The 72,089-nt window shown below is 41.7% G+C and overlaps 3 protein-coding genes and 1 non-coding gene across 5 annotated transcripts; 1 reads left to right on the top strand and 3 right to left on the bottom strand.

Annotated features, from left to right (window-relative positions):
* Positions 1-882: 882 nt before the first annotated feature.
* On the bottom strand, positions 883-989 carry LOC131222099 (small nucleolar RNA R71). The gene has a single exon (XR_009159807.1). It is a non-coding gene; the product is annotated as a small nucleolar RNA R71 (small nucleolar RNA).
* A 13,824-nt stretch (positions 990-14,813) lies between these two features.
* Positions 14,814-32,876, bottom strand: LOC131220824 (uncharacterized). Of its 2 annotated transcripts, XM_058215670.1 has the most exons (10): positions 32,588-32,876; positions 28,779-28,884; positions 25,856-25,929; positions 25,296-25,382; positions 24,379-24,433; positions 22,758-22,819; positions 22,527-22,622; positions 19,656-19,717; positions 18,256-18,670; positions 14,814-15,195 (listed from the first exon to the last, which is right to left on the bottom strand). In XM_058215670.1, exons 1-10 carry the CDS (start codon positions 32,753-32,755, stop codon positions 15,016-15,018), a joined length of 1,305 nt encoding a protein of 434 aa, XP_058071653.1. In that variant the 5' UTR covers positions 32,756-32,876; the 3' UTR covers positions 14,814-15,015. The 2 variants fall into 2 exon arrangements, with proteins under 2 accessions (XP_058071653.1, XP_058071654.1); XM_058215671.1 differs by lacking the exons at positions 24,379-24,433; positions 25,856-25,929.
* A 4,995-nt stretch (positions 32,877-37,871) lies between these two features.
* LOC131220825 (vegetative cell wall protein gp1-like) lies at positions 37,872-39,204 on the top strand. The gene is made up of 2 exons (XM_058215673.1): positions 37,872-38,173; positions 38,258-39,204. Exons 1-2 carry the CDS (start codon positions 37,952-37,954, stop codon positions 38,972-38,974), a joined length of 939 nt encoding a protein of 312 aa, XP_058071656.1. The 5' UTR covers positions 37,872-37,951; the 3' UTR covers positions 38,975-39,204.
* Positions 39,205-41,917: 2,713 nt separating this feature from the next.
* On the bottom strand, positions 41,918-59,425 carry LOC131220826 (WD repeat-containing protein 26 homolog). The gene is made up of 5 exons (XM_058215674.1): positions 59,046-59,425; positions 55,377-56,282; positions 47,706-47,807; positions 44,479-45,108; positions 41,918-42,349 (listed from the first exon to the last, which is right to left on the bottom strand). Exons 2-5 carry the CDS (start codon positions 56,166-56,168, stop codon positions 42,131-42,133), a joined length of 1,743 nt encoding a protein of 580 aa, XP_058071657.1. The 5' UTR covers positions 56,169-56,282; positions 59,046-59,425; the 3' UTR covers positions 41,918-42,130.
* Positions 59,426-72,089: the final 12,664 nt, after the last annotated feature.

A 72,089-nucleotide genomic window follows, 5' to 3' on the forward strand; every position in this document is an offset into this window, starting at 1 on the left:
TTTTATTTTGCTTTGTGGATTGAACCCTCATGGTCGGCTCTGCCGCCTGGGTTGTTGATTTATTTTGCTTTGTGGATTGAACCCTCATGGTCGGCTCTGCCGCCTGGGTTGTTGATTTATTTTGCTTTGTGGACTGAACCCTCATGGTCGGCTCTGCCGCCTGGGTTGTTGATTTATTTTGCTTTGTAGACTGAACCCTCATGGTCGGCTCTGCCACCTGGGTTGTTGATTTAAGTTTTTATTTTTATTTTAAGTATCATACTTGCTATTTGAATTAGTGGTATTTATTGTGTTGTATGGATGGTTTATGTCTGTTGGGATAGGGATCAAAACAATCGACTCTCCTCTGAAGGGGGACTAGTTCCAGGCCTTGATCATTCACTTAGAAGAGGCACTCAATATCACTTGGATTCCATGGCAGACCCAATTGATAATCCAAATCCAAATCTGCCAAATCCAACTATAAATCAAAATAATCCTCCTCTTGAGGATGAAAATGAAGTTCATAGGAATGTGTTAAACCAACCACGGACTTTACGTGAACATTTACACCCTGAGAGATCAACTTTACCATCTTGTATAGTGTTCCCTGCTCACACAGGGAACATTGATTTTAAACCAGGTGTGATTCAATTAATTCCTAAATTTCATGGCTTAGATTCTGAAAGCCCCTACTTGCACCTCAAGGACTTTGAGGAAGTAATTGCAACGTTACAAGTAAACAATGGCAATAGGGATGTACTTAAGCTTAGGTTATTCTCATTTTCTCTAAAGGATCGGGCCAAAGCATGGCTCAACTCTCTAAGACCTAATACCATCACTTCATGGCAAGCCTTAAGTAGAGAGTTTTTGAAAAAGTTCTTTCCCGAGCACAAAACAAATGCACTAAAACAAGAAATCATGTCATTCTCCCAAAAGGGGAATGAACTATTTTTTCAAGCTTGGGAGCGCTTCAAAGACATTCTAATTACTTGTCCACATCATGGTTATGAACCATGGCACGTGATTGATGCTTTCCGAAAGGGGCTCACCATGGATACCCGTCAGTTCATAGAGATGATGTGTGGTGGAACCTTCCTTGATAAAGATCATAATGAGGCTTGGAATTTTCTAGATATGTTAGCAGAGAATACTCAGACATGGGATGTTTCTGTTAAATCAGACCAAACTAGACCCATTCCTAGAGAGAAAGCGGGAATGTATGTCCTAAGAGAGGAAGACGACCTTAATGCAAAATTCGCTGCATTGGCTAGAAAGGTCGAAGCTTTGGAAATTAGGAAGATTGATATGGTTAAAGCAAACACTTCCTTAGGTAATTTTTGTAGCATTTGTGGTGGTACAGACCATGACACAAAGGATTGTCCAATAATCTCAGTTGTACAAAATATCACGCATGAGCATGATCAAGCAAATGCTATAAATAATTACCAAAGGCCAGTTATGCAACCATTGGGAAACACGTACAATCCAAATTGGCGTAACCATCCTAATCTTAGTTGGAGGAATGGACCACAAATTAATGTGCCCAACGCACCTCAAATGCCTCCACAAAATAACTTCTTTGGGGCACCTAACAATGCACCATATGTGCCCCCGCCAAAGCGATCATCTGTGGAGGATGCATTGACCACATTCATTAACTCTCAAGCTCAAATGAATCAGTCTCTAATCCAATCAAATCAGGAATTAAAGACGGTCGTGGCTATGTTTGAGACTCAACTAAATGCTAGGGAAAAAGGCACCCTTCCTTCTCAACCTGTGCCAAACCCTAGAAATACACATTTCATTGGAGACTCAAATCCAAGTGAGCTACATCATGAACAAGCTAAGGCCATCATTACCTTGAGAAGTGGAAAAGAGGTCGATAACAAGATAATGCAACCAGTAGAAATACCGGAGGATGAGCCACTGTCTCAAGAAAATGATGAACCGACTATGGTTCAAGAGCCACAACATCAAAAGGATAAAGAGACTAAGTCATATGAGCTTCCAGTTCCATTCCCATCTAGACTTTGGAATCTGACTGTCCCCATGAAATATCAAGAGGTGTTGGATGTGCTCCAAAAGGTTACTGTTAATATTCCTCTGCTTGATGCCATTAGACAAATTCCATCATATGCTAAATATCTCAAGGATTTGTGCACTGTAAAAAGGAAATTAAATGTGCACAAAAAGGCCTTCCTTACTGAGAAAGTGAGTGCTATAATTCAACAAAGGGTTGTACCCAAATACAAAGACCCGGGAAGTCCCACTATTCATTGTATTATTAGAAAATTTCAAATTGAGCATGCTTTGTTAGATTTGGGTGTAAATGTCAACTTAGTACCTTATTCAGTTTACAAACAAATGGGGTTAAGCGAGCTTAAACCAACCACGATTATACTCCAACTCACTGACCGCTCCATTAAGGTACTAAGGGGAATTTTAGAGGACGTGCTAGTCCAATTGAAGAAATTCTACTTCCCCGTGGATTTTATTATACTAGAAACTGAATCATGTGTAAATGCTAGCGCTCAAGTTCCCATCATTTTAGGTCGCCCATTCCTAGCAACTTCAAATGCAATCATAAATTGCAAGAATGGAATGATGAACTTGTCTCTTGGTAACATGACTATAGAGCTAAATATTTTCAATCTATGTAAGTAGTCCAATGATAATAATGAGATCCATGAGCTGAATTTCATAGACTGCTTGATAGAAGAAGAGGAATTGGAACCTAGTCTGACTAAGGAATTGATTCAAGTCTTTGGAGACTTGAAAATTCTGATTTAGAAAAAGTGCTTGTTGAAATTTGTGATGATAATGAGAGCACTACCACTCAGGACATTGGTATATGCCAATGGAGACCGCGCACTCAAATCCTATCTATCGAGGACTTGCAACCTCTACCATCACCAACCAATGTTCCAAAGCTTGATTTAAAACCACTGCCAAATGAGCTTAAGTATGTATACTTAGGTGAAAATAAAACTTATCCTGTGGTGATCTCTTCATTTTTAGAGAAGGATCAAGAGATTAAATTGTTGAAAGTTCTAAGGGACCACAAAGGAGCCTTGGGCTGGACCATTTCTGACATCAAGGGTATAAGCCCTTCCATTTGCACCCATCAGATCCACCTCGATGATGACGCCAAACCAATTAGACAACCTCAAAGGCGTCTCAATCCAAACATGATGGAAGTTGTAAAAAATGAGGTGATCAAATTATTGGATGTGGGAATCATCTACCCAATATCCGATAGTGTTTGGGTGAGTCCAACTCAAGTAGTCCCAAAAAAATCTGAAATAACTATTGTGCAGAATTCTAATAATGAACTCATACCAACACGTGTCACCACTGGTTGGCGTGTTTGCATTGACTATAGAAAATTGAACCAAGTCACAAAGAAGGACCATTTCCCTCTACCATTCATTGATCAAGTTTTAGAGAGGGTAGCAGGTCACTCCTTTTATAGTTTTCTTGATGGATATTCTGGATATAACCAAATAGAGATAGCCCTTGAAGACCAAGAGAAAACCACGTTCACTTGTCCATTTGGCACGTTTGCTTTCAAACGGATGCCATTTGGATTGTGTAACGCCCCAGCAACTTTACAACGGTGTATGTTAAGTATTTTTTCAAATATGGTTGGGAAATTTCTTGAGGTTTTCATGGACGACTTCTCTGTATTTGGGAGTAGTTTTGAGGAATGCCTCAACAATTTATCTCTTGTCTTGTCTAGGTGTGAAGAGAAACACCTTGTCTTAAATTGGGAGAAATGTCATTTCATGGTTCAAAAGGAAATTGTTTTGGGCCATGTTATCTCCAAAAATAGAATCGAGGTAGATCGCTCAAAACTTGACATTATAGCTAATCTACCTATCCCCCGAACTGTTAGAGATATTAGATCACTTATAGGGCATGCTGGTTTTTATAGAAGATTCATCAAGGACTTTAGTGTTATTACTAGACCCTTGACTAATCTTCTTCAAAAGGATGTTCCATTTAAGTGGACAGATGAGTGTGCAAGTGCTTTTAATAAAATTAAATCATCCCTTACCACTGCACCTATCATGCGTCCACCAGATTGGACACTTCCTTTTGAACTAATGTGCGATGCAAGTGATTATGCCATAGGGGCTGTTTTGGGCCAAAGGAAAGATAAACGGCCTTACGTTATTCACTATGCGAGTAGAACTCTAAACTCGGCCCAAGTGAACTACTCAACAACTGAAAAAGAGTTACTTGCAGTAGTTTTTGCTTTGGATAAGTTTAGGTCTTACTTGCAGGGATCCAAAGTGGTCATTTTCACGGACCACTCGGCTTTGAAATATTTGTTATCTAAGAAGGATGCAAAGCCGAGACTTTTGAGATGGATCCTCCTACTCCAAGAATTTGAATTAGAGATAAAAGATAAGAAAGGAGTAGAAAACGTAGTGGCCGATCACCTTTCTAGATTGGTGTTAGATGATTCCACTGAGGAAATGCATATCCAGGACACTTTCCCTGATGAACAATTATTTGCGATCTCTAAATTACCTTGGTATGCGGATATAGTGAACTATCTTGTAACGGGAAAAATGCCATATCATTGGAAGTTACAAGATAGGAAGCGTTTTGAAACCGAGGTTAGGAACTTCTTCTGGGATGACCCGTATTTATATAAATATGGGACTGATCAAATTTTTAGACGTTGTGTCCCAGAGGATGAAGTTCGAAGTGTTATTTCTTTTTGTCACATGGAAGCATGTGGTGGCCATTTTTCTGCTAAGAAAACCACTGCAAAAATCCTGCAATGTGGTTTTTACTGGCCCACCATGTTTAAAGACACCCATGCTTTCTGTGTTGCTTGTGATAGATGTCAAAGGTTGAGAAGAGTGTCCCGGCGCAACATGATGCCTTTATCCCCAATTTTACCATTGGAGATTTTTGATTGTTGGGGTATTGATTTTATGGGTCTATTTCCATCTTCTTTTGGATTTCTTTATATATTGGTTGGTGTGGACTATGTTTCAAAGTGGATTGAGGCAGTTCCAAGTAGGACCAATGACAACAAAGTGGTCATACGATTCCTCAAGGAAAATATTTTTGCTAGATTTGGAACTCCAAAGGCCATCATTAGTGATGGCGGGTCTCACTTTTGCAATAGAACATTTGAGGCTTTGATGAAGAAATATGGCATCAAGCATAAAGTAAGCACCCCATACCACCCACAAACGAGTGGGCAAGCTGAGATTTCTAATCGGGAAATCAAACATATTTTAGAGAAAACCATAAGGCCAGATAGGAAGGATTGGTCCCTCAGACTATCCGACGCTTTATGGGCTTATAGGACTGCTTATAAGACCCCGATTGGAATGTCTCCATACAGATTGGTGTATGGGAAGGCTTGCCACTTGCCTGTGGAATTGGAACATAAAGCCTACTGGGCAATAAAAAAATTAAACTTTGATATGGATCAAGCAAGTGGACAAAGGAAATTAGAGTTAAATGAATTAGAGGAGTTGAGGAGAGACTCCTATGAAAATTCTAAAATCTACAAAGAGAGGACTAAAGCTTTTCATGACAAAAATATCCTGAGGAAGAATTTTGAACCTCAGCAAAAGGTCCTATTGTACAATTCCCGTCTCCAGTTCTTTCCGGGAAAGTTAAGATCAAGATGGACAGGCCCCTTCATTGTGAAGAATGTTTATACTCATGGGGCTGTTGAAATTGAGAATCCACGTAATGGCAATGTGTACAAGGTTAATGGTCAGAGATTGAAGCCTTATGTGGAAAACTTTCATTTAGGAGAGGAGTCCGTCCCTCTTCATGAGCCAGAATATTCAGAATGATGCTCCTGGTCTGACGGAGCATTTGTGTAGGATTTGTATCATATTCAATTTTTTTAGTATCACATAGCAGGTGAGTTTTTCATGGCAGGTACTATCCACCATTTCTTTTATTTTTATTGTTCTCTACATTACATTATCATTACATTGGGGACAATGTAGATTTTAGGTTGGGGTGTGTGGATAGTCATCCATGTGTAAGTTTTTTTTTTTTTTTTGGGAGTTTCAGTTTATTTTATTATTATTTTTATTATTTTTAGGTTTCAGTTAGGTTTAAGTTTATTTTTTTTTTAGGTTTATGAGAAAAAATGAACAAAAAAATAAAAAAATTTCAACATTTTCAAAATAATATTGTTTATATACAAGAATGTGAACATGATATTTTGCGAATTCCAAAGGCAAATTTAATACCTAATCTAGGTTTATAGTAGTCAGAAATCTGACAACTGAAAATTATAAACTTGAGTTCAATTATCTAATCACTAGTTTAAAGTGAGTTGTAATTTGATGTACTGAATTCACAATACACCCTAGCTAACTAAGTGAGGAATATGATATGTGAACTAAAATAACAACTTTTGATTCAAACAAGGTTGAATGAACTAGTACCATTGATATATGTTTAAAAGAGAGAATATTAAAGGAAAAAAAAAGAAGAGAGTGATGAAAAAAAAGAAATTTTTATTATAGAGCATGAATGCAATGACCATAACAATCGTGTCAGTAATCCGGAGTAAGAATACCTAAGTATCCATTACTGTTACCATTACAAGTACGATACCTTAGGTTATGAAGCAAACCCGATGGGAATCTTCATCTAAGGGTGGTCTATAATAATGAGGATATGATGATAAAAGAAGAAATGTCATAAAAAAAAATGAGATAACTAGAGATTTCATATTCTTGGGATGATTGAAAGGAGTTAGGATAGGGAACATGCATATTTCTCAAAGTTAGACTAGTGTCACGAAGCACCTAAGGATATTGGGTTATAACTATTCTAAATTTTGATTAGGTCTCTGAACTCAAGGATGTAATGGATTAAAAAATTAAGATTCTAGCTAACTTCATATCTAGGGTAAGTATTGTTTTGGAATTCATATGATTAATGGAGGCATAATTGTATAAATTTTATAGTGTTGAAATATTTTTCTTATTTTCAATGTTTGTGGGTAACATTTCTGGAAACCCTCACGAGACTATAACTCGTCCACTAGGGGAAACCTAGGGGTTTAAAGGCTTGTTGCATATGCTAAATGCAATCGAGATTACTTGCGAAAGTGGTGTAGTTAGAATTTTGTTTTCATTTTAATTTTGTTTCTAGAATTATTTTTTTCTTATTTTTATTTTTCTTCGCTTATTTTGCTCGGGACTAGCAAAATGCTGGTTGGGGGGTGTGTTAAGACTCAAATATTGCATAATTTTCGCCATTTATATCTTGGTTTTATGAACATAAATCATCTTAATATTCTATTTTACTCATGTATGTGTTGCAAGGTGAATTTAAAAGCTTGGATTGAAAAAGGTGTTAAAAAGTAAGAATTTGATGTTCAAATTCACCAAGGCAATGGATGGATCTTAGGAGATCAAGATTGAAGAATTCACATGCCAAAGATCCAAGAAAACCAAGCGAGGAATGAAGAGAATCGAAGATTTGAAGTGAAGAATTCTGAAATCGTCCTAAAAAAGTGTATTTTGAAGCTGTGAAGTTTATTTTGGAAAACTGCGCAGCAGGAAGTCTGTTTTAAACGAACTATGCAGCGAGAAGTCTATTTTGGGAAAATACGTATATTTGAGGCGTTTTCTAGGGTTTTCAACTTTGTACGAAGTTTGGAGTTCCTTACTTATAAATAGGGCCTCCTAGGGCATTCTAAAGCATCATTAGAAGCATTCAAGAGCAATATTTAGGTTTTTTTTAAAGAGTTTTTTTTTTTATTAAAGCTTTATAAGTTGTTTCTTTCCTTTTAGATCTTTTTTATTTGTAATTTTTCTTCTTTCTTTCTTGTTGCTTTTTATTTCTGCAATTTAATTATGTTTTTCTAAGTTCCCTCTAGCCCAAGCTAGAAGGGAAGCACATGGGTTTAATATTTCTTTAAATTATGATGATTGATTGTTTTAATGATGAGAATAATGGTGTATGCATATTATCTATTATTTAGGTTTTGTTTTTATCCTCTTGTAAGATCCATATGTTTCCATCATATGAGATTTACATTGATGGATAGGCTTACCCTAGATTAATCAGATTTCCTAGATAGGAGATGTTCTCAACCTGTTATATTTCTTTGATATTCATTATCCTATAGATATTGAATACTTAAAATCACTGACGCTTGAGAATATATGTCAATGGTGCAAATCTATTATTTTCTAATCTTTTATATCATTTATTAAAATATTTAAAGTGTTTTGTTTTCCGATTAGGCTGACCATAGTGCTCAGATCCTAGTTGTGTTATCCAAGTCATCATGATTTTGGAACATTAATCTATGTGTGGAACTTTGAAGCTTGGGTGTTTTTTTTATTCAATTGAATTACATCCATTCAAAAATCCAAAAATCAAATCATCAGTTTAGTTTTTATTACTTAGTTTGTTTTGCATTTGATTTTTTCCTTCTCGCAATTCATCTCCCTGTGGGATCGATCCTGTATTCACAGGATATTACTTATGAACCTCTGCACTTGGAGGCAAGCAGTCACTCGTTCATTAAATAAGACCCACTAATGAAATTTTATCTATTAAAAATTAGTAAATTGTTATCACTACTAGAGTTATTTATGTAACTTGAATCTGGATTGTTGGAATAAATTTCTAATTCACTTTTCTTGTAGATGAAACTGTACTATTAATCAAAAAAATAAAAATAAAATGCCTTCACAGGTTTACAATGAACCCTTTTTTTTCTCTTCATTTAATGAATAGTTTACGCTAGCAAGCCTTTTGGTGTGAAAGTTATTTTAATTAACAAAATGGATATGCTTGCTTGCTCCATTATAAGTGAATATGAAAACCACCAAATATCAGCTTGGTCCAAAACTTCCATGGCCCTTAAGAAGTTTTCAATGGCAGGCATTGAATCCCCACTGATTTCTATGGTGTGGTTCACTTGAGATTTTAACCTGCCTTATTTTTGAGTTCATCCCCTAAATTGATCTTGGAAAAATAGATGGACGGTGTGGATGGAACACACACATCATGTTAGGGCTTATAGAATTTTGCATCGGGGATTTGATATGAACTACACCACGCACCTAGAGTCCAGATCAGTGAAACTTTATACCTTGGAAGTAGATTAGGCGTCGCCTCGACCTCAGCCAACATGGTGCGTACCTGACCGTGGGGCCCAACTTGCTGCATGTATTGTATGTCCACACTGTCCATCCATTTTTCCAGCTACCTTAAGACATGAATAAAAAAAGCAAACGGATAAAATCTTAGAGTGGACTGTATGAAAGAGTTTCAATGGTGGGTATCATTATAACCGGTACTTACTGTGGTGCGGTCCACTTGAGCCTTGATTTTCCTGATTTTTAGGCTCGTACCTAAATGGTATGGAAAAATAGATAGACGGTGTGGATAAAACCCATACATCACGATGGCCCCTCGGAGTCTTTGCCCGTTCCCAGCTCAGCAGTGGCCGGGTTAGTACCCAACCGACATTCATTGGCGCTGGAAACGGATCCATTTCCAGCGGATTGAAAATGCATGTGCCATGGGAATTCCTCTGACGGGAAGCCAAGGGGGCCCACTGTGATATTTGTAATAAATTCATCCCATCCCTCCATCTTTTAAATCATGTTAGAAAATAGGAGAAAAAATGAAACAGATCCAAAACTCATGTGGGCCGCACTACTGAAAAATAAAAACAAAATGGGTAAGGGAATGACTACAGTTGAAACCTCCTTGGGATCTACGGCAATGTTCATATGCCATCCATATTTTTCATAAAGTCATTTCCACTGTGATGAACTAAAAAACAGATATATTAAATTGATCAAGAACTTTTGTAACGCACAAATGTTTCAATGGGTTAACATTCCATCCTCAGTTTTTTTTTTTTTTCATTCATGATCTAGCAAAATTGGCCCATGTCTAAATTTATCACAAATATCATGGTGGGCCCTACCTATCTTCCCTTGATTAAGAAGGCTTTCTTAGGCAATGCACCTCGATTTCCAATAGCACATGGATACAGAGCATTAAATAATGAGAGGTAACATTAAGGAAAGAAGAAGAGAAAGAATAAAAGACTTGTTTTCAAAGAAAATAAATATTTAGAGAAACCTCGCACTTGCAATGTATTCTTGTGATGCACTAGATGAGTAAAAAAATTCACTCCATTAATCAAGTGAGGTTCCTTGTAAGTGTGTGAAGAACATGAAATATTATTTTTTTTGTGATTAATAGTATGATATTTTTCTATAAGAAAACTAGGCTATTAGAAATTCATTTCAATTGTCCCGATTTAACTCAAATGTGTGGTTCCAATGATGAAGATCATTTACTAAATTTTTTTATAATAAAATTTAATAAGTGAGCCCTATTTGATGAATGGGTTGGATCGATGATGCATATTCTTATTGTACCTATTTCAGATTTAGTGTCAAATAGCCTTTTATGGAAGGAATTATATATACGTGTTTAAAGAGAAATAATTTTACTATTTAATACACAACTAGTTGGACCATTCAAATGGCCCAACTAGTTCAGTGTGAGCATTTCTCATATATATATATATATATATATATATATATATATATATATATATATATATATATATATATATATATATATATATATATATATATGGGAAAAGGTACTATCGGCTCAACCTCACGATAAGGTCCCGTGAGGTCGAGCTGTGCGGGCCCCAACATGATGCTTGTCGACCATCAACACCGTGCATTTGATGGGTCCCCTTTAAATTATGGGATATCCCAAAAATCAGCCATATAAGGAACTCAGGTGGGCCATACCATCTAAAATCATGTGAAGACACCGTTAAAACATATAAAAGCACTTGGTGGGGCCCACCTGAATTTGCATGCGTTTGAAACTTGGTCTGAACCCTCATCCAAGTGGGACACACATAATGTATGGGCTGAATTTGTAAACCACATCTCGGTGAGCCCAAAAAATGATTATGAATGTTTTAATGGTGCACGGCCCCTCTCCACTTCTGTATGTGGTGTGGCCCACACAAGTCACAGATTGACTTGATTTTTGAGACCTAGGCCTACGATGGAATGGTGCATCTGACTGATGGGGTAGACGTTCGAAACGCATCACAGTGGGGCCCACACAACTCAACCTCATGGGACGGACTCGCGAGGTCGAGCGCATAGTACCTTTTCCCATATTATTGAATAAAAAACATTTTCTTTAAATTTTCCGAATAAAAGAATATGTATAGAAATATATCTCCTTCTTAAGTTTACTGAATAAAAAAGTAGAGATACTTTTCTTTTCTTTCTTTTTTTAAATTTTCTGAATAAAAGAATATGTGTATAAATAAAACCTTTTTGAATTTAATGTATAAAAATTGTATAAATTCTTACCTACACTTGCTTCTTTTTTTCTGATTTTTTTTAAAATTATTATTACTATTATTCATTTTACTTTCCACACTCTAATACTCTACAATTGGGTTTGTTGTTGCACCATTGGATTTGTTGTTATTGTTGTTGTTATGGCACCATTGAGTTTATTGTGGTTGATGCTGTTGTTGTTGTGGGTGTCTTTAAGATAGCAGAAACTCAATAATAATGCAAACGGAAGAGTTTATTCTTCGTAACTCCCGTTTTGTATTATTAGTAATTACAATTCGATTTGATACTGCATCCAAACGGGCCTAATGGTCTTGGATAATGATAGCGAATTTATTGGGCCAATATAAGAAGTGGGTCCAAGAGTTTTGGATGAATCTGATATTTGTTTTTTCCATGTGACCTGATCAACAGATTGGATTGCAAATGAACACTAGCGAAACATTAAAGTGCACCCTAAGAAATTTTTAAGGGTATGACTTTCAATCACCACTGTTTTTTTATTGTATGGTACACCTGATAATTGGATCTACTTCATTTTTTAGATAACTCCATAGAATGATCTGGAAAAATGGATGGATGATGTGAATATAGAATACAAACATTGTCTTAGGTAAGTTCTGTGTCTCACCCAATCCACAGGATTTGATTGGCTAGCAGTCATGTCAAAGATGGGCCCACATAATGTGGCAGGATTTGATTGGCTGGCAGCTACAGTTAGAAATGGCCCATGCAAATACAAAGTTTTGAAAGTTGTATTGGCCTCATCTTTAGTAGCCTTGTGCAGTTCAGGCTAATCCAGCCTCTTAAGGATGGTATCTTTGATTGGCTGACAGACTGCTGTTAACGATATGCCGGCATAAATAATGTTTAAGTGTTGTGTAGGTCCCATCTTTAATAGTGACCTGCCGGCCAAGCAAATCTCATCATCAGCACCCAATCAGGGTCAAGCATGGATTAGTGGTTTTTCACTTTTTTGATATTTTAATACAAGTACTATATGAGTTATTGTTCCCTAGTGAATAACCTTCAAGCAGTTGTGCACATGACATCTAATCCATATAGTGGGTTGGCCTATTAATGAAAATCACCTCATGTGATAATTAGCTACAATTACTCATTGAGTGTACCACATTGATTTTTTTTTGTTTATCAATAGTATTCTATGTTGTGGCCCACTTGATGATTTTATGGGGCTGAATTTTTCACTAGGTGATTCTCATGGTGGGGTAATTCTATTGGAAGGGTTGGTTGCGTGAAGATAATATCTCTGAGGATAAATGATATTTTGGCGCACTTCATGTATGGGTAAGAGAGGGAGAGAAAAGACCGAATCGGGTCCGATTTATAATGGGGCTCCTGATTTAAGCCCGAGCCCGACATCCGGCCGAATACACCACCCAAAACCCGGCCCAATCTCGAAGGCCCGTTGGGACTACCCGGCCCATTGACAGCACAAGCAGGGTCGATGGGGGGTAGCGGTGGTGCTGCGGTACGGTGGTGGTCGTCAAATCTGATGCTGGGATTGCGTCCTACCCCCGGCCGTCTCCAGATGGGAACGGGCAGAAGCTTTGAGTGTCCACGTGATTTATGGGTTTTATCCACACCGTTCATTCATTTTTCCATAGCATTTCATGCAATAGGACCAAAAGTTAGGCAGATCCATGGCTTAAGTGGACCACACCACAGGAAGCAGTGGTGAACTTTCCTAGGCCCACCGAGATGTTTATTTGCAATCCAACTTATTCATAAAGTTACATAGACCTGGATGAAGAGAAAACACAAATATCAGCTCCATCCAAAACTTCTGTGCCCCCAAGAAGCTTTCAATGGTAAGAGTTTAATCCCCATTGTGTGGTCCACCTGTGTTATGGATCTGCCTCGTTTTTGAGCATTTATCTTGAAATTCTACAGAAAAATGATAAAACCTATACATTACAGTGGCAACTCAAAGCTCCTGCCCGTTCGTAGCTGGAGACGGGTAGATGTAGGACGCAATCTACCATGGGAGTTTTGCACTGGTATCGACAAAGATGGCCAGACAACGAGATGGATTTTGGGGCCAGGGTTTTAAGGTGGCAGCAGTGCGACAACAAGATGAGCTCTGAAGCGGCGCAGGGGAAATGGGTTTGGGTGCGATGATGTGGGGATTCCGTTAAATGATATGGGGTGCAAGTAGATCAAAGGTCCCTCATCAGAACCTCTGATAACGTCTTAAACCATACCTTGTGAAAATCCATACCTTGTATTATTTCTCCAATAACAATTAAATATATAAGAGATTTGAGATCCATAAGGAATCCGGAGATACATTAATAGTAGCAGAAATATAAATATTACAATTTAATTTTCTTAACCTACTCTAATAGGTCCTTTTGAGCTTTCTAAGGTGATGCATCACTTGGATAGATGGTTTAGATGTTCGGGACCGCGGAAAGCACACAAAGATAAATCAAGCAAAGTATTTCAATCATACAATCAAGTCTCAATCATGAAAACTCGGAATTTAACATAGAAAAATCCATACGGAAAAACCTATGGCACAAAGATACAGTAATACACTATGAAAGCAGAAAATTACAAGATATGGAGATTATCCGATTCGAACAAGCTTCGAATCTCCACAAGCTATGCCCTTGAAACCCCTAGAATGAATTAGAATGCTCTCTATTTACCCAAATTCCAATTACACTCATATATATAGCCTATACGAGAATCACAATCGAAATCGGAAACAAATCTCGCACTTGCGCAATTCTACATATGCGTTCGATGGCACCTTCGAAGGCACTTCGATGGCATTGACAGATCGTCGATAGCATCGAGAATGCTCCAAAACTATCTAGCAATAAAACATGAATTTTTCATTTATTTTTTTTTTTCTCGATGGCATCTTTGGTGAGACTTCAATGGCATCGAGGACCTATCGATGACATCGAGTACGATACCACAGAGTGTCCAGCAACCAACATGGGATTTCCGAATTTTCTCGATAGCATTGAACAACTATCGATGGAATCGAATGGTCTGTCAATGGCATTTACAAACTCTGTTGCTAAAAGATTTGAGACATCAACAACATTAGATGGTGTGAATACATCACATGGGCTAACTAGGTCATGTCAAGTCAGCTGAGTTAGCAAGTTGACTCAACGAGGCCATTTTGGGATTGGGTCAATATCACAAGCAAGTTTCTCACTTTGACCCTTGGAATTTCTCCAAGTTAGGAAGCCCATTCTTTAACGGACCAGTTTGGATCCTTGTCTTGGTCAATTCAAGGAAAGTTTTTGCAATCTTGAAATTAGCTAATCATGGATTATGGGTCCTGAATCCACCAATCTTTTGCTTGGTTGATATCTTGAATGGTTAATTAAGATAATCAGCCGCGGTTCCAAGGCTTGAAAACTCGACACAACTGAGTCTTGATTTCGTAGTAGTAATAGAACATTAAAGTGGTGGAACAAAATATCTCTCATTTCCCCCTCCAATAGATTCATCTCTTTTATTTCCAAAAGAATGTTTTTGTGTTAACCTTAAAAGGTTTTCTTTTGCTAAAACCATATAAAATGGACCCAATGATAAAAATAAAAAAATAAAATAAAACACGGTACATTCCCGGAGGCTCAGTACCTTAATACTTCCTCTTCTTACACTACCTTTACAAGCTCTCAGAGATCAATGGTTCAGTTTCACCTTCTGATGCCAATGAGACTATTTTGCTTCCTCCATCGCCATCGCCGTTGCCAATAAAGCAGCATACAGCGAAAATCGCTGTTGTTAAGAAGAAAAAACCAGCAAAGGAGATGAATTGTGCAGAAACAGATAGCCCCAGAATTTCCTGCAATGCCATGAAAATTCCTGCTCAGCAACCAATCAGATCAGAAGGGGCAGAAACTAAAAGATCATCTCCTCTTTAAGAAATGATAAATGGCCCCAATAATCCAAAATGGGAGCAAGCCCCGCCAGTCCAAAAATCTGGACCATACATCTAGCATATCAACTGCAACCATGGTCCATAAATCACATAAGGATTGGATAATCCTGGCCTTCTTATAAGAAGATACTTTTCCATTGAATGTGGAGTGTTTCCATTATTCTTTTTCACTGTCCATTTGCAGGTAGCAAATTGACAGATAGGATTGCCCAGCCAGTTATTGTGGCCATGACCATCAATGGTTGGGTCCACCAGATGAACAGTGCCGAGCACCAAAGGTGCTGTGCCACATATGAGGGTTATGTGCTCCCAAAGGATAGTTAACCAGTGCTGGGGGCAATAGCTAGATTGAAAGAGAATGTTCCATTGAGATTATATGTCTTGCAAATGTTGGTATTCTTCCCATTACTAAGAACAAGGGCAATGAAATCTCTCCCAAATCAAGGATAGGCAGGCAATATATATGAAACTAAGTGTATAACCAGAAAAAAAAAAAAAGCAGAGAAAATCAGTGGTTATAACAAAAAAAAAGGGGAAAAAAAGAAATCAGTGTCATCATTGTTTTCCACCAAATCAATGTTCTAAATTTAACTATCATACACATATTTCATTAATCGGTTTCGAAATGGGTACTAAATGCCAGGTACTATACAATGCTCAAGTCAAATGGTTGGACGGTACCTTTCTAGTTGACAATTTGTACCATTGTTCTAAAACACTTGTGAGTTGACATGAAACTCCACTCAGTTGACCCGAACTTGATGTTCGAGCCGAGTCACAAGGAAACTCACTCACCAATGCCTTGGTCCAAACCAATAAGACTTGTCAAGTCAGCTTCCGGACTTGATTGAATGAACCCAACTTGAGCAAAGACCCTCAACCTCACCTAAAGATAGGAAAATCTGGAACCAGCACACCATGGGTTGTGGATGAGTTTTTTTTTTTTTTTTTTTGCTGTTTTATATGCTTCACCTAAATATGCTTTACATGCATAAGCATCATATGATTATTCCAAAATGTGAATTTATTATGCCTTCAAGACGAGGAATTGGTCATTCATCTCTTCATCCATTGCCCTTGTGCTTCAAAGGTGGGGGATGGTTTTTTAAACTCCATTTGGAATTGCTTCAAAGGTGTCGGATGGTTAATCCAAATTCAATTGATCAGTTTTTCTTAGGTTGGCATGGAGGGGGCAAAGGTAAAATTGGGAGAAGGGGGTGGCATCTCTGCTTACCAGCAGGGCTATGGAATATTTGGTTGGAAAGAAACAATCGAGCTTTTAGAAATTGAAGGGGCCACATCTCGGAAGTTTTCAAAAGGGCAAAATTGAATGTAATGGAATCGGTGCAAGCAGATAATGTATTAGTCTTTGATCAATTTCTTGCCTGTTGATCAGAGTTGTTATGTGCTTTTTTATTGTATTTTCTGTTTTATTATTTTTGCATTCTTTGGCTTCGGCCTTTTTCTATTAAAGTGATTATTGCTTCAAAGAAAATTTTAAAATAAGGTATTAAATATCAGATCAAGCCAAGTAAAGACTCGTCTGAGTCACAAATCGACCTGACCAGCTGAACATCCAGTCAAGTCGAGATTTCAGGTTTTTGAACTATGGTTTCAACAAGCCGAGGGAAGTGGGGCCCATGTTTCAATGATCCAAACAGTTGTTATTATGGATCCCACTGTAGATGGCCCATGCACACAAAAACAAAACAAAAAAATCCCTAGTGGAAGAATCGTAAGTTCATAACCCTTCAATACCAGCCAACAACTAGATGGCAAAGAAAGAAAATATCACAATGTTTCACACTGAACAGAGGAAAATAATAATATGGCTAGGATCTTCCAATCTAGGGGAGTTTTGGTGCATGGGCCAGCTGCAGTTAAGCCTGACATATCAAAGGTTTGGATCATTGAACCAGGGACTCCACTGGTACAAACTGAAAACACGATGGTTATTTTGAATGTTAAGGTCATCCTTGTCCAAAGAAAATGAAATTTAGGGCCTGTTTGATTGGTCATAATTTCAGGTAGTCAAATGTAAATAAGCAATAATTATTTACTTGTGCATTTACTGGATAGGTACAGCGTCTTAAACAAGTTTCAGATTGTGTGAGGTCGGGTACCGTGCTACATTGCAAAACTGTGGGGCCCACCATGATGTATGTGTTTCATCCACACCATTTATTCATTTTGCCAGAATTTTAGGGCATGGGCCCAAAGATTGGCAGATCCAAAGCTCAAGTGGCCCACAATGGGAATAATAACGTCCAGTTGAACCCACTGTTTTCTGTGGTGTGGTCCACTTGAGCTTTGGATCTGATTCCTTTTTGGGAGCATGCCCTCAAAAGATTTGAAAAAAAAAAAATGAATGAACAGCTTGGATATAACACATACATCATGGTGGGGCTCACAAAGTTTTAGCTTGGAAAGTGGTTGACTTTTTCCCTGTTTTCGAGGTGGAACTCCACCTCAAACAAGGGGCAAAAACTAACATTATGCTTTTACAACGATTACCTGAAATTACCTCTAATCAAACAGGCCCTTAAAAATCCTTAAAAAGTATACTTTGCTCAGGCACATATATTAGAGCCCATGTTGAAGGCACAGATCATTTTATTTGACATGCCCAACTCAGGACGGGAGATACCCAAAAGTCTCCAAGGTTGGAAAACCCCAACCCTTTGATTGTTGGACTATAAATAGAAGATTACTAAAAATAATACAGCAATAGTCCAGAATCAACCAAAAAGACAAAGATCGGGATAATTTTGGGGCATCTCCCATCCATCATGTGGGTTTGATCAGATCATTGGTCTTGAACATCAAACCATGGACCTCAGCAAATCCGAGGCCCAGAATCCTATAAATCTTCCCCGATGAAATGCATGGGCATGGATTCCTCAGTCAGAAAAGGCAAAGAAAGAATGGTTCCCTTAGGAGAGAAATACAATGAAATATACTCACAAGGGCAGCCTGAAGTAATGTTTCAACGAGAAGTCCTGCAAAATTGTTGACAGAGAAGAGGAGGATAAACTGTCTGTTGGACAGCAGCCGGCTGCACCTCACACTCACAAGGCAGGCCAGAGTCTGGTAGATGCCGGAGATCATCACATACATTAGGTACGCAACCCAAATCTTCATAGAGAATCCCATGCATGCACACACAATGGCCATGAGTGCTGACCCAAGCACATAGATGAACATGCCAGATTTAATGGCAAAGAGCTCAAGATAGACAGCACCTAATGACCCAAGGCTTCCAGCTGCCTGAGACACCGCTAAAATATGCCCATTGAGATTCGATTTCGAGTCAATGGCATCAAAGAGACTTGTCCCATAGTTTTGTACTAAGGAAAAGCCGGCATATGCCAATGCCCACCTGCACCAATGAGTTCGGGCATAATTCATTGATTGGATTAAAAGATATTTGATAGAAACAAGAAATTTGGATTAAAACTGTAAATTTAGGTCATGCGATCTCATCTACTAGAAGACCATTTAATGATAAACCGATGAAACGAATCATATTGGGCTGAAGGAATTGATAGAAATAAAAAGCTAAAGATGCAGATCATGGGCTTGTATGATGTACAAAATATAAAAGAGAAAGCAACAACCCTGCCTCTTAGGCCGAAAGGGAAATGCTTAAAATGACAAGAAAGTTAATATCCACTTTGTAGTGGCACGGTTGTAGGATGAGCAAGTGTTTGGGCATTCTGTTTTATGCCATTCTACATGTGGGAGGAATTATGTGATCCTCAACCCTAAGTTATGCAAAGTATCCTCAAGTTCTCAGTCTGTACTAATGGGAACTATTGTCCAGTGACCTAAAACTGTTGATATGATAGTCCTGAGTCCTGACACTGGAGAGACCATGGCCGAACAATTCACCCATACTAGAATCCTAACCATCCATCTTTTACCATTCCAGCTGAATGTGGGCAATTTCTGCAGTTATTTACTTAACTGACCAGAACTGAAGGATTAGGATTGTCTTATGGCAAGGTCTATGAGACCAGTGGACTGGATCACTGAACTGCAGGCCCCACTTATACAAACTAAAATCTGAAGGACAATATGCATATCCTAAGTCATGCGTCATATAGGTCCTCAACTGGGTTATATGTGTATCATGGTTTTGGTTTTTTTAGCCCAAGGTCCCTAACCCATTACTCCAAGGAAAAGATTGAAATACCCAGGTATTGCAGCCATGGTTATATTTACACCACAGGTCAATTTCAATAGCTGCCTCAGCTCAACTTCAATGCATCCTTGGCAACAATTAGAATTGGTGAATTAGTGGAGTCAGCCTACAGTACACCATCAGGAAAACAAAAGAAAAAAAAAAAACATTGGAAACTAACCAAAGAGAGAGAATCTGTATATTCTTTCCATCCCATGTTTCCTTCAAAATCCTAAGCCAGCCCTGTTAATCATTCCAAAAGTGACAGTCCTTGTGTTAATTTACCAAGAGAGAGGTTAAACATGAAGGTTTCCTCATTTGAAGAAGTTGAGCAATACTGATCAGGGTTTGCAACTTAACAGTATGGATTATGCCTGAGTAGTTTCGGATTAAAAAAGAATTCTTTGGGGTCACGTAGAAATGCCCAGCAGGTACAAGACATAATGTCATAGTTTAAAAACCCAACCAGAAAGTAATCAACTTGAAGACTCGGTCGAGTCTTGAATATCAAGACTTGGTAAAATTTGATACTCAAGGGTGTGGTTGGTTTTTTTATTTTTATTTTTTTTGACAGACCACAAGGGTGTGGTTGGTTGCACCAAAATTAATGAAATACCATGAAATTCTTCACCAAATTAGACAGATTAGTCATACAATGTCATGATACTTGTTGCAACCAAACACACCCTAAAAAATCATTATTGTCAAGTCAACTGTTAGTGAGTCTTGTCAAGTCGACCCAGTCTTGACCAACTTGAGCTTTTGTGGAGTCTTTGTGAAATCTAATCTTGTTGATTTGGTTGAGTTTGATTTATGTTGATTTTTCAAACCATGAGTAATGGATATCTATGCAGGTTTGCTAATGAATAGGCACATGCGTAGACCCCAGCCCCTCCACACGCCACTGCAAGTCCCCATAATCAGGCTGGTCATCTTTTTCTTTTTTTTTTGAAATGTAACTGACTTTATTAATAAACCATCAAGACGAGCCCAGATGGGAAAGAATGAAAGAGAAAAAGGCTGGTCCACAATCAGGTGGGCCACAGCATATGAAGCACATGGATGGAGGAAAAAACATTGCCTGACCATCCACCGTTTTGTGAACTGTGATCCAGTGGGCCTCAATTATAGTAGCATGATGAGAAGAATGAAATTTGTCAGTTGAGAGAAGCACATGCGCTTCCTCTTGTAACAAGAAAAATTATGATGAGGCCCCTTTAGTGTGAATTATGATTAGAGAGCAACGCAACCCCCAGCACCCAATATATGCACAAATCAATGAATCCCTTGATAAATACTGTTCTCACTGACAAAGTGAGATTATTTCCTTCCAATTTAAACAGTTGATTAGAAAATTAAACAACTGAAAAATCATTTCATGCTGGCACAAGTGCCCTGAGGTACATCCAAAATCAGTTCTCCAGGATCATTCCAATGCTGATTTTGTCGCAAAAGCCTTCATTAGAAAATAAAAATAAAAATAAAATCCAAATATGATTAACTAGTGAAATTACCACATTTTAGAATTTGAAACTGAGAGATGCTCCAATGCTCTTAGAACACTATAAGTTATAGTGCTCCTAGTTGCATTGGGACACTTGGTCCTATCCATTGATATAGACTATTCATTAGGTTCAGCACACACTTCATGGGCTACCATGTAAACACCACGCTCATCTTACAAATATGAACCATTTGATCAATGATCTTTAATATGGATCGATTAAGATAATTCATGCAAAAATAGGTACAATCATCTATTTAATCTATCTATTTGTTAGGACCTATCATGGATTGCTTATGCTTCTAAAGAATCACTTCTGTTAGGCAAGTTTAACCATCTCATCCGTAGCTTCAAAAATAGATCGTTTTACAAAATAAGGCTAAAATCAAAGATGGATTGGATCATCTGATTGGTATGGTTTTTGTAGGATAGCCTATGGAATGTATTCTAGAGTTGACGGACAGTTCAGATCGATTGAATTTACTGTCCAAGTGAACCAATGCAACAAGGAGCCTATAGTGCTTTGAGAGCACTAGAGTATCTGTTTAAAACTTATTCCAAAGTAACATGTAGGGGTGTCAATGGGCCGGGCTCAGGCCTGCCAAAATCAGAATTTTGAATAGGCACAGCCCGAAACAGTTCAAAATCCGGGCAGAGACCAACCCCAGGCCCGGCCTGTTGACAGCCCTAGTAACATGGCACACGTCTACAAGGTATTCAAAATCGGTTATGTAATGGTAACGGTCATTTCTGTTACACGTTATGGGGTTGAAACGGCCGTTACAAAAAAAAAAAAAAAAGAGGCCATAATGGCCACGTAGTGGCCCTGTAATGGTCTTGTAACAGTTTTTTCAAAAAAATAAAAAAGGGCCATAATGGCCGTTACAGCCCGTATCATAATAGTAACAATGGTGGCCGTTACGGCCACTGTTACCGTTTTGGAACACCTTGCACGTCATTGATATAAGAATGGGGTGCGCTCCACTACTACGGTACCACCCTAAACTTACAATGGTATTGGACCAATGCGTAGCCCAGTAATGTCTTCACGGAAACCAACCTATCCATTAGATGTGTCACCTCAAGACCCAGCTCCCAAAAATTAGCCCAATCCAAAATTCAGGTGGGCCATAGCACATGGTACATGTTGAGAGGGAACACCCACCATTGATTAGAGTTGAGGGCCTACTTTGTTGTATATATATAAAATCCAGGCCATTGAGATCCTCCACCAGACCAGATGAAGGGTCAGGCCAAAAATCAGGATGTTTTATGATTCAGGTGTGCCTCTATGAAATTCAAGGGTGGGTGTTCCCTTTGCTGTGGCACACTTCAGTATTGGATCAAGCTGAGTATTGGGCCTCAAGTGTTTCTTGAGTTGACTTATCTGATGGATAGGTTGGATGTTTGGACTATATCACTTGAGCTGCACATCTGGCTGGTACTGCCACAAGGTTACGGTGGTACCGGTACCACTGGAGTGCGCCCCATAAAAAATTAGATGCACTGAAATGAAACAATAAGGTTGGAGTAACATCAGAAAACCACCTCATCCTGGCTCCAAAAAGCTGTTAGTGAAGGGTACAAGGGACTCGAAGAACAGTCTTTGGGCAACAAAATCGTCACTGCACAACATATTCCCAACTGTGCATACACAATAAAAGCAAGTCTAAGAATGAAAAAAGGGTAGAGAAAGAAGGAGAAGCCTACATTGAGAATCAAACTCAAATTACTCATCGATTGAGACCAAATGAAAAGAGCATGTCATGTTATACGCACCGAAATTAGACTCAAAATGAAAAATGTAGCATAAGAAGCCTTCTCAATAGCTAGAAGCTGACCTGTTAGAAATAAAAAAGGTGAGCATCACCTGTCAATTTATGAAGACTAAAATCCCATTTGAATATTATACTATGGAATTACAATTTAAAGAAACCATAATGAGACCTAATCACTCAACGTATCATACACTCCTTTTAGCTCCAGGAACCAGTATTCTCTAATCCTATGAACCAATATGCTGTGTAAGTTTCATATCAAACAAACATCACACACTAGAACAGAGAACCAATTGTCTACCGCCACTCAAATTTGCCGATTTGTCTATTTCACGGCCATTACATTTTTTTTCCCATATCACAGCAAGGGCAAGGGCCAAAAGGACGTGATGGAGGTAGTAAGAACGACTCGATGACCTATGGTCTAACTGAAATTATGGTCCTTGATAGAGTGGAATGGCCGAAAAGGATTCATGTAGTCGACTCCAATTAGTTGGCATAAGGCTTGGATGATGATGATGATGATGACGACGACAACAATGATGATGATCTTCAGTCTGAACTTCAACCAGTAATTATCAAAATTCAGCTTGTCTTGAAACATATCATACTTGAAGTTTCACATGCATAGGATTTCATTACCACCCAAGATGCCATAATTTTATTTAAATACTATTCTCCCACTTTTTCCTTCTGGAACTAACGCACTCCATAGAAACTAGCCTGCATCTGCAGGTCTTGCAGACATCTATCTCCAGAGTCCAGACTACAACAGATAAAATGAATTCCATCAAATATGAGTGCACAACAGCATTCAGGGAACCATAAAGTTAGTAGGAAAAGACCAAGAACTGTAAATTAGAATTATTTATCAAGCACTCTATCTCCATATGTGGTACGCTCATATGAGACTGATCAACCACTAGGATCTACCTTGAGCCAACCATACCCCAAAAATCCCACTGGTCAGATAACCTAGCCATGATTAGAGGACTTTTGATGATTAAAAATGGATGGTTTGGAAAAAGTCAAACCAACAGTCAACATTCAGTGGGCAAAAAATATTCCACTCGGTGACTAGGATCATCCAGTGGTGGTATTTTTTTGTGGTGTAAGCACCATCCACTTTAGGGCCCAACAGATGAATGGTCCAAATCTCATAAACATGTTTGATACTTACAGAGAAACTTGCTTCATTACTAACTTACATGTAAACATTTAACACTAGTTCCATTCCCAATTTTGAATAATTGTTCAGGTCAAAATTCGAAAGAATATACAAAGATGAAGACAATGTCAAGCAGTCCCTTATGCAAACAAACACCGTATGATTATAGTGCTTTTGTGCTATCCATATTCAGGGCATTCATTCCATTCCACAAGTCCCACTATGAGAGTCAATGCAAAGCACAAAGCATTTATCCAGTCAGCAGTTTAATAAAATCGAGCTGTATAAAAACTATTTTCAAGGATCAAGATCTCTATAACCAGGCTAATTGAAAACGAATTAACAACCTGTTAATAAAATGGAAACCCTTTGAATCATGATCAACCCATTAGAGAACATGTACTAGTTAAAATATTTTGGAATATGGTATAGAGTAAAGAAATGGTCTACACACTCAGTTCAGAAGCCAACATAAAGGACAGGAGTGAAGTCGTCGTGGTTAAACTAGTCTGCAAAAGAAAAAGATGACATTGTAGTCATTCAACGAAATAAGACAGGTATTTTCATTTGAGACCTTTTCCTCTATTGATAATGAACATAAATTTTAGTAAAACATGAAACAAGCATACGGATATATATATCTATGTGTGTGTGTGTGTGTGTGTTTTAAATAGCGGTAGTGTGATGCGTAGCGCTCAGCCCTCTATAGCGTGTAGCGTAAATACCTAGCATGTAGCGTAAGCTACACGATACTTCTATTTTTTAATTTAAAAATAGGATAAATATAATAAATAGTGAATATATATATATATATAAATGCCTAAAAGATGATTCATTTTATCAATTATAAGCATGTTCAAAAAAGTTATTAGTTATCATTTATCAAAAGCCAATACACGTATATAAGCCAAATCAAATAATTATCACATCAACAACTTTCTAAGCAAACTACTTTAATTAATAATGTCTGATTGAAACCACAAGTCACAATTATGAAAAGAAATAAAAATCCCATAGGTTAAAAGTATCAAGTACAATACAAGTGTCACATTCCTCAACATTAGAAACAAAGAAAACATGAAAAAATAATAAAAAACTAAAATAGTAAAAAAATACATTGTAGCTTACGCTACGGACACTACACGCGACATAGCTGTAGCGTACGCTACGACCCCTGTAGCGTACGCTACAGGGGATTTACGCTATTTGGGACACTACGTAGCGTACGCTACGGGTGCTATTTGAAACACTGATATATATATATATATATATAAGAGAAGCTCTCCAAACACCCTCCTTAGCAAGGAAATACTACATTATTTCTGAATGTTTTCTCCACAGACAAAATTGAAGAAATGAAGATGAAATTACCATGATTTGGTATTCCTCTTCCGGTACAAGAAGAAAAATATATGAGGAGAAGACCAAGCGTGCAGCCATGCCAAATCCATATGTTATCTAGACAATGAGAAAAACACAAAGTTCAATGCTGCGTAAGATCTAGCTATTTGTCCCCAGAAAAGAATAATGCCATACATGGCAAGATAACTAGATCCGCATGTATACCTGTTAAAGGAACTTCCAATGGATCACCTATTCATCAGCATTTTTAAAGAGCAACTTGAACGGCTGTTTTCTAAGCAGATTGTATGGTACATAGTTTGCTAATTCCAAAAGTGTACACGGCTGCATGCCTAGATGCAACCATTATCCAGCCATCGCTAGGTGGGTACCACTGTGCCTTGATACAAAAAAAGACTGCTACACACTGTCGTGTGGGCCACAATATAAGAAACAAATGGATGCTTAGAAACACCTGCCAAGTCTTTAGCCATCCATTTCATTCATAAACTGTGGCCCACATGATCCGTTGGCCGCCATATTTTTGGGTCAAGGCAATGAAGTTGTGTAAACAAATCAAACCCACCTACCTGCATAATTTGCATTGACAGAAGAGACTGCCCTCCCCAGATGATCAAGTAAGTAATAAGCAACGCAAAAGCCCCTAAAACAGCATCATCTCCTGTTAGTAACAACTTTAGAAGCAACTGGTTCTACACTATCACAATAGCTCTTTAAAGAACCTTAAACTACTTATAGATGTTACTTCCTTCACTTGAATTCTACCTGTCAGGTCACTTCTTATCTATATCACAGATACTAAATTTAACAGTATAAATTATATTTTTATAATTAAGCATATCTCACATACCACTCAAATAATAAGCAACCAAAATTACCTAACCATAATGAAATGACTTCCATTTACTTTAAACCTTAGATCCACTGTTAGGGATGGCCTTGCTAGGTAAAGTCCAGTCCACTTTTGGCCTTGTTTAAGCTGAGCCTCGAGGCTGATGGGTTCAATCCGGGTCCGACTGCAAGGCTCGATAGCTAATTGTGCTGGAACTAAGCTTGCATCTGCTTAAAGGCCCAATGCATAGTCATGGCTTGGCCTGACTTACTTCACCCTTAGTAGGCAGAGTATTTGGATGGGAAGCCCAGCCCACTCCAAGGTCCATTCCTCAGCTCATGCCTGGGCTGAGCCTGGAACCAGGTCCTCAGCTCATGGACTGGATCTGGAAATGGGTCACCAGCCCAGTTGCAATCTTATCCACTGCACCATTACTCGTGCGGTTCATGTTTTCATAACCAGGCCAAGGAATTCAATCAGTCTGTTTTTCATATAGAAGCGCTTTGCAATACAAAAAATTTCATGTGATAGCTCAAGAGCCTATGGTAAGACAACATCCATGATACCATTTCTTAAATGGGTTTTTGCATATTCCCATGACAATAATAGAGTATTTGCAAATACCCACGTATAAACACATGGTTTGCAACAACCACATTGTTAATTCATCATTTTTGCAAATACCCACATTACGTTAGTTTTTCATCTCCTCTAGGAAAAAGAACAATGCCGATCCCAAACATTTGTATCATGTGTATGGCTAATGTGGAAATGGTTAATCATCTCTTTGTTAAGTGCCCTTTCGCCCGAAAAATCTAGGAAAGCTTCTTTGGCTCATTTGAGGCCCCTTGGGTGCTACCAAATTCAATAGGTGATTTGTTGATGGCTTGGCATGGAGTTGGGCATGCTAAGGAAAGGAAAGTCTCATGAAGATTGGCATTGCTTGTCGGTTTATGGGCAATATGGGGGGAAAGGAATGATAGGTGTTTTTGGAATATTTGTGGTTCATAAAGAGATGTGGCTACCAAAGTAAAACGATTATTGGCAGAATGGGTCTCTTTGTTAAAGTTTGAGGATTATAATCTTTCTTTTCTTTTGAGGTTATAAATATTGGTCAACTTCACGCCACCTTGGCACTTTCTAATAAAATATCTTTATCATTGCCTTGCTGATGCAGACATCAGTGGCGCACCCTTTAGAGTGTACTAGAGGAGGAGGCGTCGCCGACAGGGTACCAGAGCGGAGGAGTTGATGCGGATGGACGTTGGATCCATCGGACCCATTTTCTGACGCGCTACGAGTATAAGAGCAGCATGACCGCACCCTGACCATAGATCCATGGGTCGGATTTCACACCCTACCACACAGGTGTTTTAGTTTTATGCGTTTTTGTTCTTTTTTCTTGTTTCAGGGGCTTTATTATACTTTCTTTATTTTTTCATCTTTTTGTTATTTTTCTTGTTTTCAGGGGCTTTAGTGGACTTTTTACTTTTTCCATAGCTTATATATACGTTGTAAGAAATCTTATTTTCATTATTATTGAATGAATAGAAATCCGAATCTTTTCTTCCACTTTATTCAAGAGATTAGGGTTTCATGATTGGCTCTTGAGTATTTGAGAATTCCACCCCGATTTCAGATTTCTTTCTTTCTAAATCTTCGAGGTGCAGGAAAAGGTAAAAATCATCCTCCTTTTCTTTTGATGACAAAAGGACCTATACTTTCTTCATCTCTAACCCTTCATTCTTCACCCTTTTCGTTCATCTCTAGATATTCTCTTTCTAATTTGAACGGAAAAAATAGATGGTTAGTCAGTAGAATCAGATCCAAACTTGATCGTGGACTGACTTATGCTGGACTAGGATATCCTCATATCCCTGGGTCCTCTCTTTTTTACTGTGATTTTATGCTAAGGGGCATAATCCTGACGGAATGATCTCATCTTTGTGTTGAGATTTACCTAATTCCTTTGATTGAAAACGGTTAGTTAATTGGTGTATTTGTTTGAACATTCTTTAACCTGATTATACATGCATCTAGAGTTAGGTCATTACATATCCCTGCATCACTTGCCAAAATAAAAACCATTGGAAAATGACATAAAAAAAACCCATATTGAACATACCACAAAATTCTCCTCAATTGGGAGCATAAATCCTTTAGTTTTCCTCCATATGAAACATAACACCAACTAATTTTAAATTTTTATTTTTTTTTTTTTTTTGAGAGAAAAAGAGGTTTTAGGGTAGGAGTAGTTTCATCATTTTTTCAAAATATGCCAAAAAAGTTGACAACCACTAGGAAAAACTAACAGAAATTAGGCCTTTACAATAACCACAAATTAATGATGGGGTTGTTTGGAAACGTATTATTTTTATGTGGATATTTGCAAATACGCTATCACTTGGTCATTTGCAAAAAAAAAAAAAATACCTTTCCTAAATTGTAAATATGGATTAGGTGAACCAATAAATCTTTGTGGCCGAATATCTGATGAATTACAAGAAAGTAAAGCAAAACCATGTCTTGAAAATCGCTCTCTACACATTTATCAGGAGACAGCACATGGTTGACTACCAAAGTCCTGAACATTCAGCAAGAAGCATACACAAGCAACAATCTAGCATTCCTGAAAATCAACATCAATGGCAGCATCTTACCTAGAACAATGACCAGCTTGTATGAGAGATAAAAGCAAGCCGGTGCCATGACCAATGTAAATATAAGTTGAGCATAGATGCTGCAAGGATATATATCAACTGTGACCTGCAATTCATAGTACTATTTCATAAAGATCAAATGTCACACCATCATTCTACAAACATACATGGGAAAAACTAGTCATGGAAAATTCCTAATTTTATACTTCGCAATAGTAACCTACCCAGCTGATGCATTATTTGAAACTTACTGAACTCCTTATAGTTCTTCATGAAAACCCAAACAAACAAGGCAGCCATATAAATTCATATTCCAGCAAACATATCATCATCATCACCAACATCTCTGTATGAAAATCTACTCTTGAACCAAGGGCCATTCCATCAATTATAGCAATACATGCCATGCACCTTCCAGAAATTCACATCATTTTAGAGGATGAGATAGGAGCTTTAACTACAATAGAGGGAGAATCTCCAATCAAAAGCAATTGGAATTAAGCCCCTAGCCTCGCCAAAAACGGGAAAAGAAAACCCAAGACAGAACTCAAAAGAAAGAAAAAAAAGATTACTAGCCTTTGCTGCATTAACATAAACTTTGCTAATGATCAGTTCCACTGAGGAACTCTCATTCTAAAGGTCTGTCTGATTCTCCACTTACAAGGTAATGATTACTTACTCTTGTAATTGTGTGGTGACATTACTTACATTTGACTGCGATGTTGATCTTACTACATTGTTTGTTTAACCGGCAAATCACTGTAAAAATGATAGTTTTATAATTTGAAGATGTGATGATCATAATTTACATTACCCATTTTCTTTATAAGTGTATTTGACTCTCAATTTACAAGCCATAATTCATGTTTAAACAAACATTGCATTTCATAGGAAATTGGAAAACCAAACAGGCCCTAAAAGCACCGGTTATTCCTCCCTCCATATGGACCAAAGCAAAGCCATAATGATGACCCTCCACACGGCTTTCCCAAGCTTCCCAACTCCTCCCCCATGCCAAGCCCACAACAAGCCTCCAACAATCTCCACCCAAGTAGTATACAGGGACACGAGGAAAAAAAAAAAAATCCCAAACTTTGCAAGAAAACGGACAATGGGTGAAAAGATGATCTATCATCTCTGCATTCTTCATACATCCTAAACAAATATTTGGGAGGACCAAGGATCTCCTTTGAATTCAGAACTTTGAGCACTTTTCCCATTCAATCGTCAATAAGATGCTTGCTAATCGGACTTTTGACGATCCTTTGACCAACGTGACTAGGCCCCATCTGAGTAGGACCATCAATTTAGATGGTTTGGATCGAGTTACAATATGCTACCTGTGCGATGGTTCTAATCAGTGGATACTCGGGACCTCTAAATATTTGTCCTTTTCGGCATCAATCACTTGAACATTTTAGGATCCCTGATCATTGTAATCCTCCAACGATACCCCATCCACAGTGGGAAGCACAATTTAGCATGTTTGAATCATGCTACATGTATGACATGTGGCAAATCGACATGACATACATGCATCTCAATTCAAGCCATCGGCATTCTGGGGCCTACGAAGTGTGTTTCAACTCTGAGGTCATGGGTTCAAGAACCCATGTGGGATGTGTGTGTGTGTGTGTGTGTGTGTGTGTGTGTGTGTGTGTGTCTGTTTACACCCTTTTTGGCACACCCTCGTGGACCAGTGAAAGCCCGCCACGTGTTGACACTACATGCCTGATTATAACAAAATCCTACTTGCGCTTGAGGGTATCTTTCGCTCCTTATCCTTCGACAACACGTCACTTGCCAAAAGTAAAGTGGTGCAGAACCCTACCCACGTCTTCAGGAAAAACAAAGCAACGAACGACACATAGCCCTAAGTCGTGCAGCAGCTGCGGCCTAGGCAATGTGATCAACGAGTCTATGAAAGTCCTATCAAGGCAAGGATCTTATCACATATCCATATATGCACGGTAAGGCCGTCTATCACAATCCTTCCAAAATGGGAGATCTTCCCAGAAACATTTGGTGCTCTCACGGCAATTACGAAGATTCGAGAATAAGATCAACATTAGAGTGGATGGGAACCAATGGATTGGGTCTCGATCCAGATCCAGCGAGAGTAATGCTATAAGATCTACGGACCTCCACAGACACACTACCAAGAGATCTGAAAACGGTTTCTGATATCTGAAGATCTCCAAGCCAAGTATGAATGATAAGAGAACAATTGAACATCATGGTTGTGAAGAATCCTAGATCAACAAGGAAACCTGACTAGGGTTTCGCCGCCTCCCAAAGCTATAAAAGGAGAACACTATGAAGAGCTCCAAGCCCATGCCGAACACAATAAGTCTATACAGTGCAACGCTACTTTTTATTTTAGCTTAGCTTTAGTCTCTCAGCTTCTGTCCAACCATGTGGCACAACGTTTGAGGTTTAGGTTAGCTTAGATCGCTATTGTCCAGTGTCATCGTTATAGTACGCTTAGGAGTAATATAAATATCCATAACCTTCCGTTGTTAAATCCCGATCAACCGAGTCCTTACTTGGAAGATCGAACCCCGGTCACATCCTGCTGACCATTCCCCTAGATTGTCTGTCCGCACAGGCGATTCAAGTATTTATCTCTCATTTTTATTTCTCTTCTCTGGTTTATTTGTTTCTCAATCAATTGTAATGAGCATCAATTACATACCAATAAAATCAGCATTATTTCTGGCCTTTAATTTTAAATCTATCCATCTTTGTTCTACTGAGAAATACGTAGGCTACAATTATTGGTGACAGAAATTAGTCCTTAAGACACAAGGCAAAAAGAATTCATTCGAAAGGACTAACCCCTACCCTTCTACAAATCATCTTATCGTTGTTACAACAGGTGGTTGAAAGGGTGGTCGAGTCCTCGAATTCGTTCTTAAATGGTCCATCTCAGTGCAAGGGACACCAGTGTTCAATCAAACCTAAGTCAAGTATGACTTTGGCACACCCGCACTATCTTAACCCTACATGTTAACCGAATACAGGCCCATGTGGGGCTTCGTGTTTGATTGAATTGTAAAAACAGTGTGTGGGTGTAAGAGTGTGTATTCACCTTTCAAAAAAAAAAAAAAAAACTCTAGGCCCCACAGAGGCATGACTCAACAGTCAATACTGATCAAATGACCAGCTGCTCAATGGATAACGCTTGTTGAATTTGGAATGTTGAGCATTTTTCCTATCAAATTGTCAATCCGATGCTCGCCAATCAGACTTCTGAGGATCCTCTGACCAGTGTGATTTCTGGACTATGCCCCATCCAAGTGGGACCCACGATTTAGAGGGTTTGGATCAAGGTACGATATGACACGTGTGCAATGAGTCAGATCAGTAGACACTCAAGGCCTCTGAATATTTCTCCTTTCTGGTCATCAATCACTCGGACAATTTCGGATCCTCTAATCAGTTCAATCTACGGTCTACACCCCATCCAAAGTGGGATCCACAATCTAGACAGTTCGGATAGTGCTAAAAATATGCCACGTGTACAACGAATGTTTCGTGAGAGTATGATTCCATATACTCCGCAAGAGTATCATATATGATGAATTCCCCAAAATCAAGATGGAAATGATATCTGCAGCCCCTGCTCTTGATATTCAGACAACTTGCAATCAATAGCATGCAATTGCAAGTTTGCAACTTTATCAATCAAAGGAGGGAAAAGGGGGTATACTATCAAAAAGAGGGGTATAAGTAGTCTCCCTAACCCCAAACGAGAACTCTCTGCAACTGTAGCAAAATCTCGCGATATGTTGAAACGGAACGATTACCTGGAAATTGGTGAAGTGCTTGACGGAAGTCAGGTAAGGGACGAGATAAGGCTCGATCGGGAGAAATTGAGATGAGAAGGAGTAGATGAGAAGAACCGCCAGGACAGATGATGAGACCGAACGGCTCTGAGTCAGCAGCGACCTTAGCCTGCACCAGAAGCCCTCCATCCGTCGCGGTTGACGGTGATGGTGCGGGTCAGATCTCCGGCTTGAAGATCGGGTGCAGGCAGCGGAGGCTGTCAGATTTCCGGCAGAGAGAGAGAGAGAGAGAGAGGTGGCGAGAAATGCTCCGATGCTGTCAGAGCACTATAAGTTATAGTGCTTCTAGATGCAGCAGGGCGGTTAGAAAGTCCAAGTGATCAATCTGGTTAGGTCCAGAATACATTTCCATGGCTAATTTGTAAAATTCACATTAATCGGACAATTCTAACCATCCAATCAGTATGGTATAAAATGGACGGTAAAGATCATTAATTTAAAAATAAGCCGTCTATTTGTTGGGACCCATGATGAATTGCTTTTATCAGAAAATCTTCACCATTCCATCCATGGGTTCGCCAACGATGGATATAGAGAAAGGTCCAACTTATGGACGGATCACATCATCCGATCGTTGTGATATTCACATTTTAGCCCATGAAATGTATGATAGACATAGCAGACGGTCTGGATCTATTGATCAACTGTCCAATTAATCTAATCCAACTGGAAGTGCTATGACTGCTCTAAGAGCACTGGATTAGTTTAACGGCTCAAAATTAGCTGTATCCAGTTGATTTAGGGTACAATGCGCATCCTGGACCACAACTTCATTGGTCCGCTTTGATGATGGATCTGGACCGTCCAATTAGTCACGTTTGTCATCATATCAGGTTTACTTAAATGGACAGCTCAAAATCAAAAGGTCAATGATCCGCATTCAAAGAGTATATTTTCATGGAGTTGTACACAAACCGCGTTAGCACGCTCCACTCGACTTGAAAAAGTTCCATTCGAGTCGGTTTGAAACAAAGTTCCAGTTGAGTCCAGCTGATTTCTTTGAGCTGGGCAGAATTTATAGCCGAATTCAAGCTTGCGCGAGTTCAATTCAACTCGATTCAAACTCAAATAGAACCAGTTCAATGACTCGGCTAATTTGATGGTGATGGGGCTCATCAAGTGTTTGATAAAATGACAAGGAAGTATTAGCTAGTGGCAAGGAAAGTATGGATATGAAACAAATACCCTTGTATTTCAATTTTTATGTTGGCTAGTGTTCGATGAAATGCTTGTAAATTGATAATGTTGTTTTGCATTTCATGTGAAATTGAAAGTGCACTTTATGTGTTCGAGAAAATGTTGCAAAGGCTCGATCTTGGCTTGATTTGAGCTGAGCTGTGAACCGAACCGAGCCGAGCTGCCTAGACAGGCTCGAGGATCGAGTTGAGTTGAGTTCGAGCTGGGGTCAACTAGCAGAGCTGGGCACGATCCGGATCAGATCGAATTGGTTCCAACTCGATTCGATCCAAAATCCCAATGGCTTGACCCGAACTCGATCCGATCCGGGACCGAGTCCAGGTCACCTAACTCAGATCAATCCGATGCATGGTTGGCCTGACCCGAACCGAGTCCGACTTGGTCGGGGAAACCGAGTCAGATCGAGTTGAGTACAATTCAGATCGTATGAATTTAATCTAACTGTTTCATGTGGTGTGGTCCACTTCAACCTTCAATATACCGTATTTTTGTGCTCAAGGCCTAAAATAATATGCCAAAATGGATGAACGGCTTAGATAAAACATGTACCTCAAGGTGAGCCCCACATTGCTCTGAAAGAACTGTATCCACACTTTCATCGGATGTATAACGTATTATAGTGTTGACGTGCATTGCACGAAAGTGTAGTGACGTCCTTTTCACGCAAGTCTTGTTGTATTAACATTAACAAGTTCTAAGGGTCTGATCATGAAGTATATGTTATATCCAAACTGTCCATCCATTTGGCGAGCTCGTCTTAAGGCTTGAGACAAATAATAAGATAGATCTAATTATCAAGTGGACCACACAAATTACTTAACGTTGAAAATCATTATCTGCTGCTATTTATGGTGTGGTCCAGATGATCTTTGGATATTATTCATTTTTTGGATAATCTATAACTATCTCTAAAAATATATTAACAGTGTAGATATAATAAATACATCACTGTGGGGCCCATATAACTTTGATCTCATTTGAACCGTTCGTACAACTCGAAGCTCAAGGAGCGTCATTACTCGTCTTCGCACGCCACGTACCTAGCCTAACTACAAGCCTACAGCAGCTATATAGTATAACTGGTGACTAGTGTGTGGTATACTGGTACTAACAGAAATGGATTGGCTACTCCTCCTGCTGGTGTTCGGTGATTTGTGGGCCCCACCATGATGTATGTATTTCATTGATGCCATTCATCCATTTTTGCAGATCATTTTAAGGTTTGATACAAAATATTAGAGGGATAAAAATCTCAAGTGGACCACACCACAGGAAAACAATAATGATTGGATATCCTCCATTAAAATCCTCCTAAGGCCCACTATACTGTTTATTCAACATCCAATCTGTTGATTAGGTTATACAGACCCAGATGAAGGGACAAAACAAAGATCAGCTTGATCTAAAACTTTTATGACCCCCCAAAAGTTTTTAATGGTCAATTTTCATTCAACACTGTTTCCTATAGTGTGGTTCGCTTGGGATTGGGATATACCTCATTTTTGGTTTCATATGATAAAATGATCTAGAAAAATAGATGGACGGCATGGATGAAACACATACATCATGGTGGGGCCCACAGAGAACCGACCATCAGACATTCCTCTCCTCTCTCTCTAAATCCCTATCTCTGTTTTTCTCTCCTCTTTCAAAATCTCTCTCTCTCTCTCTCATGTTTAATTTCAAAACCAAGGGAGTAGCCAATCCGTTTCCGGTACTGACTACTGAGTAAACTCTATTGGGGCACATCGTGAATGCATGTGGTTTATCCACTCCGGATCGGGTCGAATCGGATCGGTCCGGATTGACAATGATCCGATCCCAATCTAAAAATCATTCGGATTTGAATTAATTAACTCGATCCGCACCGATCCAAGCCGTCGGTTCGGTTAGGATCGGGTCTGATCGGGTCAGATCCATCGGATCGGATATGTTTTGCCCAGCTCTACCAGCTAGCGGCTGGGCCGAGCCGAGTCGACTTGTGCCTCAATTCGGCTTGATCGTGTACACCTCTAATGTTCGAATTGGCTGATTAGTGGACGATCAAATGGACGGTTAAATGAAATTTTTTCAAAAGGTCCAAATTCAGCAAACAAAAAGCCCATTATTCAGCTGCTAGGATCATCCCATCAATCTTATTATGAGATTATGATAAAAGGAGGAAATATGGTCTCTTGTTGCAGAGGATACGGAACATGAGGGGCCCATGTTTTGATCATCGGTAAGCTGTTGCTCAAAAAGTCTTCTAGATTGGAAGATCCTAACCCTTCTGTTGGTGGGCTTCAAATGAATGGCTGAGAAAAAAAGTACAACAACAACAGCCCGCATTCAACATACACGGGAGGTCTGGTATCTTCTAATTTGGTGATTTTCCGGGCATCCTCATCCACAAATGGGGCCCATCAGATGTTGTATACGTGCTAAGGTCATTATCAACACGCTCTGCAATTTGGCACATGTGTGCCGAATCTGGACCACTAATCGGATAGGTCCGACCATGAACATGCTCTGACCAAAAAAGCCTGGACACCTCTCTCAGGATGCCTACCGTCTATGAGAAGAAAATGAGAAAAATGACACATGTTGTGTATTACAACACGCTCTTGTGGTCCATTCCGATGAGTGTCCCACCTTAATTTTTTGTCACGAAATGCTCACGATGAGATCCACATGATGAAAGGTTCCGATCCTTCACTCATGGGTCATGTAGGCACGTGTACCACAGGGGTTGCACTTCTATTTTAAGTGATATTTAAACTACGTCCCTTGTGAAATCTTGCATGGAGCGCATGCACGCAGTGCTCGTGCCTCTTTCTACAACAAGCAACGTATTAACAAATGAGCACGTTCCACAAACGATGAATTATATGATCATCCACACGCAGATGTGCTGTAGAAGTGGGGCCCATGGTTCATTAATCAGGCCACTGGTCTGCTGATCCCATCTTGGATTGACCATGCGACGAGAATCTTGTCCATTGGACCATTGAAACCTTTGAATCTGTGGCCTGAGAATACAAAGTCAACAAGTGGAATAATCAACGGTCTAATTCAACTCACTAAGGGTTCTAGCCACGGCCCACCATATGAACGGTTTGGATCATTGGAAAGGAGCCTGCTCCGGTGGATAAAGCCCCGGTGTATCTTATTGCATTAAGGGTGTATATTCATTCTCGGACGCGGATTGCCTGTGCCCCGGGCAAGGAAGTTGCTGTAGTCAGAAGCTGTGTGGGACCCACAGGGATTTCCGTATCAAATCCACTCCGTCCATCAGTTTTAAAGACCATAATAGGATATAATTATGAAAATCAGACATATTCAGAACTCATTTGTGCCACACAATAAGAAACAGTGGGAATAAAAATGTCAACCGTGAAACCTTTCTGGACCAGACCATGATGTTTATATGCTATCCAAACCGTTCACAGGATTATTACCACACAGATAAACTGTGAGTACAAATATCATCCTGATTCTTGGGCCCCACAAAGCTTCCAACGGTGGCCGTTTAATCCCTGCTGTTTCGTGTGGTGTGACCCACACGAGTTTTGTATCTGTCTGATTTTTAGTTTTATTATCTATTTTTGTCTTGCAAAACTGATGGACGGAGTGGATTTGTGACTGGCATCTCCGTGAGCCAACACAGCTTCCGACTACAATAATATTCTGTGCGGGATACTCTGGCTGCGTATGACGCTTGATACGCAGGCACTGAGAAATGGTTGTCATGCATGTATTAACTCAAATTATACAGACTAAATGTAGAATCCACTGTTACAGTCCAAAAAGCAGATTTCTTAAATAATCCAAACCTCTGTTTTGTGGACACTTGATTTCTGAAACAAGACCATGGGATACTCTTATGAAATTTGCAAGTAATTAACAAGTGCCTGAGCAACAACCACACGCTCATCCAGAGTATTAAAGGTTTTTTTTTTTTTTTTTTCTCAACTAACTAAACCTCCACACGATAGCTCTAACAACCCATGAAATCCCACAAACAAGCGTCCCTTATTTAATCATCTCAACCTCTCTATAAATACCCCACTTCAATTTCTCATCACCACCACTCATCACAGTCCCCCATCTCCTCCATATCTTTCTAAACTCTTTTGATTCCAAACTGCAATGGCTTGTAAGACTTGCTTCTTCTTAAGTGTCCTCCTTGTGGTCCTATTATTGGGCCCCAGACCGTCCCGTGCGGCCCGCCATTTGCTGGATACTGAGCTCGTGGCCCCACCACCAGTGGAGCCCACTCTGCCAACGTTCCCAACTCTGCCGAAGCCTGAGTTGCCGCCTTCTCCTGCAGTGCCGGCAATGCCGAAGCCCACATCACCGCCATTGCCTGAGGTCCCGGTGATGCCGAAGCCCATGTCACCGCCATCCCCCGCAATGTGGACGACACCGAAGCCCACATCGCCGCCATTGTCCGAGACGCCGGCAATGCCCAAGCCCACATCGCCGCCATTGCCCGAGACACCGGCAATGCCGAAGCCCACATCGCCGCCATTGCCCGAAGCACCGGAGATACCCAAGCCCACACCGCCGCCATTGCCCGAGACACCGGCAATGCCGAAGCCCACATCGCCGCCATTGCCCGAGGCGCCGGAGATGCCAAAGCCCACATCACCGCCATTGCACGAGTCACCGACAATGCCGAAGCCCACATCGCCGCCATTGCCCGAGGCACCGGCAATGCCGAAGCCCACATCGCCGCCAACGTCAGAGGTGCCAGCAATGCCCAGGCCCACATCGCCGCCATTGTCCGAGGCACCGGCGATGCCGAAGCCCACATCGCCGCCATTGTCCGAGGCGCCGGCGATGCCAAAGCCCACATCCCCACCATTGCCCGAGGCACCGGCAATGCCGAAGCCCACATCGCCACCATTGCCTGAGGCGCCGGCAATGCCGAAGCCCACATCACCGCCGTTGCCTGAGGTGCCAACGATGCCGAAGCCCACATTTCCGCCATTGCCGGGAGTGCCGGAGATGCCAAAGCCCACATTGCCACCATTGCCTGCAGTGCCAACCATGCCTAAGGTCACAGTGCCACCACTACCATCCATCCCAACCGTCCCGACCCTCCCTTACATCCCAACCCTTCCTTTGGTCCCATCCATCCCTCCACCGCCATCAGGCACTAGCCCATGATGGCCCACCTATCATACTACACTTCATGTTGGTGTAACATTGGGTTTTAGTGGAACATCAATAACACCATTTTTAGTAGAAGTTCTTTGATTGTGAGGGAGTGTCACGTGGGAACTAGTATTGCATGTGCGAGATCTTTGTTAGCACGTGTGGTGCCACTGCCACGTTTGTTGTTTTATTTATTTATTATTATTATTATGTATTTAGGAGGATTTGTGATGTTTATTGGATTTGCAGTTTAAGATTCATAATTTCTGAGGTTTGATTAGCTCACGTGTGGCACTTGTGAAAGATCCAAGCTGCCAATCAAGTGCGGTCCACCATGCAGACTCTCCTGAACAAAAGCAAGCAGCTCCAATGGACACGGATTTCCTCCGAAAGCCTTTGACAGGTAGTTCTGCGCTGCGATGCTGGGTGGGGCCCACCGTGATGTTTGTGACAAATCCAGCCCGTCCATCCGTTTCGAGAGCTCGTTTTAGGGTAACCAAGAAAAAATGAGGCCGATCTAAAACTCAAGTTAGCCACACTAGAGGCAAAGTTGGGGAAAGAAATTCCTACCGCTGAAACTTTCCTGGGATTCACCTTGATGTTTATATGCCATCCAAACCGTTTATAACGTCATTCCTACCAGGATGAAGTGAAAACATAAAAAGCTTAGCCTGATACAAAAGTTTTATATCCATACCAATGTTTCAACGGTGGTCATTGAATCCCCACTGTTTCCTCTCGTGTGGCCAACTTGAGTCTTGGATCCGCCTCATTTTTCTTTCAATGTCCTAAAATGAGCTCCGAAAACGAATGGACAGGGTAGATTTTACACAAACATCACGGTGAGGCCCAAGCCGTCCATTTGTTTCTAACTTTGGAGTTCACATCCATGAGTAGACTAGGTTGATTTTTCAGCAGGGCATCTGCACATTGTGATCACCTGATGGATGGCTTGGATCTCACACATTAGTGCCAAGCTGGCATGTGGTGGCGTTTAGATAGGCTGCTTTATAGATGCACGGCTTCTTGATCACCCAAGGATATGCACAGTATAGTTGAGTTTCCACTCCGTACAAGTAAGGGCCATTTCTCATGAATCTAAGCCGTTGGTCTTAAATGATCTACTGCAGATGGGCCATGTACCAAAACCATTATCTATGTGGCAATCTGAACCCTTTGATTGGTTGTCTGTAAATAGACACTATTAATGATGTAGAGCGGGTCGCGGACACTTTCATGGCCAAGATAAATTAGAAAAGGGCCGATTGGATATGGAGGTGATCTGGACCGTCAAAACTTAAAATGAATTATTTCACAAACCGGAATGAGCCATCCAACTTACCATATATGATTTTGGAGTAAGACCAACTACTTTAGCCACCCAACCCCACTACGTCCGGCTGCGCATGCCGGATTTACAAATACCACCAGATCCACGGTTGAAATTCTATTTTAATTTCATTTTTTCTATTTATAGTAAGTTTTAGTTTGATTATAATTCTTCAACCATTGGGCTTTACTCAACATGAAAAGTGCTTGGAATAAGTAAGAGAACAGCTAATAATTTCCGAATTTTTTAGAATATTATTTCTATTTTCTTGCTTCTTTGTTTTTTTTTTTTTTTTTTCCCTTAATTATCCTTGAGTAAGACGGTGCTCGACCTCTGCACGTCCTCCTGCGTCAAGTAAGAAGAGAAGTACAACAATGGCCAAAGGTTCATATTAGAAAATGACATATTTCGGTGGCTAGGATCTTCCAATCCGGAAGACTTTAGGGCCCTAGTCCCATGAACGATGGGGTTCACCTGACAATGATCAGGATCGGTGGACCACGGCCTCACTTGTACCAACCGAAAACCATAGCCTACTGTGCATATAATCTTATGATCCAAATGGTTCCAAACAAATGTCCATTATTCAGAGACTAGGATCATCCAATCAATCTGTTTTGGGATTACGACAAAAGGCAGAATTTATGGTTTGTTGGTGAGAGGATCACGAGGGGCAAGACAGATCAACGGCAAGGATATGCTTCAATTTTGGGCTCGTGCCCTAAAATGAGCTGGCAAAACAGATCAACGGCAAGGATAAAACATGTCAGGGTCACTACCCCGACCAGGACATAGCTAGATATGGACGGACCTGTCAGGGGCTTTATGGGGCCCACCGTGATATATATTCTATCCAAACCGTCCATCCATTTTGAAGGATCATTTTAGGGCATAAACCCAAAAAGGAGGCAGATCGAAGGCTCTAGTGGACCACACCACAGGAAACAGTGGGGATTCGAATGCCTACCACTGAAAACCTCTTTGGAGGCCACAGAAGTTTTGGATCAAGCTGATGTTTATGTTTTCCCTTTCATCCAAGTCTATGTGACCTTATGAACAGCTTGGAGGCAAATAAACACCAAGCTGGGCCCTAAGAAGGTTTCACCAGTGAGGATCCTTGTCACCACTGCTTCCTGTGGTGTGATCCACTGGAGCCTTTGCTCTGCCTACTTTTTTGGATCATGCCCTAAAATGATATTTCAAAATGGATGGACGGCTTGGATAAAACACAGATATCACAGTGGGTCCCATCCCTCTCTAGCTAGGTCCTGGTGAGGGTAGTGCCCAATCCGCACACCTTGATTCGTTTTCAAATAAAATCTTTTAAGTGGTTTGTAGGATTCCAACCCAAAATGTCAAGCAGTCGACAAAACAGCAAACCAACAGCACCACCACTCCTTCAATTAACAAACATCCAGTCAAGTCGAATAAAATCTTCGAATCAACTCGATCCAACTGGATATCGAGTCCCCTAGGGTTTTCGGGTTTTTTAAAACTATGGTTTTATATCATACAAGTGCACATACAGCACACACGCACATTGAGCGCACTCACATTCATGCACATGCAGTCTAATGCAGAAAGAAAACTGCAATTAAATGAAATAGATATCGAAGTTTGAAATCTCTAAAAAAAAAACTTCAATTAAGGAAATTAATTTTAAAAAAACAACTAAAAAATGGTCGCAATTAACGGTTTATTGGCAGATAGCAGTGTTTAATTTACACGTCTGTTTGCTATTCATGCCAAAGACAAAGGTAAAAGAATTTACATATCAAGGACCCAAGAAAGATTAAATAAATACCTGACCGCCCAATGTGTGTTTGTGTTTTTTTTAATCATTTTGAGCCTCCATTGCAGTGGACCACACCGTTGCTAAACGTATCCTTGCGCTTCAGACACGGCCTACTTAATCCCCATATACGAATCGTACGGTCGTCACTGGCTGATGCCAACATATGCGGGTTTGCAGGATTCCAGCTGACGCAGTTGACGGCACCGGAATGACCGGGCAATGCTTCTATGAGGTCCCCTGTGCTTCTATGCCATATGTAAACCTGCAATGACACGTTTCCAATGATAGAGAGACTGATGGAAATAAAGATTTCTTATCTTTCTTTTTCGCCAAATCGACTGGACACCGACTTGACTCGACAAGAATTCATGCCTGTCTCTAAGAAACTCGGCCACGAGCTTGACTCGGTTTGGACTTGACAAGACACGTCGAGTCTGTCAGGTCGATATGACTCCAACCCCAACTGAGTCAGTAGCTCAGTCAGCAGCCTTTTAGTATAGAAGAAGAAAATGCAGGCAACAGTAGCTCAGTCAGCAACCCCAACCTGCGACATTGCTGTTGGATGCACAACCCTGTTGCCAGGGTTCCATGCACTGAAGCTACACTTCTCTATCTTAACGACTTTAGAGCTTTGCTAAGTGCACACGTGTGCACCATACGTGTGCCAGCATGGCACATAGGTGCAAGATCCAATCCATCCATTAGGTTGGTCAGACCTACATGTTTTCCTAAAAATAAATCTGGTCTACTCAGCATGGGGCCACCAGTATTGGAAACAGGCGGAGAGGTTCGTGAACTTAGCCAAGTCTTTCAAAGCTGTAAATTTGCTTTGCAAATTGTGGCTCGCCTCACCAGTGGATCAACCTGATTCTTCAGCTAGGGCATGAATATAGTGGGTGCCCTTCTGATGGATGGATTGGATCTCGGATCGATCGTGCTATGCTAGCACGCATGCCATGTATAAGAGCTTTATTGCAATCAACTATGAGCTTAGCAAAGCTCATGACTTGAAATATCTATTCACACGTGCAATATTCCTCATTATAAATTTATGATATTGGATCGAGTTAATTTAAAACTCATTCGAGTCTTCGAGTCAACCCGACCCGACTGGACATCGAGTCGAGTAGAGCTTTTGGGTTTTGAACTATGACATTTACACCCTATGCTTTTTACAAATTTGACCTTTTTTCTATATTTAGTATTCGAATAGTAGCAGAGTGTGTGGATGGAGAAGAGGATGTGCATATGAGGGTGATTTTTTAGATGAGAAATGTAACTCAGGATTTAAAAAGAGAGTGTGAAGATCACTTGTGGGCATGATGTGAATTTTGGAAATGCATGGATCTACTTGATGTGAGTGAAAATAGAGAACTGATCACATACAGGCAATGGTACATTTTTCCCCCCAACACACCACTTGTGCAGGACATGAATACCATGAAAACAGTGGGCCCCTCCAACAGATTGGAGATAACATAAGACTCTCAGCGATGGATCAGAAACATTGGTGTTACTTTCTTACAGAGAGAGAGGGTGATAGATTTGGAGGTGGGTCTCAAGGATTTTGTCATGAGTTGTATAGATGAGTTGAGTCCTGAGGTCTTGATTCTGGGATTTTTGGAATGGATGATTTCTCACCATCCCCTCCTTATTTTTTGCCGTGGTCGTCTCGTTCTTCCTTGGTGTTATTCGTTTGGTTTCTAATAAATCACGGTCACAACTTTAAAAAAAATATAAATAATAAATAATAAAATAATAAAAAGAAAGCAAGAAATGCAGCCCTGATAAACGGGAACCGGTTGTAGGGGAAAAAAGCTTTCTTTCAATAAGCATTCATACGAGAGGTGCACTCCTGTGGGACCAGTACCACTGTCAGCTAAGGTGGAAGCAGGCAGAAGTGGGGCCCACTTGATGTATATATGACATTCAAGCCGACCACCAGATGCATGAATTCAGGTTATCCCTCATACACAAAACTCAAGCCCAATAAAATACTCAGGTGGGCCACACCACAGGGAAACAAGTTGAGAGTAGATGGTTACTGTTGATTTCAATAGAGGACCCACCTTGTAGTTTATCTGCAATCCAGGCAATTCATAACCTTTATCTGGCTGGATGAACACTCTGGCCTAAAATCAGCCTGTTTTGCAACTCAGGTGGACCCTGGTCCAAGTCAAGGGTCGCAATTCCCTCCCATCTAGTTCCCTGTGCTGTGGACCACCTCAGTGTTCAATTGGGATGGTTTTTGACATATGGGGCTAACATGAGCTCACACATCCATGTAAGCTTACAGTGGTACAGGTGCCTCTTCATATGATACCTCAAAACTCACTTGTCTCCACTTATCAATGAAAAAAGAAGAAAGAAATAGAAACAGCAATTCCATACCTGTGAATCCTCACTTCCACTGGCAATGAAAGCTTGCTTAAAGCCTCCAAAGCAAGACCTGATCACGAACCGGGTCCGCTTGTGACCTTTGTACTTGGTGACCAGTTTCGGCTCACCCGCTATGCTCCACAAATGTATTTCTTGGTTTATGAGATTCACCAGCAAAAAGCTATCATCTCTTGATAATGAAAATGATGTGATCGTCTGGTTTTCTTCAATCACCTTATCTATTTGAGCTTCTGTATCAAGCAAAAGGATTGCCTTTTCCCTACACAAGCTTATAATCTGCTTCCCATCAGCTGTAACGGCCATGTCAGAGGTCTTAATCATCCGCTGCCCTTTCCAACATTCCAGCTCTTTCCCATCCAAATCCCACATGCAGATGCTCTTATCCATCACACCGGAAAACACCCGCTTCCCATCAGGGAACCAGTCACATGAGATTAGGCCAAGGCCGGGTTTCTCATAGACATGTAGGCATGCACCTGAGTCAACGTCCCATCGCCTGACAGCCTCCTCCAATCCACATGTGAGAAGCTGCCGATCATCGGGACTCCAAGAAAGGGTCAAGACGGGTTTCTTATGACCAGTTAGTGTGTGCCGCAAAGATACTCTGCCATCTTCATTGACCTGAAATATGGCATGCACAAGATTTCTTTTCTTAGCAAGGATGAGCATCATAGCAGGAGAAGGGTTTTGCTAATGTCCCTGCATCCCCAAAGCTTTTAAATGACACATGGGGTGCCCAATCATCAATCAGGACAGTTCATTCAGTAGTTGCATTGGGAGCATGGTGTGCCGTAAAGGCCGTTACGGAGCCATAAAGGCCGTTACATAAAGGTAACAGTGGCAACCGTTACACGTTACGGCATCGTAACGTCCGTAACAGCCGTTATGGAAAAAAAAAAAAAAGAAGAGCTGTAATTGCTGTTAACGGCACGTTACGTCCCCTATAAAGGCCATAATAGTCCTGTAATGGTCTATTATGGGACAGATACAGGTTTTTCATACTTTTTAATCTACATTACAAGCCAGCTACAAGTTTTTCGGGAGTTTTTTCAATAAATAAATAAATAAATAAGAGAGACCGTAACGGCCGTTATGGGGCTGTAACAGCCGTTATGCCCCGTATTGTAAAGGTAATGGTGGTGACCATTACGGCCACCGTTACTGTTATGGAACACCTTGATTGGGAGCAAGCCATGGTGCAAGAATCATGGTGACCCGATGATCCTAACTCTACAAATAAGGGCTAATTTGTTACAATCGTCTGTTTTTTATGAGCCATGGATTGCATGGTTAAAATCACCAAAACCAAAGTGCTACTTTGGAATCATAAGCAATGCAAAGTGGGATCTATTGAATAGATGGTTGAAGATGATGATTGGACCTTTTTTGTTTATCGGTTCAATCTTTAGAGTCCATTTTCGATGTTGATTGGATGCTTAGGGTCATCCAATTGGTGAGATTTTTGCACCATGGCTTGTCCATAGTTGTATGAAACAATGGATAGTTCAAATTGACAATTGGCCCTTCCATGTGTAAATTAAAAGCTTTGGGGACGTTAGCAAAACCCATACATGCATACATATTGGTTTTGCTAATGTCCCCACCTTCATGGGGACGTTAGCAACATCCCTAAACCTTCTGAATGGCAAATAGGGGTGACTATTGTCGATCAGAACCGTTAGCAAAACCCATACATACATACATACATATGGGTTTTGCTCATGTCCCTTACCATCATGGAGACATTAGCAATGTCCCCAAACCTTCTAAATGGCAGACAGGGGTGACCTATTGTCAATCGGAACGTTCATTTATTAGCTATAGGAGCAAGCAATTGTGTAAAAATTATGCCAATAGGGTGATCCTAAGCTTCCAATCAATAGCATGAAAATGGATAGTCAAGATTGACCGGAGAAGCAAAATAGGTCATCTTGAAACATCTAGTAGATAGATGCCACTTTGTATTTCTTATTATTCTGAAGTAACATTTGATTTGATAATTCTAACGACGTGATTTATGGCTCATAAACAAAGGAAGGTGGTTACAAATCGGCCCCATTCAAAGGGTTAGGATCATTTGATTGGTGTGATTCTTGCACCATGGTTTGCCCCTAATTGTATGAAATAAATGAATGATTCAGATCAACGATAGGTCACCCCGTGTGCTGTTAAAAAGCTTTAGGGACGTTGCTAACATGCCCATGAAGGTGAGGATGTTAGCAAAACCCTATACATATGTATGTAGGGAGAAGGTTCTATGAGGTCGATCTAATGGGAATTTCCCATGATGTTGACCTCTGTGGGCCCCACTGTGATGTGTGTTGAACGTTCACACCATGCATTTGATGAGTCCCTTCTAGGTTATAGGATGTCTAAAAAATCAGCCAAATCCAAAACTTAGGTGGGCCACACAATCCCGAACCATGTGAAATCATGCCTAAAACATCTAAAAGCACTTGGTGGGGCCCACCTGAGTTTTGGAATGGCCTGAAATTTTCTATGACCTTTCATCCAAGTGAGACAGACAAAAATAGGCTGGATGTCTGAACCACATCTCAATGGGCTCCATAAATAATCACGAAGGTTTCAATGAGTGGCAATCCACTTTCAACTATTCTATGTGATGTCACCCGCTAAGTCATGCATTGGCCCGATTTTTAGGCCCATGGCCCACCATGGAAGGGTGCATCTGATTGATGGAGTGGTTGTCCGATACACATCACGGTGGGGCCCACAGAGCTTGACCTCATGGGAAGCTCTCATGAGGTCAAGCTCATAGTTCCTTTTCCCAATATAGCACACATTTTGACCTCATATATATGTGTGTGTGTGTGTGTGTGTGTGTGTGTGTGTGTGTGGTTTTGAGTACACATTTTGTATAGTGGAAAAATTGCAGAATTCCAATGCTTATGAGTCATGACACTCAGAACAGGATCAAGAAAATGTGGCGCTGAGAAGCCCACTTTTCCTGATAAGCTTGGAATCTATGCAGGCCCATCTATTCCTGCATAACTAATGGGTTGAAGGTGATACAAACATGCAGATACATATGTACATAGTACATATCTTCATTCTAGTCTAGGCACAGGAAGAAAGCAAAACAGAAAAAATTTCAGCATTGCAATGCATCAATGTAATTCAGCAGAGAACCAAAGAACAAAATGGTTGCCCGCCTCAGTCTGGCTTCCATATAAATGCTCGAAAGTGAAAAAGATTACCTCCCATATAATTGCAGATTGATCGTTCGATGATGAGGCTAAATATTTCCCATTATTCGAGAATTGCACAAACCATACTTCATCAAGGTGGCCCTGAAGTACCTGCTCCATAGGTGAAACAAGATTATAAGAAAACAGTTACCGAAGTTTCCAAATTACGAATAACATATCTAACTGCAAATATCAACACGTGCATGCATGGTTTATTATAATTGTGGATCAGACATTTTAAAATAATTTCAGGTAGGTGAGCAGAAATCTGGCAGACCCAAGGTATTAGAAAATGGTTACATAACAGTGATGGTGGGAACTGTTACGCATTATGGAGCTGTAACAACCATTACAGAAAAAATGGCCCATAACAGTCTGTTATGAGCAATACAGTTTTTATTATTATTTTAATGGCTGTTATGGCCGACATCGTAACGGTAATTACAGTGGCAATTGTGGTTATTGAATACCTTCGGCAGACCCAAGTGAGTAAATGAATAATGGGGTTCTGAGTAAAGGCAATCCACCTCTTAGTATTTCCGCACTTTCTGGCATAGATTGAGCAAAAGGGGCTCTTCTTCTTCTTCTTTTTTCTTTTTTTTTTTTCCTTTTGAGCACCCAAGTTGTGGTTCTAAATGCATGTGAAGGATCAATTACATGACATATGAAGACTTTAGGGGGTGTTTGGTGCAAGGGATTAGTTGGTATTAGGTGGGATGGAATTGCTTTTTTTCAATAAATGCACTTGTTGGTGGATTGTCTCTTAATGCCATGGGAGTGAGCCTATTCACTTTGGTGTTTGGATCATCTAGGAGGTATGGCTTAAATACATGTTTTGATTCCATATAGTGTTTGGTTGTATATGGACAACAACTTACAATCTTGAAAACCGTGTTTGAAAACCCATGCTAGGAAGCAAGGTGGGGCCCACCTTGATGTTTGTAAGGAATCCACCCTGTTCATCCATTTTGCGAAATCATTTTAGGACATGCTACCAAAAGTCAGGCAGATCCAAAACTCAAGTGGGCCATATGAGAGGAAACAGTGGGGAATTCCTACCATTGAAACCTTCCTGAGCTCCACCTTGATGTTTATATGTCATTCCAACCGTTTATAAGGTCATTCCTGCCGGGATGAACCGATAACACAAAAAACCTCAGCGTGATACAAAAATTTTGTGGCCATATGAATGTTTCAACGGCGGTCACCGAATCCTCACTATTTTCTCTCGTATGGCCCACTTGAGTTTTGGATCCACCTCACTTTTTGTCGCATGCCCTAAAATGATCTCGCAAAATGGATGGACGGATTGGATTCCTCACAAACATCAAGGTGAGCCACACCTTCCTTCCCAGCACCAGAACGTCCCGCGTAAAAGCTTTAGCAGGAAATCCGAAGGATTCCGAAAATTCCTGCTTGCAGCGGAAGGGATTGCATAAAACCCTCCTTGCTCCATCATCTAAACCGGCGCAAGACCCAATGTTGGAAACCCTAGCTTTGATAGGACAAACCAAACAAGGATGGTTTTTCTTATGAGGGATTTGAAATTCCATCCCACTTAATACCAGCTAATCTTGCGCCAAACAGGCCCTCAGAGTTCCTCTCATGTCAAATACTGAAGTAAAAATAATCCATCATAAAAGCCTAGAGCTCATATTCATGGTCCACATCCTTGCACAAGAGTTGGCCGCAACACTATCAAATGGAATATTTATATATAAACCTAGAAATGTTCCATAGTTAGCAGGCCTACCAGAACGTATGAATGGACAACTACATGTTATGTAAAGATTACGACAAAAACCACAAAGAATCAAGGTGCAATCTCACACTAACCAAGTTGGTCATCAATACGAATTTTTTCTTAGAGGAAAAAGGAGATCCAAACAATTGAGATGACTGACGAGAGAGAGAGAGAGAGAGAGAGAGAGAGAGAGAGAGAGAGAGAGAGAATACTATTTGCAGAATAACATCACATCCGGAGTAAATCCTATCCCATTATTTGGACCGGCATTGATTAGAACAAAGGCTAGCATCTAACGAAGTTCCAGAAACTCTTCAAGGGCCTGTCCAGAAATACTCTTATCATCATCATAGTGTGCCCTGCTTTTGCAGGCCAGCTTTTTCTTTTCTTTTCTTTTCTTTTCTATCTTTCTTTCTTTCTTTCTTTTCTTTTCTTTTTTTATTTATTTTTTATTTTATTTTAATGATGACTAATTTCACTAAAAAAACCAATAGGAAAGCAAAACACTAAGTTGGAGGTGACCCTCGCAGCCTGTCCCAGCTTTTTGGGGCCAGCTTTATGAATCCCATTTTCCCAAAAGTTCCTACATAACGTCCAATCTATCCAAGTCTTTTTACACCTACCCGAACTAGCTCAGTCAGCTCTCAATAGGTTTTTCCTTCAATTGGGGCTACTATCAAGTTGCTTTGAATGGCCTCATTCTTATTTCCATCCTTCCAAGTCTTCCCAAACATCCATCTCAACATCCAAAATCCATGTAACATTAATCTACTGTTGTTACCTTTTAATTGCCCAACACTCAAACCTGTATAACATTGGCAATCTATGATTCTACTGGCTATCTTTTAAAATTCTTCCTTAAGTTTGATCACCGTCTGCAGTAAACACGTGATGGTCCAGAGGCAGAGCTCCACTACGCCCACCTACTCTAATTCTGTTGGAAACATCCTCCTCAATCTCTCCATCCTTTCTGGATGATACAGACAAGATAATGAAACAAATCACTTATGGGAATCTCCAATCCATCAGTTTTTAACTAAAGCCTCACATCTATGAAAATTCCTATTGAACTTGCATTCCAATCCAACATGCTGAGCATCTTAATGGATAAGTTCTCACTCCAGAGGAGATCATGTTGGAGCTTAACCAGCCCACCAACCACAACCAAGTGAAGTTCTAAATAGCACATAAACCATACCTGAGAATAAGATAATCACCTTGATTGCAATGATCCCATTTTCTAAGTGGGTGCACTCCAGTAGTACCAGTACGGCAGTACCAATGAAAGCTTATGTTGGTGCCAGGAAGATGTGAAGCCCACGTGATGCATTCACACCATCAAACACATCTATCAGATGCGTCACCTCAGAAAACCCCTGGCACTCAAAACTCAGCCCGATCCAATACCAAGGCAGGCCATAGCAAAGCGAACAAGCTGGGAGGGGAATTCTAATCCTTGAATTTTAAAGGGGCCTACTTGAAGTGCCAAACACCCTGAGTTTTGGCCTAAACCTTCATGTGTACTGGATGAAGGGTCTTTCCTTTATTACATACACAAACACGGTGGGCCCCCCACCTCAGAAAACCCCTGCCACCCAAAAGCTCAGCCCGATCCAAAACCAAGGTGGGCCATAGCAAAGTAAACAAGCTGGGAGGGCCGCCCACCCTTGAATTTTGAAGGGGCCTACTTGCGGTGCCAAACACCCTGAGTTTTGGCCTAATCCTTCCTGTGGACCAGATAAAGAGCCTGTCCTTTATTATACATTCACACACAGCAGGCCCCCAGTGTTAATCAATAGTGGGCATCCCCTCTCAGGATGTTCCCTGTGTTGTAGCCCATCTGAGTTTTCAATCAGACTGATTTTGGTGATCTGAGGGTTTTCTGATGTGATGCATCTTATAAACAGCTTGGATTCTGTAAACATAACACTGGGCCCCACATCTACCAACATCAATCTCACATAACAAAAATAAATAAAAAATTTATCGATGATGATGATTTTATAGAAGGAAAGGAAATGGAACAACTGCTAACATCAGGAAAATGAAAGCAAGCTACAACAACAGAGGATAGACTCCATAGTGAGAAGATTTCCCAATTAAATCCCTCATGAGCCTATTTCCCAATTAAATCCCTCATGAGACTATCTGCTTCAGAATTAGCTTCCATATGAACATGGGCAAAGTACGGATTGAGCTCCATCATTATCCCTCTCACTTCCTCTTAAAACGACAACACTCCATGGTAGAATCCCATGGTCAACCAATGGATGGCATATTAAGAATCACCATCTGCCACAAGAGTACCCCACGAAAGCTTCAATCCTTAATCGCAAAAGCAGTGCTCCAGCTTTAGCTTCGCCAGCATCGTATGAACCAACTGGACATGAAAGTTCTCAAAGATGTAATTATAGATGAAAGAAGTGTGAAGTGAAGCGGCAACAGATTCAGGTGCAGGAGCAAGGAAGCATGAGTTTCGAAATGTAAACAAGTACAAACAAATGGGTTGGAAGTGGAAGCAAGAGCGGTAGTCCAAAGCACAATTTTAAGTAGAAGCACCTAGCTAGAAGGATCCTACAAGGCTACAACTAGGGACCTAATAAACTCCACTAGAAAACACACTGCTTTTGCCCATAGTTACTACGAACGCGTTTGCCCTTGCAAATACTAACATTTGTCACTTCCCTTTTCCAACGTTTAAAAAAAAAAAAAAAAGATTACTCCCATTTCCTGCATTCATTTCTCGCTTTTGGCTAAGGGTCTGTTTGGTACTAAGAGAGTAATAAGTATGAACATGTGCTGACAAGGCGTAATCATCACACCCCATCCCCTCATTTGCTTTGATCAGTGCTGAAAATGATGAAGCTTTCAGTGAGAAAAAATCATACACATCCTCAAAATTTTCAACATTGAGATTTTGTTGCTAAACCACAAACAGAATGTGGGACTAGGGTGTAATCATTACATCATGTCAGTGCATGTTCCTACTACCAGTATTTCTCTCTTATGTGATCCTGGATATTACACAATTGTAGATTTCAAAACAATTATTCAGCAAGATCCTTCTTCCGGAAACTTTCTTCAGAATCATCTGTCTCCCTATGGTAGTCAAAAGTAGTGGCTTTCTTTTGGCTGGCAGTGCAAGACAAGAGCCTAACAGTGTATCATCTAAGGAAAAGAGGTTTTGCTTGCCCAAATAGGCACACAATGTGTGAATCTGCAGAGGAGATTGTTCACTGCCTATTCCTACACTAGTTGGCGGCCTTTCTCTTCTTTGGAGCCAATTCTTTAAGGCCCGTATAGACACCCTCAAAAGGGGGTTTTAATGCCAAGAAGCCGTTTTAAAGCCAAACCACAATTTGTTTGTGCATTTGGATGCACTTTAGCAAACCATCGTTTGATCCCCCGCTTGACAAAATAAGAGCTAAAAAGCCACCACTCGCTGAAAACCCATCAGATTCGTGGCAGTTTGGAGGGGTTCTTTGGGCCATTTGGGGAGAGCAGAATAGCTGGTGCTTTGATAATAGGAGTGATTCCATGGATCGGGTTGTTAGAAAGGTTATGGTCTTGGTAGCTCTTTGGATTTCTGGCCTTAAGGAGCTGGATGCTTGTATTGTCTTGCCCTTGTAACGGCTGTAATCTCCCATCTTAGTTTTTCTTAGTCAGGTTTTCTCAATAAAATTTTTGTTTATTCTCAAACAAAAGATATCACAGATGTTCTAGCTAAGGAAGTAATCAGCCATTCAGGCCTCTGTATGGGAATTCTTCCCCTCTTTCTTAATTAATATTAGTATAGCTTCTCGTTGCTTGCTCCAAAAAAAAAAAAAAACAGATGTTTCACACATCTGTTCCCTGATCATTTACCTCATCCATATCTTCTTCTTGCAAGTACAGTTTCATCTACACATTGTAAGTGGAAAATACACTGGCTGCCCAAACTTTCCAAATATCCACATACATTGGCTTCATGAGGCATTCTTGAAGATGGTTGGTGATAGTTTTTGCTACAATGGTAGATGGGAAAGGAGAGAGTTCCGCCTTGATGATTGATATAATCTACAAGACACTTTGAAGAAACCTATGAAACCCCTGTTTATCATAACCATAAATTGAATACTGAAGATATACCATCATATCTATTTAGAACACTTCAATCAAAGCTAATCCATTAGCATCTGCAGATCGTTTGAGAAATCATCAAATATGACTTGGTCTCATCTGAGTCGCATGGGTTTTGGTCCAAAACGAAACAAGTCACCACACCAATACGAAGAAACAGAACTGAGTAAGACTGAGTTAGCGCAAGTCACACTCCAAAACCACTACTTAAATCCATGATCAGCATATCATGCACCTTCCCAGAATCTAAGTCAACCAACCATCAACCTACGTAACAAAGACGCTACACTCTGAAATTGTGCCCTGTCAATGGAGAAGCATGTCTGACGCTGCTCATATAAAATATTAATTATCATGTTTATTTGTTGTCTTTTATCATTTGGGTTACTTCTCTTACATTTAACTTTATAATTTTTTTTGAAGGATATTTAACTTTTTAATATATTATCATTTGAGTTACTTCTCCTTTTATTTTCAGTTTATAATTACTATTTCTATTGCTACTATGGTTATTGTTATTATTATTATTACTACTATTACTAGTATTGGATCTTTTAAAAAGAAATAACTACAATATATTATTATTTTGTAAATATATCAATTAATTATTTAAGATAATTATGCATTTGTCGGCGAATATGACTTTGCTAAAGCCACAAATGAAACACCGAAAAAAGTTTCAGAGTAAAAGTCAAATGGCAGTAAAGTAGCCCACCAGAATCAGACTTCCGGGCTGAGTAAATAATCTCATTGAACATCATATCCCCCTATTTCTGGCAGCCACTAGCAAAGACACTCTAATTAGGAGCAGCTGCTTGAATAATTGTTCATGAGTAATCTTTTAACTGCTAATGTTACAATAATTTCTCCATAACAACTTACAGAAGCATAAAGCATACAAAATCAATAACATCAAGAGGATCAAAAATCAAAGATAAGAGTCGAGAATTGTAATGCATGGATTCCGATGTCTTACTAAGTGTATTTGAACAAGAGGTGCACTCCAATGGTACCGGTACCATTGTAAGCTTACAGTGGCATCAGGCATAATGCCTACAGGACATCCAATCCATCCTTCAGATCCATAAGCTTATTTTAGCACCAAAGTAAAAAAATCAGCTTGTACCAACACTCAGGTTGGTCACATAACAGGGGACAAGACGGGAGGGAACACCCACCTTTGTTTGTACCAGGCCCACCTGAGTTTCAAGACAGCCTGATTTTGGGCCTGACCTTCATTCACTCCAGATGAATGGTAAGAATGGCCTGGATTGCAGAGACACTACATGGCAGTCCCCCTGTTCAAATCAACAATACGCGTCCACCCTCAACTTGTTCCTTGTGGTGTAGCCCACATGAATTTTGGATCGGGCTAAGTTTCATTTACCGTGGGTAACTTGATGCCACGCATCTGATGGGCGGGGTGGATGTCATGGGTAGAATCACATGGGTTCCACTTCTGTCCATACTACCAAAGCTTATGGTGGTACCGGTACCACCGAAGCGTTCCCCTTCAAACGAATATCAAACAATCCATCATGTGCACTTCCAATGAGATAAGATTATGAAATGCTATACATGTCTAAGAAAGAAAAAGAAAAGAAAATGCATTGTGTACTACTGACAAAAAACATAACTAGTGTTCAAAAAATTCAAGGATATAATCACCGCAGCTAATATGATAACTTAAGAAATAAAAGAATGGTGAAAATTACCATATACATGCCAAACAAAGGAAGGATGTAGATATAACCTATGAAAGCTAAATCAAAGGCTTGAAGTAGATGAAGGCCCACATCTCAAATACAAGCTCTTACCTGAAGAGTTTGAGAAGGAATTTGATCTTTTCCACATTGGTGATCTGAATACAATGACAATGCACTATCCAAAGAGTTGTGAAAGACACAAGCATCACGTTGCACATTGAGGGCCTGTTCAACCAAATGTTCTAACCTTCTTTCCGGTATCAGAACTGCCGGAGGAAGCAAATTCTGCAATTTCTCAAGAAGCCCCATGCGTGACTTTGCACTCGAAATATCATAAATGGTGAACCGAAACAATCTATAATGTTTAGGAGATACAATGAATTCAGTAAGCTCATGCACCCGCTTTTTGTTTATGCCGAGAGTCGAAATCTCAGATCTTAGTGTCTTCAATGCATCCATGACTCTGTCCTTATCTAGAAATTCAAAGAACTTTTGCTCCAATACCAAGAAAGATGCAGACTTCACATTTTCATCAGAAAGGCCAATTTTTCTCAATGTGGCCAGGCTTTCATCCCAATTCCCATCAAGCACTTGCTTCCTAAATAAGCTAACCATGGACGAATGTAAGGCTATGCCCGACTCTTCTTCAAGAAGTGCACCACTTCTCTCATAGCCAAGGGAATACAGCGCCTTTGTTATGATTCTAACAAATTCCACCTTTTTGATAACTCCTTCAGAACCAACCAACTCTTCATCCCCTTGGGACAGTAGGGGTCGGGCCATTGTATCTCCAAGCAAGCTGGCAGGCTCTATGAAAAATGAGTTTTCAGCAAGGCTCCTCGATTCTTGTGAGGATAATTTCACACGTTTCGAGGGTGGTACATCCTCCTCTACACTTCCCATGAAATGCCCAATTCAGCCCATGTATATTTGGAATGGTGAAAGGTAAACTGTGGCTAAAAATCAGAAGAATTTAACACGGACGCCTTCCAGTTAATCTGAATTGAAACAATGTTCCTGCAAAAAGAAATCGACGAAAAAGATTACGAAGCCTTGAAACTACATGCTATTAGTCAGGAAATAAAGCCACACTTACTAATTACAAGCATCTCATTATTGCCCAAATTCAATTAGATTGCCAGCAATGCAACTGAGTGATTCTTTTTTCTAAATCGAGAACATGTTAATATGCCAACCAGGAAAAGAACAGGGGCCTGTACTATGGTGGCAAACTATTCTACTGCTTGACCAAAGGCGCTCATCAGATGAGCTATTTCATCACTTTCAATCGAAAACAGTATGAGGAAATATGATGGACAGTTACCATTATGTAATGGCAATCATTGCTGTAATGGATTCCCCTAGGACTGAAAGAAAATGAAAAATTGCAATCATGGCCGCAAGAAAAGAAGAGGTCAGCATATAGACCTCCCATAAATGAGCCTCATTACATAAATTCTACTCCAGGCAGTGAATTTGTAACTAAAGGTTAAAATAATTAAGTGAAGAACATCGATGCAAGTTGACATCACAAACACAAACAAACTCCCAAGTTTTAAATCTAATATTTCTCATCAGTACCCCCTTTCGGTTCAAATTATTAAACTGCAACCTAAATGATTGTGTTATTCATCTCTATTGAAGCAAAAGGAGGAGAGTCAGACATGGGTTGGTAGCAAATGAGCTCTATTTTGATTCTCAACTCCAGCCAAGCTGACGAAAACATTCTTCTAAATAGGACTTATTTTTCAAATTGTTAGCCAGTTCAAATTGGATTTTTTACTTCTTCTTTTTCCCTTCTTTTTGATAGGTAATCTGGGCTCAAACACAAGTCCTCAATGTTGAAACACAGGTTGTCAACAAGTGAGCTAGGGCTCAAACCCCCATTCAAATCGGATTCTTAAAACAGATATCTAATGAATGTTCTATTTATCACTGTCGAAGACTCAAAGGAGAACAGGGAGAGAGCTCTCAAAAAAAAAAAAAAAAAACACACACACACACAAACAGAGACATAAATTTCAGTAAAAGAAAAAGAGAACTTTCTTTAAACCACTCCAAACCAGGATTACCTAGATTGTGGGACCACAAATTGTGGATTGTGGTTCATGGCAGGTAGCATGTGTTATGATCCTGGTTAGCTAAGGTAGGCTTGGAGGAAAGGGAATGTGATGAACGAATGGATCCTAGCTGTCTCATGGATGGCCATCGAATAGACAGCTAAAGTTTAAAAATGTCACAATTCCAAATAAACATATAAATGTCCATAAAATGGAGGTTAACATTGGTTAATCAATATATTTTCCGGCTATGCCTGGTCTAAAGTGGGGCCCACCATTTTGGACATTTTGGATTGAGGTACATATGTGCGATGTGTATGATACATGTGAGCATGTGTACTAGAATCATAGTTGTGCAGACTATTAATGTTCTCCAAAGCATCTTCGGTAAAGCCATCTCTCGAACCAACAAACCGACAAATGAAAACAATCTGGATTGCCCCAACCAGATCGGCCGTTGGGTGCACATGTGGCAATTTCGCTAAACTAAATCCAAACAAGGAAAGTAATAGATGCAGTGATACTTTCTTATGTTTCAAACTGCTACCCCATTCAGATCAGATTGCTAAAAATGCAATCTAAACAGATGTGCTATTTGCATAAGTGAAGTAAAACAAGGACATAAATGCAAGCATTCTACTAAAGATTGCTTTCAGTAATCAACTCCAAAGAAGGAGATCAAAACATGCATATGTATCACTCTTATTTTTCCATCCCTCAGTTTGGTTGTGGGAACCAAGGACATATAACACGTGCTTTTGTACTACACGAGCTTCCTTTCAATAAATGACTCCAAATGAAACTTATCTTATGTTCATTTGGTATGGATTGATAAATTAAAAAAAAAAAAAGGCAATTTTAACGATGTTTCTATTTACATCCCTCCAAAGCATCAGAATCAATCAATACATTTGTAGTAAACAAGCTTACTCTCAATAATCCACTCCGACTGATAAACGGATGTCTTCATAAAAGCTCCAATCAACAAAAAAGAAGCACGAAAACACACCTAATCTACCAAAAGAAATTTCCATGAATCCAGGTAACACAAACCAATCTACACGTATCAATGACTGAGCAACACAATTCCTAAGACAAATAATAAAACTATCCAAACATCTGAATAGTTTCAACGTTTTCTGGGGAGAAAAATAGGAATTCAAATACCAATTTCGTAAGAAGCAGGTTGTATCCGCACACGTATGCATACATGTATGTGTATATATGTATATGTTTATATATGTCTTATTGAATGACTTATTGGCACAAGTATATGCATATCCGCCAACGTATTTGACGCATCCGATTACCATTTTTAACTTCAATTTACAAAAGCGAGATGCTATCTACTCCATCGTATTTCATGCATGATTTCCATTTTTAACTTCAATTTACAGAAGCGAGATGCTATCTACTCCACCCCGATTGATTTTCATGCGCCCATTTTCCATTTTGGGTATTGAACTAGCACAAGTGTATAATCTCAACACCCAAAATGGAAAATGGGTGCATGAAAATCAATCAGGGTGGGTGTGGATATCAATCCATCTCATAAAATCCTTACTGATTATTAATAGCAGCACAAAATCAACAAAACCCACAACAGAAACAATCCATAGATGCAAAAATAAGGGGAAAAAACCCCAGTAGAGAATAAAAATAAAACTACAACGTCCACAAAATAGAGATGAAGGGTATAAAACGACGGTAGACATCTAACCTGAAAGAAAAAACTATCCGATGGTGGAGATTCCTTGGATCTAAACAGAAATCTCCCAAAACAAAAAGGACCCAGATGAGAAAATAAAAGATTGAGCAAGACCCAGAAGGCGATTCGGGTCTTGCAATCGGTTTCTGGTCAAACTGGCTCAGACCCAATACAGAAAAGGTACCAAAATACTGCCTTGAAAGAGGGGGAGTGAGAGAGGAAAGAGAGCGAAACCCCCAAAAGCTCTTTCACATTGATAATGCCTGCGAGTTGTTTTGTTTTGCATTTTGAAGAGAGAGAGAGAGAGAGATTAGGCGTTGTTTTGTCCTTTTTTTCTCTTTTCTTTTCTCTTCTTTTGGTGTGTTTGGGTAGGCAGGGAGAGGTATCTTGACGTGGAGGAAACCAGCACTGTTAGAAGGAGAAAATGAAAAGGGAAGGGTCAGGATCTCCTCTCTCCCTCTCTCTGTCCCTCTCCCTCTCTCTCGCACTCTCTCACGGACGCGAATTGCCTGTGCCGCCTGCTACAGGAAGTTCCAGTGGTTGTAAGCTGTGTCGGGGCCATAGAGATGCCTGTGACAAATCCAATCCGTCCATCAGTTTTTAAACATCACAATAGAAAAGTATTTCAAAAATCAGGAATATAAAAAACTCATGTGGACCACACCACACGAAACAGAGAGGATTGAACAACCATTATTGGAAACTTTGTGGGGCCTACAGAAGTTTTGAATCCGGATTATATTTTTCATACAGTTTATTTTAGTATTAATAACCTATGAACGGTTTGGATGGCATATAAACAACATGGTCGGCTCCAGGAATGTTTCAACGGTGGCAGTTTCCGTTCTCACTGTTTCGTGTAGTGTGGTCCACTTGAGATTTTTTACATCGTCATTTTTGTTTCTTTAAAATATTGTGATGTTTAGAAACTGATGGACGGAGTGGATTTATCACGGGAATCTATATAGACCCCACACAGCCTCGCATCCCTCTCTGGCATTCAGATGTGTGGTGGTATGTAGCTCTACTTGGTAGTTTTTAGTGTAGAAATAAGTAAGAAGAGTTGGGTGGACCATCATCAAGCAGCTATCTTCTGTACACGTGGCAGTGGTGGACACAATGTGGGTAGGGTGTAGCTTGAAAATTGGACCGTTCTGATAATTCTAACCGTTTGATCAGTAAATGTTATGCACCTTAAATTTGGGCAGTTGATTTTGATCATCTTCCTTTCATGGCAAGAGAAAATGAGGAGTGGACGGTTAGGATCCTCTCTCTCCTTCTCAATTTCTAATTCAAAAGTTGAAATGTACGAAACTTACCGGGCAGTTTTCAGCGAAGACAGAGGTAAAAAGAGCTGGGCGGACCATGATGGAGTAGCTATCCACCATACACGTGGGAATGATGGCCGTGAGCGTGTGATCGATCTGGACTGTTTACATCGTGGGGCGCAATGTGGATGAGATTGTAGCTTGAAATTTGCACTGATCGGATGATTCTAACCGTTTGATCGGTGGATATTATGACGTTAAACTTGGACAGTTGTTTTTTTTATCATCCTCCTTTCATGACCATCTTTAAGGGAGACGTGAACTCAATCCGAACCGTTCAAAGTATGGGGCAGAATGTGGATGGAGCGTTGGCTGAAAATCGTGCTAATAGAATGATCCTAACCGCTGGATCAATGTTCATTTCATTTGAGAATGACTGTAACCGTTGGATCAATTTTAGTTTGCCTCTAGAATCCGGACCATTGATTGGTCCTAGGTATTGTGTGTGCCCGTCTATTGAATCGTTGGGATAAGAAGGGTATCATGGCAACAAGCGTGGATGTATTTGAAAGCCCAAAAATCACCAACCTTAGGTGCTTTTAACCGTTGGATTACTGTACGTTTGCCAGTGAATTTCATTCTATACTGAGCCGTCCAATTGGTGGCCATCGATCGGATGGTTAGAATCCTGTGGTCAGTGTGATGGTTTTGGTCGTGCAACATCAACAATGGGACCCACATTTTGGACAGTTTTGTTGACGGTGGTGTGTGCATGAGTATGGCCCACTGTCCTCTTCCTGAGTATCATATTCGGTGTTATTCTTACCAGTGGGTCAGACGGTCGTTTAAAAAAAAAAAGTGATAAACACCTTGTACGGTACTTCAAGTTGCACCGGTACACTTGCAAATCCAGTTGATCAATCTGGACCGTCCATTACGTCCATCACACAATTCATGACCCACCATGCAGAAAATCACCCATTCATATTGTTGCTGTTAAAATCTAAGCTACCCTCCACTCAATGCTTCTGACTCCCACTGGGCCCTGGTCCTATACAAATGCGGTCGGCAAAGGAGACCCTGGCTTAAACAAGAGACCCTCTGATGCTTAAGCCAAGTCAAGGGAATCTGGGTCTAAGTCGAGATGTAGGGAGAGTGTGAGATATTGCGTACTTATCTCATCTCCAAAATATGCTACTTATACTCCCTCGTTTAGGATGGGCATGTCCGCATAAGTAGGCACATCTTGGGGCATTCGCCACATCCTGCAGGTGATTTAGTCACCCAGTCGTTTAGTAGTCGTGTGGACGTTGGCGGTTGAGTAACTGTCGCCAATCATGCGGTAATGGGACACCTCATGGTCCCCCTCATTGGTAAAATTCACTCTGAACTCCGAGCCAACCGCCCCGGCCTCGGATCACTCCGAGCCAACCGCCCCGGCCTCGGATCACTCCAAGCTCTGAGTTAGTCATCCAAGCCTAGGGCCTCGGAGCGAAGGTATAACGAATGTCGGGTTGGAAGTCTGTCCCCCGCCTATCACATAAGTCCGAGCTTAGTCTTGCGCCTCAAGTCGACTCTGGACAGCCTCAGGTCTCAGAGTTCAGACATATCTGATCTTCCCATAACACAGATTATGCAATCCATCCATGAATTGACATTTTTTTCATGTCAGCCACTCGCTTCTAAGCCTTGAATGGAAGGCTAGAATTTCCTGATAAAAGTGATTCTTAACCAATCCATGATAGGCTTCAGCGAATGGATGGCTCGAGTTTCTAAGTGGATCATTTGTTATATGGACAATGTTGACTGTCAATTTTAAAGGATATTGATCAGATGGCTAGAATCTTTTAATCGGTATGTGCTGGACCTAATAGACGGTTCAAATTGATCGATTGACCTGTGGAGTACTATATTAGAGTGGTCTAACAATACTGGATTATTTCTCCATTAAGATAACTTTAATCTGCCTTGGTATCTTTGGCATTAGAGGAATGCAAGTGGGTGTATCAAAGTTCTATCTTATTCCCTCCTCAAACTACATGATTCTGAGCCAGAGAGCTCGGATGATAAGTGGGAGGCCTCCGAGGGCCCTCTCGATGCAGTACCCCTCTACCTTCCGCCTGGGAGGAGCAAAGAGACCGGGACTCAGACGCGCCGCAAGGGCAGAAAAAAGGCCCCCCCGAGATCCAACGGGAGGGGTTACAGAGATGCCCGCATGTGGGCGAACCGCAGAAATAGTCTCAGGAGGCTCAATACTGGTTGAGTCCCAGATAGAATGGGTTCAATCAGAATTCCAAATCCCGGACTCCGTCCAGATACGAGCTCCCGAGCCCCTTGACACCCCTGGATATCCTACTGAAGGGGAAGTTGCGATTTTTCTCTACTCATTCCAATGTGAGCTCCGTCTTCCGGTGCATCCCTTCATCCGCGCACTAACAGCTTACTTGGGGCTGGCCCCAAGCTAGTTTACTCCCAATGCTTAGAGGGCTTTAATATCCCCGTACATCATCTGGCGTCAAGCTAAGAACCCGGAGCTGACAACGGAAGAGCTGATGAGTCTATACTTAATCAAGTACAATAGTTAGGAGCCGTGGTACTACTTCACAACCCGCGACAGCAAATGTCACGCCCCAAACTCGGAGACCGGGCTCACAAAATTCCCGATCGCCGAATCCGGCGCCGACAGCCTCCGTAGAACCCCATTCTCGGCTCCCAGCGCCCATTCGCCAGGTTCCGATCCTGGGATGCTACAAGGAGGATTTTCAACTTCAGTTTGATTCGTAATAAGCATAATCAAAGGCATAACCCATAAACAACAACCAAAAACTCCATCACATTTCCACTATAATAGAAAAACTTTACAAGTACAATGAGCATAAGGGAAATACAATGAAGATAGACCAAAACTCCAAAAGAAGATCAGCCACGCGTCCAAGCCTCAGAGCTGCTGTGATCCAACGTCACCTGCACGCAACGGTCGTGCATAAGCTTATAGAAAGCTTAGAGGGTGGTGAAAGTGTATGCTCAAGGTGATAATGTAGTCATGCAGTATCAGAGTAATGCGGAACATGCTGATAAATGCTAAGAATCCCATTAGCCGTACCAAGGCCATGCGGTGCAAAGAATGATGTCGGCCATACCAAGGCCATGCAATGCAAAATGCAAGTCAAGCATACAAATCCTCATCTAAGTCCACATGTCAATACGGCTCAAATCTGGAATATCACCGGGGTCTAGTATACTCCAAGCCAGATTGCCGCCCCATCGCGCGCAATAAGGTGAGTGGAAAAGACCTCACTATCCGCCTGCCAATATCGGGCTCGGCTCGTCAATAGCGGACCCATTCCTCGAGCTGGTCAGACTCAGCCTAGCATTGCCCCCTACTCTCGGGCGGGTAAGGCCACACCCCCTTCCAACCGACCACGACACAGTGGAAAGCGCAACCGTCTGGTAATCGGCACCCAACGCTCATGCACCCACTCGGTCTAGACGTTGGAGCAACCTCCTGGTACCATAAGGGTTTAGGAACTTTCACCCAGGGATATCTATCGCACCCCATGTAGAACAGTATTTCCGGTATCCAATCCCGCATCCACGAAATGCTTGTGGAGGCCACGGCCCGATGTCGCTAGGGCGTACGAACCATACCACACAATGCGAATGCATGAATCACACTATTCGGTCATGCGGAAATCCTGCGCGTATCGTGCGCTCATGTAGGGCAACACCCCTGCATGGGGCCCCTAGACAATCTGCCCGGCATATGCTATGATCAGTCATTTCTCATATTAAGCATACGTATGATGCATATGATCATGAATCATGGAATTAAATATGTTATATGGGGTGGATGATGTTCATAATGAAGATGGGCCTAGACGGCCTACACACTACACATATGGGCCTAACAGTGGGCCCAAGGGAAAGTCATAATGCGGACATTTAACCACACTACACTTACAATGTGGACGTCAAACCAACATTGCTCCCAAGGCACGACTGCCACAAATATCATTTCATAAGTTATTTTGGGATCACACATTGCAATGGACCTTAGGTACATCCATTGGGCCCTTAAATACATCAAATTAGCCAAGTCACATGGGCCTTATATTCATTAAGTGGGCCACATCAATGGGCCGCACCAATGAGCCTTATGTGCATTGCAATGGACTATAAACTGTGGGCTTTAGAACGTATCAAATGGGCCTAATCTTATGGGCCTTACATGTGTCAAATGGGCCTCGACAGTTGGGCCCCATATATGCATCAAATGGGCCTACTCACATTAGCCACATTTCATCTTAATGGGCCTCGACCCATGGGCCCCTAATACATTAAATGGGCCTCGACCCATGGGCTCTATATATACATTAAAGTGGGCCTCAACCATGGGCCACACGTACTGAGGTGGGCCTTACCTATATATCAAGGTGGGCCTCAATCATTGGCCTCAACATTAGTAAAAATATATACATAAAATATAGTATATAATATATATAGTATATAATATATATATACATAATACATATAATATTATATGAAATATAATATTATATATATATATATATATATATATATATATATATATATACACACACACACACACGCACACATCACAGTGGGCCCACACACTCATCACAGTGGCTCCACGTCCACCGTCCAGGCGGACGGTGAGACTAAAACACTTACATCACTGTGGGCTCCATGTGGGGCCCACCATAATGTTTATATTCCATCCAGGCCGTTGATAAGGTCACCTGGACCCAGGTGAAGGGTGGAAACAAATTTCACCTTGATCCCAAACTTCTGTGGGCCCAGAAAAGGTTTCTAGGGTGGAGTTCAATTCACACTGTTTCCTACGGTGTGGGCCACCTGAGTCTTGGATCGAGCTGATTTTTGGGGTGGGCCCACGTCAGGTAGGGGCCCACCATATGAACGGTTTAGATAGCATATAAACATCAAGGTGGGGCCCACGGCTACAGCCGTGCTGGGCTGCTGGTACGTCCGTCCGCCCGGACGCTGGCGTGCGCAGGCAGCGCTGCTGCACCTCTGACGCAGCAGCAGCAGCTGCTGCTGTTATTATTATTTTTTTTTATTTTTGATTTTTTTAAGGATTTTGCAGGTGGGGTCCATATCCAGGGAATCCACGCCATCCAGTGCTCTTCCATGGCTCACCACGAGCAGTTCAAGTCCAATATCGGACATGTTTTGGCGTATAGGAAGTTAGGGAAGGTTTCAATGGTGAAAACCGCCATTTGGTATGGTATGGCCCGCCCGAAGGTCCGATTAACCCCATCTTTTGGCTCAACGCCTAAAACAGGTTTGGGAAAAGAATGGACGGCATGGATTTAATACATACATCAAGGTGGAGCCTACACAAGTGGGCCATCCCCAAACCAAGCTAACATTTACATTTCCCCTGAAACGTCCAGCGTCCCTGGACGCTGGACTCTATAAATACACTAGAGGTGGGCCTTGCTTATGTGGGCCACCTCATGGAGGATGGCGTGGATACTACACACAAAGTGGGCCCACTTGTAGATGGCTTGGAAAGGATGCATGTTTCAGGGTGGGATCCATCCAAGTGGGCCATACAACCCTGTTATGATCACACATATAAAGAGAAAAGGAAATAGAGAGGGAGAGAGAGATAGAGAGTGAGACCCGCGTGATGGAGGGACCCCGGCACTATGGGCCCTCCCTTGCACTAAATCATACATCAAGTGGGTCCCATGACATGTGGGGTCCATGGAATTGAAATCCAACGGTGGAGATCCTTTCTCCACTAAAATAGATGGTCTAGATGACCCTAAGCATACAAGAAAATAAACATCATGATGGGGTCCATGGAGAATGGCCCCATCATGGAATGATCATGATGATCCAAGTGGGCCATCGGCCACATCTTAGGGTCCAAAGTGAGATCCAAACCATTGATCGGTTGGCCTCACTTGGCCCATCTTAAAAATATGAAAATCTACCCTATCAAGGCACCCACCACTTGATCTTCTTGCTCCCTTGGCTTCCTTAGCTCCTTGTGCTTCTCTTTGATGGAGGAAGATGAAAAATGGATGGTTGAGATGAGAGATGAAGGGGTAGGAAAGGTGGACCTCACAAATGAAGTTTTCTCACCATGGGGGACTCATACGTATGGTGCTCTCTCTTGGATTTGGATTTTTGAAAAAATGAATAAGAGAGATAGTTGTAAAGGGAGAGAGAGAGAGAGGGAGAAAGAGATGGGTGATGGAGTGATGGGGGATGGTTTGGGTTGAAAATTGTAAAAGGAGGTATGGTTGATGTTGAAAATGGGAAAAAGAGGAGTGGTGAGGTGGAAAGAGGGTAGACTTTTGTAAAAGGTGGAGATGGGTTGATGTACTTGAGGTATGGGATGCTTTAATGGTTGATTGATGGGACTAATTGTAGAGATTCCCTCGAAATCCGCAACACGCGGTGTTTCTTCGGAATAAACGCTGATCGGCATCTTCTTGCCTGGGTATCGGTTCGGTGCGCAAGTTACGGCGTTGGAACCGGGGCGACGACGCGGTCGCTATGATATAACTTTCGGACCAAGCCGACGTCGGTGCGCGGGACCTGGCTTAGGATCGTGCGCAAACACCGAATACAGTGCGAAGGTTAAATTTGACAGGAAGGACCGCGGAAGCTAACGGAGACGGATTAGGACACGGGTCTTACAGCTCTCCCCTCCTAATAGAAATTTCGTCCTCGAAATTCACACAATCATCGCAACTAGGCAGAACTCAAGAGGGAGAAGAAACATAACATCACTATATAAAATCAAAGATAACATACAACATACAATACAATCAATCATCAAAAAGATGGGGATAACGCTCTCGAATCTCAGCCTCACGCTCCCAAGAAGCCTCCTCAACAGAATGGTGACCCCACTGAACCTTCACCAACGGAATGACCTTGGTCCGGAGGACCTGCTCCTTCCGATCAAGGATACGGACTGGCTGCTCAATATAGGAAGCGTCCTCACGAACCTCTAACGGCTGCCAATCGATAACAGGAATGATGTTTGACCCACACTTCCTCAACATGGAGACATGAAAAACGTTGTGGACGCCAGACAACTGAGATGGCAAGGCAAGCCGATAGGCCACGGCACCAACGCGCCCAGTGATCTCAAAAGGTCCTATGAATCTCGGGGCAAGCTTGCCCTTCGCTCCAAATCGAACTACGCCCTTCATGGGCGAGACCTTGAGATACACATGGTCCCCTACATCAAACTCCAAGGGACGACGCCGACGATCAGCAAAACTCTTCTGCCGGCTCTGAGCTGTGCGCATCCTCTGCCTGATGATATCAATAGCCTCTGACGTCACCTGCACAAGCTCGGGACCTAAGAGACGACGCTCTCCCACCTCGGCCCAACAACTCGGTGATCTGCATGGTCTGCCATATAGCGCCTCAAAAGGAGCCATGCCGATGGTCGCCTGATAGCTGTTATTGTATGAAAACTCAGCCAATCGCAGATGCTCATCCCAGCTACCCCCGAAATCAATCGCGCAGGCCCGAAGCATATCCTCAAGGATCTGGTTGACCCTCTCGGTCTGGCCATCGGTCTGCGGATGGTACGCGGTGCTGAGCTGCAAATCAGAACCCATCGCTCTCTGGAAGCTCCCCCAAAACTGAGACGTGAACCTCGGGTCTCGGTCAGAAACGATCGAGACTGGAACGCCATGCAGTCTCACAATATCCTCAATGAATAATCTCGCAAGCCGGTCCAAAGGCCAAGTCGCACGTATCGCAATAAAATGTGCCGACTTCGTAAGATCCACGACAACCCGGATGGCGTCATGACCGGCCGAGTCCTCGGCAAGCCCATAATAAAATCTGCCGACACGTGCTCCCACTTCCACATCGGGACACTCAACTGCTGCAATAGACAAGGGGTCTCCGATGATCGGCCTTGACACGCCGGCACGTGTCACACTCGGCCACAAAGCCGGCGATCCGGCGCTTCATCCCCGCCCAAAATACGTCGCCTCATGTCATGGTACATCTTTGTCGAGCCGGATGGATAGAAAACCGCGATCGATGTGCCTCGGTCATAAGATCTCGGCGTAGCTCGGGAATATCCGGGACACATAATCGGCCTCGGCGAAGTCCACCATCCGTACCAATCGCAATCTGCCTAACTCTCAGATGCGCCTCTGCTCGGTAATCCTGTAACGACTCGTCTGAGCCTCGATCACCCTTGCGACAAGAGAGGGTTGAATCGACAGGCTCGATAATCGCACAATAGAAGACTGCAAGCCAAACTCAAAGTCGTACTGCTATGTCCTCGAGCATCCGCCACTCTGAATCATCATATGCGCCACCGGCCTCGTGGCTAACGGGTGAGGGCATCCGCCACCACGTTCGCCTTACCCGGGTGGTACCGGAGATCGAAATCATAGTCCTTCAGAGCTCCATCCAACGCCTTTGTTATATTCAACTCAGACTGAGAGAAGAGGTACTTCAAGCTCTTATGATCGAAAAGAGCTCGAACCTAACCCCATAGAGATAGTGTCTCCACACCTTCGGTGCGAAGCAACTGCTGCCAACTCTAAATCATGCGTGGGGTAGTTCGGCTCATGGACCTTGATGGCGAGACGCGAAGGCTACAGGCTTGCCGTGTTTGCATCAGGATGACACCCAAACCAATATGCGATGCATCGGTAAATACAATAAATTCGTCACTCCCGGAGGGAAGAGTGAGGACAGGAGCGACCCCGACGGTCCTTTAACTCCATAAATGCTCGCTCGCAGCGTCACTCCAAATAAACTCTGCGCCCTTCCGAGTCAACCTAGTCAACTGGCCGCAATACGAGAGAAGCCCTCAATAAAACGCCGGTAGTAGCCCGCTAAACCAAGGAAAGCTGCGGATCTCGGACGCGATCGTGGGCTGGCCCCAGACGCACCGCCTCAACCTTCGAGGGGTCTCTGCGACACCCTCCTCGTCACCACGTGACCGAGGAACTTCACCTCCTCTGCCAAAACTCGCACTTCTCCACTTCGCATACAGCCGGTGTGCGCGGAGGGTCTGCAATGTAACCTCCAAATCGCTCATGCTCCTCACGAGTCCTCGAATAAATCAGAAGTCGGCGATGAAGACTACAACAAACCGATCGAGATACGGACGGAAGACCTCGTTTATCAATCGCATGAACAACTGCGCGCATTGGTCGATCAGAAGGACATGACACAAACTCGAAATGACCATAACGCGTCCTGAATGCTGTCTTCGAAATGTCCTCCTCTCGGACCCGAATCTGATGATAACCGGAACGCAAGTCAATCTTTGAAAAGAACTGTGCACCCTGCAGCTGATCGAACAAATCATCAATCCTCGGGAGCGGATACTTGTTCTTGATCGTGACCTTGTTGAGCTCGCGGTAATCTACGCAGAGCCTCAACGAGCCATCCTTCTTCTTCACGAAGAGTACCGGCGCTCCCCACGGCGAACTGCTCGGACGAATAAAGCCTAACTCACGCAACTCGTCCAACTGCTTCTGCAGTTCCCGCAACTCCAATGGTGCCATACGATATGGGGCCTTTGAAATAGGCGCAGTACCGGGCACGAGATCAATCTGAAACTCGGTGAGTCGACGAGGCGGTAATCCCGGAATCTCCTGAAACACATCGGGAAAATCGCAAACCACAGGCAACTGGTCGACGCTCACCGCTAAGGGTTCCTCTAAGGCACAAGACATCAAACAAGACAACGGCTCTCCTCTGGGCTCAGCAATGAACTGGAACTGCGGCAAGCCAGGTATACAAAACGTGACTGTCCTCGCGGAGCAATCCAATATGGCGTGATACTCGGCAAGCCAATCCATGCCCAGGATGACATCGAACTCGGACATAGGCAAAGCAAACAGGTCGGCAGGCAAAAACATATCCCCAACCAAAACGGGGCAAGACAAGCAAAATCGGCCCAACACTGCAGTCTTCCCCAAGGGAGTCGATACTGTCAACCCCTCACGAGCAGACTCCAACGGTAAACCAGTCAATCGGCAAAAACTCTCAGCCACGAAAGAATGCGATGCACCAGAATCAAACAACACACGTGCAATGCATGCAGATACAGGAAGTATACCCTCAACGACTCCTCCAGATGACTGAGGATCTGCGGGCCGCATAGAATCGAGCTCGAGCCGGGCGGGAGGTGCCTGTCTCTTCGAGCGTGCTGCCTGCCGAGGCGGTCATCGCCCGCTCGCTGCGCGCTCGGAGGCTGTGCGATCTGCCGAGGTGGTCTCGGTGGTGGAGGCTGCCGCGCCGTGTGGGGGCCTCTGCCGCTGTGGGGGTCTCTGTTCCTGCGGTGGTGGAGGCTGCGTGGACCTCTCTGCCTGGGGCGAGACACTCCACATACGGTGTCTGCCGCACCGCACCTAAAACAAGTGCCGAGAACTGTCTCGGAGGTGGTGCCGGAGGTGCTGCTAGTGCTCTTGTGGCTGGGCGGCTGGGCGACCTGTGCGCCTCTGCGGTGGTCGACCCTGCTGGGTATCACTGGAAGGAGCCTGCCTCTTCCGGTCCCTCCTCTGACCGCGATCAGACTGAGAGCTGTCCCACTCAGCCTCAAAAATCTGGGCCTTCCGCACCACTTCCTCGAAGGTAGGGAGCTCATGCCCAATAACACGGCCTCGAAGACCGTAACGCAAGCCGGCCTCGAATCGGCGGGCTCTCCGCTCCTCATCATCCACTAAGTAAGGTGCAAATCGGGACAGTGCTACAAAACGAGCGGCATACTGAGCCACTGTCATATCGCCCTGCACCAAGGCCTCAAACTCCAATGCTCGCTGACGCCGGATGTGATCGGGAAAATACTGTCGGTCAAACCGATCCACAAAATCCTCCCAAGTCCAAACAAAATCAGTGCCCGCTGCTCGAGAGACTGACATCCACCAGTGCTCAGCCTCACCATGGAGAAGAAATACGGCTAATCGGACTCGCCGCTCGGTCGCGCATCCCATCGTCTCAAATATCTTCTCTACGTCAGCGCGCCATCTCTCGGCCACGGTCGGGTCTGGCTCACCCTGGAAATGCGGGGGATCGAGGCGTCGGAACTCTCGAAGGAGGGCACTCGAGCGCTCCTGCTCTGCCTGTGCTGGAGAAACGACTGGGGGTCTGCCCTGCCCCTGAAGTGCGGCCGTCACAGCCTGCAGCATCTGCTGTAACTGGGAAGCACTCACAGATACGGTAGGCTCCGCACCGGTCTCTGGTGGAGGAGCTGCGCCCATAGGCTGGGCAGCATGAATCCCTGGTAGATGGGTGGCATCCTCAGGTGGGGCAGTAGGGATCTCGGGTGGTGGAGCAGGGATCGTAGGTGGTAGTGCGGGAGCCGCAGGTGGTGGGGCGGGAGTCGATCGGGTCACTCTCCTGCGCGCCATATCCTACAGGAAAGAGCGAAGGTGCCTAATCAACCTTGAAAACTCTCGGAGGCACACTCGTTAAGGGTCGGTAATAAAAGATCGCTAGGCTATCCGAACTTAGGACTTAAATCATTCATAGCAGACATGTAATGTTGTTCTTGGTTATTCCCGAGTTATGCTCTGATACCAACTTCTGTCACGCCCCAAACTCGGAGACCGGGCTCACAAAATTTCTGATCGCCGAATCCGGCGCCGACAGCCTCCGTAGAACCCCATTCTCGGCTCCCAGCGCCCATTCGCCAGGTTCCGATCCTGGGATGCTACAAGGAGGATTTTCAACTTCAGTTTGATTCGTAATAAGCATAACCAAAGGCATAACCCACAAACAACAACCAAAAACTCCA

Source organism: Magnolia sinica, chromosome 12 (genome assembly GCF_029962835.1).
Source record: "Magnolia sinica isolate HGM2019 chromosome 12, MsV1, whole genome shotgun sequence".
In the NCBI taxonomy this organism is placed as follows: Eukaryota; Viridiplantae; Streptophyta; class Magnoliopsida; order Magnoliales; family Magnoliaceae; genus Magnolia; species Magnolia sinica.

What these genes read in the sequence shown, in the direction of transcription:
- LOC131220824 (XM_058215670.1), bottom strand. Translation starts at nt 32,755, where the DNA reads ATGGAGGGCTTCTGGTGCAGGCTAAGGTCGCTGCTGACTCAGAGCCGT. An exon ending in TGTCAATGCAAATTATGCAG is followed by an intron (nt 25,383 to 25,855) that starts GTAGGTGGGTTT and finishes CTCATTGTCTAG; the next exon opens with ATAACATATGGATTTGGCAT. An exon ending in ATACAGATTCTCTCTCTTTG is followed by an intron (nt 18,671 to 19,655) that starts GTTAGTTTCCAA and finishes TCATTGGTGCAG; the next exon opens with GTGGGCATTGGCATATGCCG.
- LOC131220825 (XM_058215673.1), top strand. Translation starts at nt 37,952, where the DNA reads ATGGCTTGTAAGACTTGCTTCTTCTTAAGTGTCCTCCTTGTGGTCCTA. An exon ending in CATCACCGCCATTGCCTGAG is followed by an intron (nt 38,174 to 38,257) that starts GTCCCGGTGATG and finishes CCATTGTCCGAG; the next exon opens with ACGCCGGCAATGCCCAAGCC.
- LOC131220826 (XM_058215674.1), bottom strand. Translation starts at nt 56,168, where the DNA reads ATGGGAAGTGTAGAGGAGGATGTACCACCCTCGAAACGTGTGAAATTA. An exon ending in AATCTGCAATTATATGGGAG is followed by an intron (nt 45,109 to 47,705) that starts GTAATCTTTTTC and finishes GCCATATTTCAG; the next exon opens with GTCAATGAAGATGGCAGAGT. An exon ending in GTGGAAGTGAGGATTCACAG is followed by an intron (nt 42,350 to 44,478) that starts GTATGGAATTGC and finishes GTGTCATTGCAG; the next exon opens with GTTTACATATGGCATAGAAG.